The sequence below is a fragment of the Heterodontus francisci genome, chromosome 9 (assembly GCF_036365525.1).
Source record: "Heterodontus francisci isolate sHetFra1 chromosome 9, sHetFra1.hap1, whole genome shotgun sequence".
NCBI classification, from domain to species: domain Eukaryota; kingdom Metazoa; phylum Chordata; class Chondrichthyes; order Heterodontiformes; family Heterodontidae; genus Heterodontus; species Heterodontus francisci.
Window position 1 is genome coordinate 109,759,763 of NC_090379.1, and position 72,089 is coordinate 109,831,851.

Here is a 72,089-nt window from a genome sequence, read left to right on the forward strand (position 1 = left end):
AGCAACAAAAATAGGTTGTTTGAACTAAACAATGCCTAAAATATAAACATTCAAAGAAATGGCAAAACTTATTATGTAAAACAGTGCAATAATACAAAAGACTACATCAACAACAATCATAGTCTGTGTTTTTACATGGTCTTCTACATTCTCCCAAAATTGAATCTTATAATGCTATCACAAAGTTCAGAATAAACTATGCAAAGTGTCGGTGATCTGAAGTCGTAAAACGTCAACTGAGATGATTGTATCCTGACATGTCGAACATCAATGATCAATTAATGAAACCATGTGATGAGGTAGAGGAAGAAGGATCCATAGCTGCTGCTTCAGCTGGAACCGATAAAGTCTTGTTGAGATAAACTAAAATGTGCTTCAGCCAATTTTCAGTCATATTCCAGCCAACGTCCTCATACTAGGAATAAAATGAAAAGAGCTTAACATCAGGGACTTCCGAGGCTACTTGGATAGAAATGTTATTCAGAACCTGATTATCTTTATAACAGGTATACTTTGCATCAGAAGCTGACTTGGGGATGCAAAGAAGAGCCATTCTGTCAGTTTTCCTTAGTACCATCGCACTCTTCCAAAGTTATGATGAATAAGAATATCACTTGCATTCCCTCCCCTCCAAATGTCACTCAGGACAAATGCAGTAGACAGCTCAGTTTTTGCTTCTCTGCAAGAAATCGCATAGGATAAGGTGTTCAAGCAGTAAGACATCTCTGACATGTCACCTGCACTGCTTTCATCCGAAGAATCTAGCAGTACTTTAATCCTTGCTTACACAAGAGCAATTACCATCATTGAGAGTCTGCAGTACTTCATTCCTTTCTACAGTGTTTGCTTCCTCTGTCGTTGTGACTTGACTATTGCTCATTGTGCCGTGTGTGGTTCCCTGTGAAACTAACTTTTGAGGCACTGCGAGGTCCTGCATGGGTGAGGAGCATTTATTGACACAGTTGGTTTCAGCTCGAATAGCGCCATTTCTGATGTCATCCTCCAGGCTGGGTCTTGAAGACAGTGTACGACTGCACCTTGTACTGTTCCTCCATTCCTGTACCCTTCAAAACACCTCTTCAGGTTGTCTACAGAGACAATTTTAAAAGAGTGCTTGCCATTCGACTGGTTGGCAAATATTTTGACAGTTCCTTCATCAATAACACAATGTATTTGAACAGGTTTCTTCCACTTATGTCTCAAACCAGGTCTCTGTTCAAATTTTCTCTCCTCAACCCACTCCCCAGTTACAGGTTGCCAAGCTTTGTTATTTATCTGTTTTTATCTTTCCTTCACTCTGATCCTCTGATCAATTTCATGAATTTGATCTGTTATTTCTTGTTTCAAATCTAATTGTTGATGTCAGGTCAAGGAGTCAGTAAGCATAGAGGCAATAATAGAACTGCGAGTAAGTGTTGTATGCATTTCAACATTATACATTAAATAATATAGTATTCTAGGGAACACAGTCCCTGATGCACACATGGGCATATTATTTAATGATAACTGTACTTCCAGAATAATGGCGGCCCACTTATTCCCTCTGGTTTTCAACAGTTTGGTCAATAGCTTCTTTACTTCCTGGGTTTAACGTTCCACCAGTCCCGCTGACTACGGATGACGTGATGTGCTATGCTCCAACCCCATACCCCTTTGCAGACAATAGTCTTTGAAAACCTTGGAAACAAAGACTCCACCTTGATCAGAGTGTAGAAGTTTGGGTGTACCAGCTACCGTAATAATGTCAGCAGTAGCATTGACAAGTACGGTTTCCGAAACAGTTTTTGTGAGGACCAGCCTGCAAAAAGAAGTGTAGGCGCCAATACAAATGAGAACATGTTTATACCCCATTGATGGGGATATTGGTCCACTGAAGTCAACCAAAAATTCTGCATGGATTTAATAGGCTTCACAGGAGCCAACGGTGGCAGTTTAATAAGTGATGATTTGTTGATCAAATTACACGGCTCACAATTTGCCACATATGTTTTACAGACTTTAAGCATGCCTGGCCACCAATATAAAGGAGTCAATTTGCAGAATGTTGTTCAGGCACCACTATGTGCCTGACCTATACCCTTGTGAACGTCTTATACAAACTGTTCCCGTTTATGACTTGCGGGTACCTCCTGGACACCCTCGGGCAACTTAACCAGTACAATACCAGTCGGGGTGTCAGAATAGAAGTACTTTGATGGATATTCTTTTGGATTCTCTTTCATCAGGTCTAATAGCTGAATCAGTTCCTCATCCTGATTAGCTGACCACCCTGCCCTAGTGATTACATTAACTATGGCAGGCCCCTTTCGAGGGGGTATCATACAGAGTGAATGCTTTGCCTGTCCATCTGCAAGACTGTTGTCCTTTGAATGAACTGAACCAGTGGTATGTCCGGATACATGAATTATCTGACAATTACATTTCTCCTTTCATGAAATGAGAATATCTTCCCACAATGACTTGTGTTTTTTTCGGTTAACCTTTATGATTGGTAAATCCTTTTTACGTCCAGAACACAAGGTCTTGGTTGTAAGTCCGTTTCCAATAGTCACTATCTGTACAAATTAATGTGGGCTTAATAGGGTCTGCCTTTTCTAAAGCATACCGCAATGCTGCAGCTTCAGCATACTTAAAATATGTCAGGACCTAATCTCAACTAAGATTTACAGGGAACTTCAAAGGCAATTTCTAAACCTCAAAATTAGAATGAGTGAGTTCTGATTTAAGATCCACAAACAGTGATCAAGAGTTTGCCATCTCTATATTCTTAAATCAGGGTCTTAATACCACAGACAGAAAACATTCCTTCCGTACCTACAAATCTAAAATATACATTAAAGACTAGCACATAAGTACAGGATTCTATTAACAATAAGACCACATTTTTGGGTGCCAACTGAAGTGATTTATGACATTAACCCCTTATAGGGACTAAATCAAATCAGGACTACATCCCTATGAATCTCCTTTAATCAAGTTCAAAGCAGACAAACTCTTATAGACACTTGTTTGCGTCCAAGGAATTGAACTAACTTTCCCTCATAGAAAGAAAACCAACAGAGAATATTACCATCTTTTGGATAGCGTATTTTTAATAATTATGGCTAGGTCATAAATATCCCAGATATTATAAGGGTCTGGTAACTCTCTTCAATACGTATCTCTCCAATTAAAGAGACACAGAGAGGGGGGTTCTTTGTAGCTGTATACAGAATGCTACACAGGAGGATTTATTAACGTTTATGTATTTATTTAAGAATATAACATGCAATACACTTGGAAGTGGATAAGTATGTCACAATATCAATACTGTTAAAAGATGTAACACATAATCTTATTTTTAACATAGGATTGGAAAATTTAAGCATGCTAATGTTACAGCAAAATATCTTAGAATATCCAGAATATCCATCAACATTTAAAGTAAACTTTTTACCTTAAATTCCCTGTAGTTGAGAAGCATTGTTGAGGATTCAACACTTCTAATGTTTTGTTTCAGAACCTCTCTTGTTTAAACTGTTTCTGAAGTGTCATCTGACTTTTAGCATATCGATGTTATCCTCCTGTGTTTGTTTTTTTTTGCTTTTTAAAATCCATATCTTTAATTACCATCTACACTTAATGTTTTACTGAAATTCTCCTGCTTTTGAAGTTTTGAGCGGGTATCTGGTCAAAATGTTTATAATTGTGTTTACTTTACCTCTTGTTCCTGTAAGTCCATTCCATTTATTGTTTTATTGTCTATAATTGCCCTTTCCATGGCATTCCAAAGCAACCTCCGGAGCTGAACTGTCTGCATCAACAATCTCACAAATCAATTAAGAGTATTGCTGTCTCTTACAGGATATTTCAATGGGTATGTTTATCTTCCAAGCCCCTGACAACAGAAATACAAATGGATTTCCCAACTTGTTTCTGCTTCATTACAGGGAACTTGACATTTTTAACTCTCGCTTCTTGAAGGGGAATGTCAGTGAGTCCTGAAAACTGGCCATTTATTCAACCTTTAATTCTAAAAGGTATAATATTTTAATTATTTCTAAATTCCACCCAATTAAGCCTACTATACGTACATTCCATCACATGCTGCCAGTATAGAATCCAGATCTGCATAAAAGAGCTCTATGGTTTCGTCAGTAAGATAGAGAGTGGGAGCATAAACATTGATGATTGTGGCCCATTGGTTGTCACTAAGCTGAAGGTGTCGGCTCATGAGCCATTCATTAATGCCAACAATAAGTTCCATAAGTATATCTGTGATTCAATTTTTGATGTCAAACCCAACTCCGCGGATATGAATATCCTCCACTGGTTTCTCCTTCCAGAAGAAAGTGTATTCTCCTCCTTCCTGTCTAAGCTGGACTAGTGCAGGGTGTCGGATTTCACTGAGAGCAGCAACATTGATGTTATATCCCGCTAGCTGCTGAGAAACTATGGTGGTTCTCCTTTCAGGGCATTCACTGTTCTGATTGTCCATAACGTTGCATACATTCCAGATGCAGACATTCATGCATGTTTTTTTTTAATTTGCATGTGTTTTCAACCACAAGGATGATGGTTCCACCGGGTGAGGTTCTCCCGTCAGGACAGTTTGGGACAGCCTGTGTTTGAGACATCTTTTCCAGCCCCTTTCTCAAGTGAGGTGAGCACAGGAGATCCTAAAAAGGAATGCTCAGTCATGGACTCTGCTGCTGGGGAGCCAGTAATACCCCAAATACAAGAGCTCAGTAACCATCAGGCATCCACCACCTACATGCAGATTTGTGACTAGAGACCTCCAGTATCAGAGCCCTGTCTCCGATGCCACTTGTCCATCACTGGAGGGTTTTATGATATCCCTGGCAGAGGACTGTGTGTGTCATCTTTTAACGTGAGGTACTCCGTACACAGCTGACAACCACACAACCTTGATGTGTTGGCAGTTGTGCACCCTGGGATGACAGGGTTGTCCTATAATGAGAGGCTGAGTAAATGATGTATATGTTCTCTGGCGTTTAGAAGAATGAGAGGTGACCTCATTGAAACATAAACAATTTTGAAGCAGCATGACAGTGTAGACACTGAGAGGGTATCTCCCCTGGCTGGGGAATCTAGAACATGGGGGCACTGTCTCAGGATAAGGGGAAGATCATTTAGGACTGAGATGAGGAGACATTACATCACTGAAAGGGTTGTGATTCTTTGGAATTATCTACCCCAGAGCTTTGTGGATGCTCCATCATTGAATATACTTAAGGCTGAGACAGACAAATGTTTGGTCACTCGGGGAATCAATGGATATGGGGAGTGGGCAAGAAAGTGGAGTTGAGGCCAAAGTGCAGCCATGATCGTATTGAATGGTGGAACACGCTCGACAGGCTGTATGGTTTACTCCTGCTCCTATTTCTTGTATTCTTCTGTTCTTGTGAAAGGTCGAGAACCTGAAACGATAGCTCTGTTTCTATTTCCATGGATGCTGCCTGACCTATTTTCAGCATTGTTTGCTTTCATTTTGGAAGATTACAATTACATTTTGGGCATCAGCAATGTTTTCACTTGCTTCCTTTAAATCCCTGGGATGAAAACCATCTGGTCCTGGGAATTTCTCACTCTTTTGTGCCATTATTTTCTTCATTATTGTTAATTTTCTTACATTAATTTTGGTGAGTCCCCATCCCTGATTCAATATTAGTTTCCTTGGGATGTCCAGCATGCTATCTTCTTCCTCCACTGTAAACACTGATGAAAGTAATTATTTAACATGGCCACCATTTCCTTATTTTCATTTGTAATTTAATCATCATCAGTTTTTAAGGAGCCAACATTGCTCTAAAATGACTCTCTTCTTCCAAATATAAATATAAAAGCTTTTTGTGTTGATTTTGCTATCCTTTGCAAGATTCTTTTCCTATTCACTTTTGTAACTTTTACTGTCAACTTTTGGAATACTGAAAGGGAAGGGAAAGAGAGGATGTGTTTGGTAGTGGCATCACACTTCAGTTGGAAGAAATTACAAAGAACGTCCATTGAACATGGAAGCTGGTGGGTGGAAGGTGTTATCGTCAGAACTGAGGCGATGGATACAGAGAAACTGGGAGAATGTAATTGAGTCCTTACAGGAAGTGGGATGGAAGCATGGTAATCAAGGTAGCTATGGGAGTCAGTGGGTTTCAAGTAGATATTTGTTGACAGAAATGAAGATAGAGATGTTGAGAACGAGAAGGGGAGAGTTGGTGATGGACCTTATTGAACTGAGGGGAAGGATTGACTTTTGATGCAAAGCTGATGTAACTACAATATTTTAAATTGATGGAGAGGGTTGAATGAGCCATGGATATAGGCTGGAGGAGATTGGACAGGGAGAGGTTAAATATTGTCAATATGGAAAGAAATATGTTCTGTGTGACAAGAACAGTATCAAAGATGGGCCTACCAGGGCAGTCCTGTTTATGGGCCTTGGAAAGGAAAGCGGTTGAGAACCAAGAGCCTGGAGACAGCAAGGGGAAGATCTCCCGAGGTAACAAAATAGATACAGTGATCTGTTGCAGAATTGTGTCAAGAGTGAATTGATGAAGATGCACTGTATCCAGAGTCAGTGATAGAAAGGTAGCTCTGCTTTTAGGTGATCTGCTTTAATCATTTAACGAATTTAACGATTGCAGTGAATGGATATTTGACTGCATTCTTCAGCTGCTCTCTGAATTTAGTCTGGGTCACTGCATAAATACAGGTGTTGGTGCAGGTGCTCAAAAGCTGCAGCATGTAACCAGATTGTTCAGTGATATATGCAGGATCATGGGGATGTCTGTAATTTTTTATGTTTGAAAATCGCATATAAAAGAAAAATGCAACATTTGTCATCCATAACAGTATAAAACTGCCAGATATAGTGAACATTAAAATGATGGATTTCCTTCGGTTCTCCATCTCTGGGTCAGTGTGATTCTCACTCTTGCTGTGATCCAGTAGTTTCCTACGGACTCTACTGGCCACTAAAATGTGTCTGACAGTCAGAGCATTGAGCAGTAAAATCAGAACGAATGGAAGGAAAGGGGTTAAAATAATACTGAGGCTCTCAAATGCTACCCAGGTAGTTTCAGTGTAATAGCTCAGTGATTCAATTCCTCCCCAGGGTACATTGTCAATTACATATTCAGGTTCATAAACAAAGTACCATGGAATATTTTTCAAGCAGAACAACACACTCACTGTCACAATAACCACAACCACCGTTTTCTCTGTGCAATATTTTGTTTTCTGCTTTGGGCAACAAATTGCAATAAATCGATCAAAAGTGAAAGTGACAGTGAACCAGACAGAAATGTCTGTGGCTGCGTAAAGCAGGACATGTATGAGAGAACGTGCAGGAGTGGTATCCAGGTAAGTTCCTGGGAAATGAAAATGAATAACTGTAAACAGTATCACATCAGTGAAAACGACCAGTAGATCTGCCACTGCCATGGCCACCAGGTAGTGGGTGGTACATTTGGAGAGTCCGCACTTTCCTCGTGACAGGATCAGAATGGCCACTGAGTTAACTGAAAAAAATAGAACAAAGGACAAGGGAATTACAAACAGTCATCTCAGAGAACATGGGATGTCCATAGAAACATGGGCACTTTAGAAGAGGAATTGGCCTTTCAGCCCATCGAACTTTTTCTGCCATTCGATTAGATCATGTCTGATCTGTATCTTAACATCATTTAATCTGCCTTGGTTCCATAACTTTCAATACACTTGCCTAACAAAAGTCTATCAATCTCATTTTTGAAATTTTGAATGAACCGAGCTCGAACAGCTTGTTGGGAGAGAGTTTTCCCGATTTCCAGGACACTTGGAGTGAGAAAGTTCTTCCTGGCATCATCCTTGAATAGCCGAGCACTAATAATGATGTGTCTCCCTGTTCTGGACTCCCTCACCAGAGGGAATTGTTTCTCTCTTGTCCCAATCAAGTCATTTACTCATCTTAAGCATTTCAATTGGTGAGGCCACAATTTGAGTACTGTGTGCAGTTCTGGTCACCTTATTACAGAAAATATGGGATTGCACTGGAGAGGTTGCAGAGGAAATTTACAAGGATTTTGCTGGGACTGGAAAAAATGTAGTAATGAGGGAAGATTGGATAGGCCAGGGTGCTCTGATTGAAATGTACAAAATAGTGAAGGGCCTGGAGAGAGTGGATGTGAAGGGCCTGTATACCTTATCAGAGTGGTCAGTAAGTAGGGTGCGTAGATTTAAACTGACTGGTAGAAAGAGTAGAGGGGAGATGAACTTTGTTTTTTCACCGAGAGCGTGGTGGGGCTCTGGAACTGACTGGCTGAAAGGTTAGTAGAGGCAGAAACCCTTAATTCATTTAAAAGGTGTCTGGATATGCACCTCAAGTGCCATAACTTGCAGGGCTATGGAATAATGCTGGAAGGTGGGATTAGACTAGATGGATCGTTTTTTGGCTGGCACAGACATGATGGGCCAAGTGCTCTTTACTGTGCTGTAAACATTCTATAATTCTATGATTTTCTATGATTCTAGTTGACCCTTTAATCTTCCATATTTCAACAAATACAAGCCTTGTCTATGTAACCAGTGTTCATAGTTCAACACTTTCAGCAATGGTATCAGTCTTGTGATTCTGCACTGAACCTGCTCCAAGGCCAATACATCCTTCCTGAGGTGAGGAGCCCAGAACTGAATGAAGTTACTCCGAATGGGGTCTAACCAACCCTTCATACAGCATCACTTAATTTCCACAGCTTTGTATTCCAGCCAACTTTTAGATAAATGATAACATTCCATTAGACATTTTAATGATATTTTTGTGTGTCCACAAACTTTTACTGATTTTTTTTTATGTGGACCCCAAATCTCTCTGTTCCAATTTAATAATATTTTGATCTATCTTTCTTAGGTCTGAATTAGATGACCTCACACTTTCCCATTTTAAATTCCAGCTGGCATAATGTTGCTCTCTCAGTTAATCAATTAATGTCCCTTTGCAATTTCCTGCTCCCATATAACTTAGTGTCATCAGCAAACTTAGATATGTGGCTCTCTATTCCATCATCCAGGTTATTAATAGATACAGTGAAAAGCTGAGACTCCATTATGTACCACAGTAGTTATCTTCTCAAAAAGTTCAACAATTTCAGGCATGATTATCCATTTGCAAATCTTGTTCCAGATAAGGATCCCAGTGAGCAATGGAGTTACACATAGTGATCTAAGAGGCAGGAAATTACAGCCAGTGATAGCAGGGAGCAAGGCAGTTATAGCTAGGGATTTAGGAGACAATGGGAGTTAGATCGAAAATGGAATCCAAAAGACAGCATAGGTTTGAGAAGAATGCGATGGAATTTTAAAAAAAGACTTGCATTTATATAGCACCGTTCACAACTTCAGGGAGTTCCAAAGTGCTTTACAGCCACCAAAGTACTTTTTCTTTTGAAGTGTTGTCATTCTTATAATGTAGGAAATGTAGCAGCCAATTTGCACACAACAAGCTCCCACAAACAGCAATGTGATGATGATCATGAATGCTTCACGATATCAAGGCAATTGAATCACTTATAACTGTGTCAGCACTTTGTTCTGAAGATGTATTTCTAAAATCAATAATTATTTTGGAAATTAGTGAAGAAACAATAGCATGAGTTCGAACAAATAGCAGCGAGCAAGAGTTAGGGGAAAGAGCGGACGAAGGCACAGTGTTTACTAATGAAGGTGATTTTGAGAATTAATTCATATTTTGCTGTTGTAACAGAGGTGACAGTGTGTGAGGGGAGCAGGAAGATGAGACGATGGAAGAAAGGGCTGGTGGTTGAAGAATTCTGGTTTTAAAATTGGACAGGTCCTGATGCTGAGGAGATGCAGCATCTGGTGGTTCAGTTATTTTTTAGGATAGGGCCAGTCTACATACTCAAAATATGACCCAGTAAGGGTCAAGGGGAATATATCTAGTTAAAAGTCATGGTAATGGTGCCACTCACTGAACACAAACCGATCATTTCTGGACACACTTCATGCCAGCATTTATTATTGAATTTTCCAATATAAACATTTATAATGGCATTTCGCTATGTAAACCGTTACCTTTTATGGTTTGTTGATGAATCAACTGAATCACTCAAAATACTGTTTTGGAAAAAGTCTGGCATTTATCTCCATAACTAAAATCTGTAATCACCAACATAAGGTTTTAAACAGAATTTTAAAAGGCAAAAAAAAATCAAATAACATGGTTAAATTTACATTTCAAAAGTGATTTGCTTACATTAAATGGTTAATTGACTTACCAAGAATTCCAACAACTGCAAGAATAGCGTAGTAAATGTCTTCGATCTGATGGAATAATGTTAATTCACGCATTTTCTCTGAGATGTGATGGTTTTTATTAGTGCCAGAGGCAATATCTCTGTCTGATTACTTGAAATATTCAGAGAAAACTTGTATTTATACCGGAGCGAAGTCTCCAGTGAGATATTAGTTACATCATCATTCATATTAATTCAAGTTAATTGAACAAACAATTTGAGACAATCATGTGAAATCTCAGATACTCATCATGGAATAAAATATAATTAACTGGAGCTTAAACGGCCTTAAACCAAGATATTTCACATAAAATATAGTTGAATGTGATGATGTTCAAGGAGTATTATTGATCTATTGCAATGAACTGTTCTATGGACCATGTCCTTTCAATTTAACATTAAATGTCTGTAATGTTTAGACTTTTTAAAATGTATTTGCCTTGTGGATTTGGCACATGAAGAGTTAAAAAAAAGTATTGTCTGTGCTTTGCAAATCGAGGAGCTTAGATATTAAAAATATAAACTTCTTGCAAACCACATTTTCTATTGTAATCAGTCATCATAAATAACCTATACATTGCAGATGGTGATTCCAGTGGATACCTGTGTGTTGGATCAACAGCTTGCATTTCTACACCACCTATAACATAGACCAATGTCCCAAGATGCCTCACAGAGACATAAAGAAGATGGCACTGACCAAATGAATGAGGAGGAGTGACCAAAGCTTCACCAAAGTGATGGGTTTTTGAGAGGGTCCATACCTTGTCATTTCCAGATTCAATTGTTCTAATGCTCCCCAGCCAGGTTCCCATCCTCCATGTTCTATAAACTTTAGTCAATCTGAAAATCTACAGCCCATATCCTTACCCACACCTAGTACCTTACAACTATCACCCTTGTCCCTGTTAACTTACATTGGCCTCTGGTCCTTCCATAACCCAAATTTAAAATGATCATCCCCACTTTTAAATTGCTTTACAGCTTCACCTGTTCCAATCTCTGTGTAACTACCCCAGCCCAGAATTGTCCTTTTCTCTGAGTCTTGTCTTTTCTGCATCCCTCCCTCCCTTTAACCCACTCTTGGTGGCTAAACTTTCACACTCTGGAATTCCCTCCATTTCCCCCTCTACCTTTCCATTTACTTCTCCTTTTTGGACCCTCCATAAAGCTCAGTTCTTTGCCCAAGCTTTTGATCATCCTTCTGAATATCTCCTTTGATGCAGTGCCATTTTTTGCAAGATTATTCCTCTGAAAAACAACTTGCGAAGTTTTTCAATGTTCAAGGTGCTTTATAAATGCAAGTTGTTGTGGTTGTTGTTATATTAAATGTCTGCCTTGACTCAGGGGTAGCACTATCATCTCTCAGTTCGAATGCTGTAAGTTGAGGCCACACTTCAGGACTTAAGTTCAAAAATCCAGGCTGATACTTCTGTGTGGTACTGAGAGAATGCTGCACTGCCAGAGGTGCTGCCTTTCAATCGAGATGAGAAACTGAGGCCCAGTCAGTTCTCTCAGATGTGTATAAAAGATCCCATGGCACTTTTTCAAGAAGAACAGGGCAGGTAAAGGAAAGCACTTGCATCCATGCAACAGTTTTCCTAACCTCAGGATTTCCCAGTGTGATTTACATTGAATTAAGTACTTTCTCCTCGTTTAGTTCTTCTGGAGTCCTGGCCATTATTTATCACTCAACTAACAATACGAAAAATGGATTACCTCATTACTGTTTGTGCAACATTGCAACAGTGACTATGTTTCCGAAGTATTTAAAAGCACTTTGGGACATCCTGAGGTTGTGAAAGGTGATATATAAATGCAAATTTTCTGTTTTCCCTTTCACCTGTGAAATAATCTCCAATTTTTAACCATTTGTTCCTGTGGTGAGCGTGGCTGGCAAGAGCAACATTTGTTGCCCATCCCTAATTGCCCTTGCGAAGGTCCTATTGAGACACCTTCTTGAACTGCTTCATATGGTGTATGTGCACCCACAGCACTGTTAGGATAGTATTTCCTGTAATTTGAGCCAGCAGAATTGAAGGACCGGCGATATAGTTCCAAGTCAGGATGGTGTGTGGCTTGGAGGGGAACTTGCAGGTGTTGGTGTTCCTATGCACCTGCTGCCCTTGTCCTTCCAGGTGGTAGAAGTCGCAGGTTTGGGAGATGCTGTGAAAGGAGCCTTGGCTAACAGTGCGATGGGGGAGAGGATTTTTCCCAATAAAGAGGCTGCCTCTGGCGTCAATGCCAGATTAAGGATGGCGGCCGGCATCCCAGAATTTGCAGACCAATCAGAGAGCTGGTAGATCCGCAACCACGGCAGCAGCATGATCGATGTGGCCGCTACTGAGGCTGCAAGGAAAAGGAAAGGGCGCCTCCATATTGAGGTGACCTCGAAGGGCAGGCGAGACATTTTATTAAAGTGCTGGCACCAACTAAGCAGGTTCCAGCTATCTGAGGGTTGAACCCGACAGTGGGGACGTCGGAGCTGCAGGGGCTCCCATTGTCGCCGGGAAGCCCTTCCCTGAGCATCCAAAGAGGAATATTCCCCCCACCCCAAGCACCGGAAGCTGTTGGGTGTCCACTCTAATGGACTGGGCGGAATCCCCACATGGCGGGATTCCGTTCCGACTCCGCTGAAATGCCCTCGGGAGCATGACATGGCGGTTAACATGCTAGTTAATTGGATCAATTGGCTGCCTGCCTCCGATTGCCAGGCACTCGAGCCGCTGCCATTTCCACCTTTCGAAATATCCCGAGGCAGTGGGAAGATGTCAGGCTTCTCTCCCGATGCCTTTCACCACCATTTTACTGGACTACCCGCCTCCCAGCTGGTATCTAGAAAGCTGGTAAAATCCCAGCACAGAAATCAGCAGTTTCTGTTATACTCTTAACATGTGTACATGAGCATTGGCATATTATTGAAGGTAAATGAGTCAGTTGTATTCAGTTAAACTATCATGTCTTGAACTCAAAGAAACTAACACTTTGACTTTAGCAATCACTGCCGACATTTTCCTGATACATGTGATCTGTTTTGATGACGGGAACTCCAAGTTAAAATCTATCATTTATCATCAGAAATAATGGCCAGGATTTTATCAGATGTCGCGAAGTCCTGACGATGGGACCAGTAGGGGATGCCATTGCCGTGGGAGTGGTGGGGGGGCGGGGGGGTGGTGGGGAGGGGGTGGAGTTGCATTCTGAATCTTCTCGAGCCGGCCACATAATTTCTGGCAGGCGGGGGAGCAGTCCGCTGAGACGGCATGGACAGGGTAGTGCCTGCTTAGTCAATGCTGGCGCCATATTTAAATGGCATCCCGTAGTTGTTGCAAAAGCAGCAGCCCCGGAGAGAGCAGAGAGGGAGGCCTGGCAACTGAAACACATCCGGGGATGGCAGAAGGGTGATCAAGGATGGTCCCATGGTTGACAGATACCTCCTGCAGGTGCTCCTCCAGGCTGCTCGTGCTGTGGGGTAGGTCCTCTTCCCTGGGACAGGAGGAGAAGACTAGCCCAGCAAACAAAGAAAGTTTGGATGGAAATGACAGAGGAGGTGAACAGCCTTGAGGTCGTCCCTCACACGAGGCTGCAGTGTCTGAAAAGGATCAATGACCTGATGTGTGGCAGCAAGGTGAGTGCAGCACATAATGTTAAACTTACATCCTTATATGTGACTGAGGATGAATGTGAGGTTGGTAGAAAGGACCTGCCGACCCAGTCACTGACAATGCCCAGGCAACAGCATTGGCTGTCAGAAGCATGTCAGCCTCTCTGTGGTTTGTCCCAGTCAGTCAGAGTTGACTCCAGCACTGCTGCTACTGAGTGGCTGCGTGCAGGAGGAATCCCTGTGATGCCATGGTGGACAGTCAGGCTGCCACCAGCACTGGCGTTGTGTGTGTCTTTGATGGTAACTAAAGATTGCAATTTATGTGCTTGCAGGAGAAGCAAGAACAGAACGTGAGGGAGAGAGGCAAGACAGGTGTCAGCATCCCATATATCACCATCCCGATGCCCATGGAAGAAGAGGCGCTGGAGCTGGGAGGCCTGGAGCCAGGTTGGGCAACAGCTGATGGTGAGACAAGAGTAGAGGCCCAAGAGAGTGAGAGGCCTAATGGATGGGCTCATGAAACACTCTGGCGAGGATGAAGCATAGTGCTCATTTGTCCACCACTGGTCACATGAAACTCAGACTAGGAGTACTCAGAAGGACATGATGGAATGTGCATTACCCTATAACCACTTTTCTCTCTCTCAGGTCAAAGAAGAGCAACAGCTGCTGTGACCAGGGGACAGCCGTCCACCCCTGAGGAGGAGGAGGGTACCTCAGAGTGTGAACCGTCACATCAATCCCCCCCAATCTCCACCAACACAGATACTCTCACATCAGTGTGTATTTGTGTGTGATTTGAAACGGGATCACAATCTGCTGAGAACAGCACAGCCATGCATGCCCATGCAGCTGATGGAGGCTGTGACAGTCGAGTCCACTAACACTCGGAGGACTGTGGGAGGGCACAGCATTGCGGAGCTTCATGTTGAAGACATGCCTCCTGAATCATCAATAAGGCAGCAGATGCTGGACCAGCAGCATGAGGTGTATGAACATCTGGCTGAGCTTCTAGAGCCTAAATGCACCGATGAGTGAAGGATGCAGGAGTTCTAACAGTCTGAGAGCGTAGCTATGTCTCTGGCTTTGTCTGGTGAGGTAATCTCTGGCAGCACTGTGAGTCACTCATTTGGAGTGGACGTAAGCTTGCTGACACCATCCACATGGCAGCATTTAGCCTCATGTCTACAATTTGGCCCATTTTCAGGCACGGGAATTGGGATGCATGATTAATCTATCCCCGGTCGTGTTGAGGCAGGCAGCAGACGATCATCAACATGATTGCAGTGTGCAGTCCAGCATGAAACATCCTCTGACTGGCTGCATGTAAAGCAGGAGGCACAGTTGTGTGTGTGGCTAACACGAGGTACAGCGAGACTGCACTTCTTAAAGGCATCCTGCCCACCCTCTTAAAGGGAGGTGTAGTCAGGCTACAGCAGCAACTGGAACAGTCTCACAAAGACGCTGATGGATGGAAGGAGACTGCACATGGAGAAACAGGCCAGACAGAGAGGGCTCCCAGGTTAGCAGATGCAGCACTGGAGGCTTTAGTGATGCAGGTGGAATGTGGGAGAGAGGTGATGTTTCCACAGGGGGTTAGGATCATGGACCTCGTGCTTTCCTCTTTCCTCCTTTCCTCACATGAACTTCCCCTTCTGCCCTTTTGCTTTCAGGCATCCAAGATTTGCTGCCTGACCAGGCAGTGCAGCCTCATACTGAAGTACATGAGCAACAGCAGAACTCTCATCAAGAAGCACTAAGTCACCAATTTAGACACATTTTAGTGAGGAGGGTTTTGCAGGGTCTACTGGACTAACTGTGCCTTTACTCCTCCCAGAAGTAGCTGTAAATCAGGAAATGGAAGAGAAGGAAGAACTCCAGAAATTTATAATCACCAGGGAAGTGGTACTGAACAAATTGTTGGAGCTGCGGGCTGACAAGTCCCCTGGTCCTGATGTATTTCATCCTAGGGTCTTAAAAGATGTGGCTAGTGAGATAGTTGATGCGTTGGTTTTAATTTTCCATAATTCCCTAGAATCAGGAAGATTCCATTAGATTGGAAAATAGCCAATGTAACTCCTTTATTCAAAAAGGGAGGGAGACAGAAAGCAGGAAACTAGAGGCTAATTAGCCACACATCTGTTCTAGGAAAATTGTTATAGTCTATTATTAAAGATGCTGTAGTGGGGTACTTAGAAAAATTCAAGATAATCAGGCAGAGCCAACATGATTTTATGAAAGGGAAATCATGCTTAACCAATTTTTTGGAGTTATTTGAAGAAGTAACAGGTGCTGTGGGTAAAGGGGAACTGGTGGATGTACTGTACTTAGATTACCAGAGGCATTTGATAAGGTACCTGATCAAAGGTTATTGCAGAAAATAAAGGCTCATAGTTAGGGGGTAACATATTTGCAGAGATAGAGATTGGCTAGCTAACAGGAAACAGAGATTATGCATAAATTGGTCATTTTCAGGTTGGCAAGATGCAACGGGTGGTGTGCCACAGGGATCAGTGCTGGGGCCTCAACTTTATACAATTTATATAAATGACTTAGATGAAGGGACCGAAGGTATGGTTGCTAAATTTGCTGATGACACAAAGATGGGTAGGAAAGTAAGTTGTGTAGAGGACATAAGGTGGCTACAAAAGGATATAGATAGGTTGTGAATGGGCAAAGACCTGGCTAATCGAGTATAATGTGGGAAAGTATGAAATTGTCCACTTTGGCAGGAAGAATAAAAAAGAAACATATTATCTAAATGGTGAGAGATTGCAGAGCTCTGAGATGCAGAGGGATCTGGGTGTCCTAGTGCATGCATCGCAAAAGGTTAGTATGCAGGTACAGCACGTAATTAGGAAAGCTAATAGAATGTTACCGTTTATCATGAGGGGAATTGAATACAAAAGTAAGGACGTTATGCTTCAGCTGTACAGGGCATTGGTGAGACCACATCTGGAGTGTTGTGTACAGTATTGGTCTCCTTATTTAAGGAAGGATGTAAATGCATTGGAGGCAGTACAGAGAAGGTTTACTGGACTAATACCTGGAATGGGCGGGCTGTCCTACGAGGAAAGATTGGACAGGCTTGGCTTGTATCCGCTGGAATTTAGAGAGTAAGAGGCTACTTGATTGAAACATATAAGATCCTGAGGGGTCTTGACAGAGTGGATGTGGAAAGGATGTTTCCCCATGTGCGAGAATCTAGAACTAGGGGTCACTGTTTAAAAATAAGGGGTCGCCCATTTATGACAGAGATGAGGAGATTGTTTTTCTCTCAGCTGGTCGTGGGTCTTTGGAATTCTCTTCCTCAAAAGGCGGTGGAAGTAGAGTCTTTGAATATTTCTTAAGGCAGAGGTCGATAGATTCTTGCTAAGCAAGGGGGTGGAAGGTTATCAGGGGTAAGTGGAAATATGGAGTAATCAGTTCAACCATGAACTTATTGAATGGTGGTTGCAGGCTTGAAGGGCCGAGTGGCCTACTCCTGCTCCTAATTCGTATGTTCCTTTGTTCGTATTTATGTTATTTTTATGGACTTCCAGAAGGCATTTCGCAAGGTTCCATCTAAGAGCCTGTGAACATAAATGAGAGCACATGGAATTAGAGATAAACAATTGACTTGGATATGGAAACAGAAAATGCTGGAATTGCTTAGCAGGACAGGCTGCATCTGTGGAGAGAGAAACGGCTTTTCCTGCAGCTCCCACAATCATTACATCCCTCCATTCACTAGATGCCTCTCGAATACATGTCCCTCCAGAACCCACTCTGGGTAATTGACCATTGGATGGAATAGTTCTGTTATGTGTTTAATGATCACTCAACATTACCAATGTTCAGTCCTTGATCTACCACATTCTTTTCCTCAGGACCCTCATCTCACATGAGCATTTGTGGTCCAAGGTGCCTCATTTATTTATAGCAGCTGCTCAGAGTACGGGTTTTTGTAATTCTGATTAATTGTGAGAATGAACATTAACAGGTTGATTGCCATGTTTGTGAAGTACTGTCTTACCATCTAGACCTATCATCTTACCAGGGCCTTTCCATTACCTATGACCCTCTTTTTTATAGAATACAAAATCTCCTCATTTGAACTCTGTCTCAGGTGATCTAATACGATGCTTCAGTGCTTTATGAATGATCTATCAGACCTCTGCCTTGATACAAGCCTGCTTTCCTGCATGCAAAACATTCAAATATCCAGAAAAAAATTGAGCTAATTGTACGACCTTCTGGAGCAGGAGGATTATCACACAGCACAGAAGACAATTTGGGATTTCGCCTATTGACTAATTGATAAGGATATATTCTTCATCCATCTGGAGAGAATATTTGCCTGAGGCACCCATACCAGGGCAGTTCTTAATTTGCAGTCTGGTTGGTCTATTTAAATTTTGTGCAGCATTAACTCGATCAGCACATGATTGCTTTCACAAAGACCATTGCTAAAAAGTTTCTCAGTTGTGGTTCTCATGACCATGATATTCCTATCTTAACACATATCTCTGAACAGGACCCTCAACTGTGTCCAGCCCATTTCCCACACCTCAACCTGTACCCCTTCCCCTCCCTCCCAGAACCGCGACAGGGTTCCCCTTGTCCTCACTTTCCACCTCACCAGCCTGAAGATCCGAAGGATCATCCTCTGCCACTTTCACCACATCCAGCGTGATGCAACTACCAAACACTTCTCCCCCTCCCTTCCCCTGTCAGCATTCTGAAGGGATTGTTCCCCCTGCAACACCCTCGTCCACTCGTCCTGCATTGTCAGAGATGCTGTCTTTCAGTTAAGATGAGAGACGGATGCGTAGTTAGTCCTCCCAGATGTACATAACAGCTCCCAGGGAATTTTTGCAAGATATATTAAGAAGGGGAACCAAAAACAGTCTAACAGGTGGGTTTTATGCGAATGAGGATGACGTCTACCAGACTTCATGAATTGTGTGTCCTCAGGTGACTCAGCAGGCCAATCCTGGAGCCACCAGTCTTTGGGCAGAGAGGACAGGAGCCACCCTGAGGAAGTGAGGTGGGGGCTACTCAAGCCAGGGTTCTGCTCTCTGACCTTCCACTTTCATTACTTCTCTGAAGCAGAGTTTATAGAGTCAGTTTCCGACTGTGCTCCGACTTTTTTTTTAGAGATACAGCACTGAAACAGGCCCTTCGGCCCACCGAGTCTGTGCCAACCATCAACCACCCATTTATACTAATCCCATATTCCTACCACATCCCCACCTGTCCCTATATTTCCCTACCACCTACCTATACTAGGGGCAATTTATAATGGCCAATTTACTTACCAACCTGCAAGTCTTTTGGCTTGTGGGAGGAAACCGGAGCACCCGGAGAAAACCCACACAGACACAGGGAGAACTTGCACACAGGCAGTACCCAGAATTGAACCCGGGTCGCTGGAGCTGTGAGGCTGCGGTGCTAACCACTGCGCCACTGTGCCGCCCACTTGTCGAATGAGGCACTGCCACATGGTATGGTTTGTGGCAAGTTCCTCCTATGCACTGATGTCAATTGGTTCCCTTTTCAATGAGGTTTTCAGAGTTTCCTAAAATGTTTCCTCTGTCCTCCTTGTCATCGGGTGCCATCCTTAAGTGATGAGAAGAGGATTTGCTTCGGAAGCTGATTATTTGGCATACAGATGAAGTGTCCAGGCCAGCGGAGCTGATTTCTCACACTCATGGGGCTAAATTTTACCGACCCCCAACATCGGGGATCATGGCTGGGGGCCCGGAAAATGCCTCCAGGAGCGGTCCACCACGAGCCTCGACGCCGAGAAGGCCCGGCCCCATATTGCCAGTGGCAGCGAGGCCTCATGAGCAGGAAATATATGTGACTGAATGTATATTAATGAATTCATGACTTACCTGCTCCAGTCGGCTGAACCGCAGTGATATTGAGGTCGATTGCTGGGACTTCCCTGCCTTCAGAGCTCGTTTGCAGATCCGAGGTGGAACAGTGGTTGGGAGCCGGGAACAGTTAAGTTTTCAGCATTGGGGTGGGGAGTGCGGTTAAATGATTTTGATTACTCCAGGGGTTGATGGGAAGGGGTAAAGTTCATAGTTTAGGAACTTTGGGGTGAATGCTCTGGATCACAAGGTACATTTTTATGGGGGGAGAGGGCAAGTAATACATTTTAATGTGGGTGAGGTCTCAATAACTTTATTTACTTTTTTACCATCATGTATCTTTAAAAATTTAAATTACATTGAAGGACTGGAAGCCCTTTGAAAATGGCATTGATGCCTACACAATGGCACTGGATGCCTTTGCCAGGGGTGGACCGCACTTCCCTCCCACATCATCGGGGGTGGGGGGGGGGGCGGAGTGTGGTCTACTTGGCCAAATAAATGAGCCACCGCATTTAATATTATGGCAGCTCCATGCAGTAAGTCCCGTGCATGCACACTGCCACCTTTGAAACTCGCCACCGAGATCGGCACGAGTTTGTCAAATGCAGCCCATGCTTGCGATGCTGGAGGAATTGGCTTCAGTGAGGATGCTGGGGTATGTTCGCCGGTCTTCTCACTTTACTTTGAGTATCCCATGGAAACACCACTGGTGGAAATTCTCCAGTAGCCTGAGGTGCCTTTGGTAGGTGAAACTAGTCTCACTGCAATATTGAAGGATGGTGACAACAACAACGTAATTTTTCTGTTTCACTAACTTAACTTGGTTTCTCTATGACTACAGGAGAGACTGATACTTTTTACCCAGCCAAATCATTCCCGAGGAGTAGGTCAATTCCCTCTACTGACAAACTATGGACAACTCCTACAGTTCTCATCCCAGATATTAGGTCACACTCTCGGTGCACTCTATATAAAGGTACGGGGATATACTCCCCACCAATTCCATGAACTAAAACATTAGCATCCAGTGCGCTTTATGATGGAAATATTATGTCTTCCCCAGTAAAATAGTTTGTGCTGCTCCTGGATCCCTAAGTATAACAATAGGTTTTCCTGCCTCACTGAAGGGATATGGAGTTACTTTTCCCTTTGACAAGAAGTCATTATTACTTTCAGGTATCTTATTCTCAACCTCTGCACTCAATTTCATTTTTGTGTCTTGTTTTGCAGCTGCCATTAAAGCTACAGCCTGGTCTGCTGAACTTTCAGTCAGAGCCTCTTTCTCTGCACCAGCTTTGTGTGCCCCCAACAGGTCCCAAGGGTTTATCTCGCAACTTCCAGCATTCTGAACGAAGATGTCCTACCTTGTGGCAACGATAACACTTCAGCTTGTGGACCTCACATCTACCCTCAGCACCTTCTTTTCTGGCCTGAGACGGGGATATTGGGGCAATCCCAGCTGTTCTTTCTTGTCCCCAACTAATTGCCTTCCTTTTATTCTCCCACTTTATCTTCTCGGATTTGTGGGAGTGACGGACAAAAGATGTTGGCTTATTCACAAGCTCAAAATCATTAGCAATTGCGACTACTTGCTTAGCTTTTAACACTTTCAGGTTATCTACATGAAATCTCACTACTGGAGGGATTGAATTGTTAAACTCTTCTAAGAGAATCAGCTCTCTAAGGTTCTCATCCATGTTTTCCATCTTTAATGTCCGTATTCAATGATCAAAGTTACTTTTCTTCGCCCTCTCAAATTGTACATAAGTTTGCCCCGCCAATATCTGTAAGTTCCGAAAATTCTTACGGTGAGCTTCAGGACTAACTCAAATGCAGCAAGAATATCCTTTATTGTTAACTCATAATCTGCAGAAACCTCTTCAGGAAGCATGGCATAAACATCATGAGTTCTGCCCATCAACCTGCTTTGCATAAGCAGTGTCTAGCTTTCTTTTGGCCACTTCATTTCCTTGGCTATTGTTTCAAAAGAAATGAAAAATGCCTCCACGTCCCTTTCCTCAAACTTCAGGAGAGCGTGTATAAATTTAAACAGCTTTTTACTGGGTCCTGGGCTGGATTAAGATTCATCCTGACCAGAATTTTCCCTGTAGTTCCCTGTAGACCCCTTGTTCTCAGTTCAATTTTTAAAATTCAAATTCCCTTGCTTCGTTTTCACTTTCTCTCTGAAATTCAAGTTTGAGTCTTCCCAGTGCTATTGTTGTTTCTTTTTCTTGCTCAGGGTTTTTCGTTTCTAACTGAATCTTAGCCAATTCAACTGGATCACTCTCTGACTTACTATCTTCTTCTCCCAATTTCAAATGTTGGAGTATTACATCTATTATCACTGCTCTTTTAGTACCTGAAATTTAGATTTCACCTCTAACCCTAATTTTTCTGCCAATTCTATCAATTTAACCTTGGTTAAAGTTTTCAAATCACTGAGAGACACATTCGCCTTTCCCAGAAAAGCTGCTGCATCTGTTTATGCCATTCTGATGGTATAGCCTTGATGCTTATAGACGAAACCTGTTTTTATTTTCATGTTTACTCTTTCGAATTATTATTCCCCTTATAATTGACATAATTAACAGTGGATCTGAATCCTGGACAAGCCCCAGTTGATATGTTACAACCAAGTTGGGAGTAATGCACTGTTAATTCAGACCCACTACTCCATAGGTCACGACATATTAGTAACGTTTCCCACCTACAAGAAATTAGCCAAATTAATCACTTTAGTTATCCCCAGAATAAGTTTAGTTTAGTTTAGTTTAGAGATACAGCACTGAAACAGTCCCTTCGGCCCACCGAGTCTGTGCCGACCATCAACCACCCATTTATACTAATCCTACACGATTCCCATATTCCTACCACATCCCCACCTGTCCCTATATTTCCCTACCACCTACCTATACTAGGGGCAATTTATAATGGCCAATTAACCTATCAACCTGCAAGTCTTTGGAATGTGGAAGGAAACCGGAGCACCCGGAGGAAACCCACGCAGACACAGGGAGAACTTGCAAACTCCACACAGGCAGTACCCAGAATCGAACATGCCAAACCAGGTTGCTTTAAACAACAATTAAATTAAGTATTTATTAATAAACCAAGTTTTAAATGAGATTGAGATGAATCTATATATATAAAGATGTTATAACTCCTTAATCATCCCAAAATCTCATGGACACACATGCATTCAATTACCAATGGTTTACTGGGGAAGACGGATATATTGGGCTGAATTTTATTAGGGCACTTTGCTGCGTGGCAACGTTTTTTGAACTCAGTGGGGTGCCTGCATTTAGCAGCCGCTACAGAGCCCCCGCGATATTCCACACGGGGGCTCACTAGAATCATGGCGCCGAGCCGCCCTCCCCATATTACATGGGAATAGGCAGGACATTCGGCGCAGTGAGAGAAATTTTGACAGTTGTGCAGAAGGTGCTGAGCCCATACTTTAAGTGCCTCAGCACCTGCTTCCTGACAGCTGTCAACGAATACTTACCTGACTGCTGAAGAGTGGGGCTACTGTCAATCTGGCAGCAAAGCAGAAAGTGCTGCAGAAATCCACCAGGTCAGGCAGCATCTGTGGAGAGAAGCTTGGTTAACTAGTCCAAGTCCACAGGTGCTGCCTGACCAACTGAGTGACCCCAGCGCTTTCTGTTTTGCTGCCACATACTTACCCTGCTGTGTCCCAGTGTCCTGTGAAGTTGTAATCCTCTTTTCCTATCAAGTGTAACATTCTTTCTTGTAGGCATGTCGCACCTGGGTGATTAATCTTAAATTTGCACTGAATTACAGATGTTTACACACTGACACAAATGGGAATGCATGGGTCTCACAGCAATGTAAATCGATCTTTCACTAAATGTTCCTCACCAACATGTGTGTCCTTTTCTCTGTGCGACTGATGTGTGCCAGCATGTCGCGCCAATGTCACATCCCTTTGCACCGTTGGCCCTTTAGGACAGCCAACATATGCAATAACATCATTGCCATGCCACCATTACTCATGAGCGTCTCCACGGATGCAGTGACATGGACATTGGCTCAGTCAGCTGCTGTCTCTAATGGTTTACACAGGGATGCTGCAGATGTGGACTGGTGCATAGAAGCTGAGTAAGGGTGAAGTGTGGCTTGCAGAAAACATGTCGGTTCCTATGGAGCAGACAGCCTTTGCCTTTAAGCTAGTACATCACTAGCTCACGGCTAGCCCTTCATGCAGAGCCTGGGTGCCATCTGCCTTCCCATGTGTCTTTCATGTTGTAGAATCCTGTTGATGTCTTCCTCATCACGCCAGGCCTGGCACCTATTGGGCACGCAATTGTGCCGAGCAGCAAAGAACGTTGCTGGCCTTTTCAGCCCTTAGTACAGGGCATCACCCTATCCATCCAGGCATTGGAGATGCTTTTTCAGAATCCCAATCTTCTGCTCAGTGGGAGCTCATGTAGCTCAGTGGCTGGCGTTATATCTCTCCTCTACAGCAGTGGTGAGGTCTCTCACTGGTGTCGGGAGCCATGTCTGCAAAGGATAGCCCTTATCTACAAGAAGCCAACCCCTCCATCTTAGCCAGTTCGGTGTACAGCGGTGGCAGCCGGGACTGGCGCAAGACCCATGTGTCATGGCAGCTGCCTCAGAAGTGGTCACACATTCACAACAAGCATCTGCAGTCTTCACATACCAGCTTCATCTAGATTGAGAGGGCTCCTTTAATGGTGACGTCTGCAGGTGGTGGCCTGGCAGGAGGCCTGAACACCACCTGAGTGCAGTCTATGAACATTACAACCTGTAGTTCTCCAGCAATGGTGCCAGAAGCAATGACCCTCTGGACGTGGCTGTGAGAGTCCATCCTGAAGTGGACATACTCACTCGCCCTCTTGTGCAGGGTATTGGTGACCTCCCTGATGCAGCAGTGCACTGCTGACCGTGTGACCCCACAAAGGTCTCTGGTGGATCCCTGAAAAGCTGCAGTGGCGTCAAGCTTGCGAACCGCTGCCACTATGAGGAACAAAGGCATGGGATGTCCACTGGAGCCCATGGACTGCAGGTTATCCTTGAACAGGACACATAAACATGTCACCACCCTGTCGACATGCACAATCACCTCTGAGACTGTTGCTCTGACATCCTATTGCATGTCATGTGGGGCCTGTAGATGCATGGCAAACGTAATGGCGAGCTCCCATTGGAGGCTGCTGCTCATGACTGGGGCCTCTAAGTTGATCGCACCTGCCTGTTGATATTGCCTTTGGTGTGAACGGATCCTCACGAGCAGAGGATCACACAATGTAGGATGAGCCATACCTATTTCTGTATGATAAATAAAGTTGAACCCTTCGTGTATTAGAAGGTTTCTAACAGGGCAGGGATTGGTGTTGATGGGTACATCAGCTGCTTTCCTGGATCAAGTGTGTGGCGTGCCATGGCATTGTCCATCGTGGACAATGTTCAGAGTGGCACAGCATGACCATATCAAGATCCTACCAGCTGAATTGATTGCTGCCACTATTCATATCACCTTACTGCTTCAGCCCTTTCTGCCACCCTCCCCACACATGTGGGGGGCCTAGTGTGCTATTGATCCTTCACAAACATGAACAGACACAGAGCGTACACTGTTTATGGAGGGAAGGTACACAGATTGGAGGGTGGCAAATGTAACCCCACCAGTTAAAAAAGTAGTGAGAGAGAAAACAGAGAATTACAGACCAGTTAGCCTTACAACAGTAGTGGGGAAAATGCTAGAGTCTATTATAAAGGATGCGATAGCAGAACACCTGAAAAATGTAAACGGAATTGGACAAACTCAGCATGGGTTTATGAAAGGGAACATATGCTTAACAAGTCTGAGGATATAACAAGTTAACAAGTTTTCTGAGGATATAACTAGTAGAATGGATAAGGGAGAACCAGTGGATGTGGTGTATTTGGATTTTCAGAAGGTTTTTGATAAAGTCCCACATAAGAGGTTTGTGTACAAAATTAAAACACATGGGATTGGGGGTAATATACTGGCATAGACTGAGAATTGGTTGACAGACAGGAAACAGAGAGTAGGAGTAAACGGGTCTTTTTCCGGGTGGCAGGCAGTGACTAGTGGGGCACTGTAAGGATCAGTGCTTGGGCCCCAGCTATTCACAATACATATTAATGACTTGGGTGAGGGAACTAAATTTAACATTTCCGAATTTCCAGACAACACAAAGATGTTAGGAAGGCGAATGGTGTGTTGGCCTTCATTGTAAGAGAATTTGAGTGCAGAGCAAGCATGTCTTACTGCAGTTATACAGGGCCTTGGTGAGACCACTTCTGGAGTATTGTGTGTAGCTTTGGTCTCCTTATCTGAGGACGGATGTTCTTTCCATGGAGGGCGTGCAAAGAAGATTTACTGAACTGATTACTGGGATGGCAGGATTGACGTATGAGGAGAGGTTGGGTCGACTAGGCCTATATTCACTAGAGTTTAGAAGAATGAGAGGGGATCTTACAGAAACCTATAAAATTCTAACAGGACTAGACAGGCTAGATGCAGGGAGGATGTTCGCGATAGCTGGAGAGTCCAGAACCAGGGGTCATAGTCTCAGGATACGGGGTATACCATTTCGAACCAAAATGAGGAGAAATATCTTCAGTCAGAGGGTGGTGAACCTGTGGAATTCTCTACCGCAGAAGGCAGTGGAGGCCAAGTCATTAAATATATTCAAGAAGGAGAAAGATATATTTCTTAATGCCAAAGGTATCAAGGGATATGGGGAGAAGGCGGGAACAGGATACTGAATTAGACAATCAGCCATGATCCTTTTTGAGTGACGCAGCAGGCCCAAAGGGCCAAATGGCCTATTCTTGCTCCTATTTTCTATGTTTCTATATTTCTATGTACCTCCCTTCATGCCAGCAAAGCTTTCCTCCAGTAATCCCAGATCACCTCCCTTTAAGAATGCAGAGTGAGACCACTGCGTATCCCTCTTACCCTCCCTCCTCCCTTTATGAATGCAGGGTGAGACCCCTGAAATGCCCCCTCCCTACTCCCTTTAAGAATGCAGAGTGAGACCCTTGTGTGTCCCCCCTCCTCCCTTCCAGTATGCTGAGTGAGACCCCTGTAATGCCTCCCTCTCCCTCTTCCCTTTAGGAGTGCCGAGTGAGACACCTGAAAAGAAACTTACCTTCAGCCGCAAAACCTTCTGCCTCTGTGGACCCACCGGCTTTTCCAATCGTCAATGGAATGGCATGTGATGGATGCCAGTTCATCAAAAAAATCAGGAAATGTCAGTGGAGAGGCGGTGGGCTGCATCATCAGCAAAGGTAAGTACCGTTCACCATATGCTAATTGTGGTGTCGCTGCTGTGTGGCGGGTGGGGGAGAGGTGGGGGTGCACCGAGCTCCGCCCGCCACCATTAATATGGGGCAGGCCCTTCTCGACATCGCTGGTCAAGGCAGACCTCTCTCCTCAGAATCTTACTGGCCGCCGAGCCGCAACCTGCGGCTTCCAGGGGCAGGTCAAATTCAACCCATTGACTTTACAACAGTTTCTTAGAAAAATCAAATAGCTGGGTTGTACCTTCTGGTAGTACTTACAGATTGGTAAGGTAAATGCCACTTGAGGTTTCCAGGTGAAATTAATGAACAGTCTGTGGTAGGTAGGCGTTAAAAGTAGTTTGTCTGCAGCAGGCGTCACAGATCTTTCAGCTTCAGGTGCAGCAACAGGTCGACTTAGATTTTTAAACTAGCACTCTAACAGTAGAAACTGTCTTGAGAGTTCAGGAACTTCTAAAAACACAAAAGTCAACAGGACGTACTCTGAAGGTAGAGATTTTCTGGGACTGGAGACAATAGGAATTTTGCGACCTTTAACAATGCAGGCTTCCTCTCAGCAAAGCAGTGTTCCTCCACAGAATGTTGCAACTCCTCTTTTCTTTGGGTCTTTCTCTCTTCATGAGTCTTTTTTCTCTCCAGGCAGAGCACAGCACTGACTCAAATGTAAAATTCCTTTTCTTTCACAAGACAGACAAACATTCCTTTCGGGGAGAGTTCTTTTCCTGGTGTGCAAACCCAGATCTCCAACAGAAACTGGCTTTTAGCTGCTCCTCTGGTCTCTTTCACCGCAGAACTGAAACTAACTGCTTTTTTAACAGAAGTCACAAGTCTGTCGTAAAATTTTCCTGTTGCTTGGATACAAGTTTACAGCCTACACTTCAAGCACCCCAAATGACAATATTCAAAGATTTTTTTTCAGTCTTAGAGGCATACTGACCTCTTAGTGTGGAAAAAAAACTCTCATGACAACATTGACGATGACTTCTGAGAAAAGCAGCTGCCCAGATATGAGAAGTGTTCAACCACATCGGAAGTCTCCCCATCAATGTCAATAGCTGGAGGTGTAAATGCGTGTCTAGGAAAGAGCTGGTGGAGGATTTTGGTCTTGCTGATGTTTAGTGAGAGACCAAATCTTTTGCCTGCAGAGTTGAAGAGGTTAAGATTGGTTTGAATGTCACTTGCAGTGTGGGCGACAACTGTGCAGTCATCGACATATTGTAAATTATGGATATGCTGGAGGGTCAACTTAATCTCGGCTCTCAGCCTGTTGAGGTAGAAAAGTTTCTCATCAAGTCAATACTCTGTCAAGACCCCTTGTGGAAGTTGGTCATAAATGAGTTCCATGAACAGGCTGAAGTATATAGTGAAGAGAGTAGACACAATCACACAACCTTGTTTGACGCCCGTCCAGGTACGAAAGGGCTCGGTCTCCCATCCATTGCAAAGTTTACTGTCATATCATCATACAGAAGTCACAGAATATCAACAAGTTTTGCTGGACATGCACATCTCTGGAGAACTTTCCAATGTGCTCCGTGATGGCAGGAGTCAAATACCTTTGACAAATCAATAAAGGCCAAGTAGCGCTCTTTGCAATGCTCCAGACATTTTTCTTGAATTTGTTGAGCGACGAAGATAATGTCTGTGGTTTCCCTGGATGGCCGAAAACCGCATTGGGTCTTTGGAAGAATGTCATCACTGACAGGTAAGAGGTGGTTCAGTAGGACTCGTTTGAGAGTCTTCCTGACAATGGATAGGAGAGACATGCCTCTATAATGCCCACACATAGATTTATCATCCCTCTTCAAAAATGAGACAATGTTGGCATTGTGGAAGTTAGGGCAGTACCTTTTCTTCCAAAATTTCTGTCAAAAGTTCTGAGAGTTTCAGCCAGAGTTCATGACCACCAGCTTTATAGATTTCTGCAGGAATGTTGTCCGGACCACACGCTTTGTTATTCTTCACCTGTTAGATAGCTTTTATTATCTCAGCAAGTGTTGGCAGCATATAAAAATTTGATCCTCACGCTGTTGGAGGATTACTTTGCTAGTTTTGTCCAATTCTGTAGCCTCCCAATTCAGAAGGTTCTGGTCGTACTCTTTCCAATGGTTTTGGATGGTTGCATCGCCTTTGACAAGAGTATTGCCATCTTCAACTCAGGGGGAATGGACCATTTGTTTTTGGTAGGTAGATGGTCGACTGGAAGAAACTGTACATTGTCGTGTCTGTCTGCATAACATTGGATTTCATTTGCCTTCTCGACCCACCAAGATCTTGATAAAACATATCATCTTCTGAGCTTCAGATTTGAGAAGTAAATATTCTTCTCCTTTCGACTGTGATCTAGGCTGATTTTGACATATAAACAAGGCTAGGAATTTCTGATCGAGAAGTTTGTATGTTTCTATATCATTCTTTTTGAACCAGTTTAGTTTCCTACCAGATTGAAATCCAATGATCTGGGTACATGTCCCTAGGATGGCAGATTGTATCTTGTCTCAAAGCCCTTCCACACTTGCATCACTGGAGCCTGTGAGAGCAAGGCAGGAAGAGAGTTGGAATTTATCTCTGGTTTGTACATCCTAGAGTGTATGGATGTTATATCTCCTCCTGGATTTCTTTGAGGATCTTCGGTGTCTGGGTGCAAGGCGTATGCTCCTGATGCAGTGTACAAGTCTGTAGTCTGTCCAGCAGTCATTTGCACTCTGCACAGATCGGGTGAGAATCACATCCTTCCGATCCTGGCTCGGACGATGACTGAGTCCAAGAGGTGCCAATGTTTGGATCAGGGATATTTCCACATTGTCTTGTATTTATCTTTCTGCTGAATGAGTGTGAATGTGATGGTGAGCCCATGTTCAACGCTCTTGGAGAGGAGGAAACCGTTGTAATTTAATTTCCTCATTCCTACTTTCTCGATGGTGCCCTTCCAGATGGTCCAGTTGTGTCCAAATATGGCACTAAAATCAACCAGTATAATAAATTTGTCTTGTTTTAAGAGTACTGCTAGTACAGAATCCAGATCTGCATGAAAGAGCTCTTTGGTTTCATCAGTAGAATCGAAAGTGGGAGCATTAGCATTGATAATTGTGGCCCATCGGTTACAACTAAGCTGACGGCGTAGGCTCATGACCCATTCATTAATGCCAACTGGAAGTTCCAGAAGTATATCTGTGATTCTTATTTTGATGTCAAACCCAACTCCGTGGAAAGGAATATCTTCCTCTGGTTTCACTTTGCAGAAGAAAGTCTATCCTCCTCCTTACTCTTTAAATTGGCCTACTTCAGGGGGTCGGGTTTCACTGAGAGCAGAAACATCAATGTTATATCTCGCAAGCTCCTGAGAAACTATGGCAATTCTCCTTTCAGGGCATTCACTGTTTTGATTGTACATAAGGGAGTGCACATTCCAGATACAGACTTTCTTGCATTTTTTGTTTGCTTGTGTGTGTTTTCTACCACAAGGATGGTGGTCCCACAGGTTGAGGCTCCCCAGTCAGGACAGTGTGGAACAGCCTATTTTTGAGGTATCCTTTCTAGCCCCTTTCATAAGTGAGCTGAGCAGAGGGGACCCTGGAAAGGACTGCTCTGTCATGGATGCTGCTGTTGGGGAGTTAATTCTATCCCAAATCCAAGAGCTCAGTGACCATTAGGCAATCACCGTCTACATGCAGATTTGTGACTTGAGACCTCTCTCCGACACCACTTGTCCATTGCTGGATGGCTTTTTGCTCTCCCTGGCAGTGGGCAGTGTGTGTCATCTTTTGTAACATGAGTGTTACAACCAGGTGAGAAAGTGGTCTAGGGTGCACTTTTAGCCTTCGCCTGGTCTAACTGTCACAGGGTTTTATTTTTAAACACACTGTGTTTTTAGCTCCCCCTTGGTGTTCCTTGTTCACCACTTTCCAATTATAAGGCAAAGAAATGAGCACAAGCAGGCTTTCTCAGGTTCAAAGAGGAAAGATTAAATTTTATTAAACTTAAACTTTAATTTGGCTCACGCCTATGTGTACTCGATGCGCCCACACAAGCATGCATACACGCTGCACATATGCAAATAGAGACAGAAAAAAGCAGAAGAAAAATTAAATGGAAAGGTTTGAGGCAATATCTGAAGAGTTGTTGTTACGGTTCTTCGCTCTTACTGTAGAGTCCTTGCTTGTAGGTAGATCCTGCTTATCTTTGCTGTACAGAATTCTTCTTAAACCTTGTTCACTGTCGGAGACTTTTCTCTGTTGGGGTTCATGTCCTTCAGTCGATTTTGGAGTTCCGTGAGAAAGTAATGGGAGCAGACAGGACAGGAGAGGAGGTCTGCTTCAGACCAGGAGCAAATAGCTTTCTGCTCAAACTCTCAGTTCAAACACTGTACAATTCAGAAAAAAAACCCAGTCTGCCAAGTAGGTTAGTCATGTGACTAACTGGTTTGACCAGATCTGTTAGTGGATTGTATTGGAGCAGGGGATAGCTCCTTTGTTCCAACGCAGTCTGTTAATATGCAAAAATGTCTTCCCAGCCAGGGGTCTGGCTCCCCCTTGAAACAAGCCTTCTCTTCTTCCCAACAACAATTTGAAATTAATGTGCCTCATTCTTAGCAGGTGGGGGCCTGAATGACAGTGAGCTACTCTGTGCACATTCGACAACTGCATAACCTTGATGGATAGGCATTCTTATCCATTTGCATTCAAGCCATGATGACTGGAGAGTATGAATCCCACTGCAGCTTTCATCCACCTCCAAAGCCGTTGATGTGCACATGTGCCTCATTCATCTGCATATTGCACCATTGAGGACTTGAAACATGGGTTGTTATTGAGGGTCACCTATCTAAATCCTCCCAGATCAGTGTAGCGGGGTCACCTCGTGCAGGTTTCAGCTGTTACAGTCTTGGTGTAAAGACAAGCTGTGAGTCCACTTCCCTGGAAGGTGAGAACCAGTACCAGTGGAAAGGTACTACTCAGCAGAACCCTTGAGCCCAAGAAATAGAAAGTTAACATGCAGGTACAGCAAGCAATTAGGAAGGCAAATGGCATGTTGCTTTTATTGCAAGGGGTCTGGAGTACATGACTAAAGACTTCAAAAGGAAATTTGTTGGCCACTTGAAGGAAACAGACTTGCAGAGCTACTGTGATTAAGCTCAGGCGTGAAAATGACTGAATAGCTTCGTAGTGAGCTGGCATGGACTCAATGGGCCAAATGGCTCTTCCTGTGTTGTAAAAGACTCAGTGACTCTAAGTATTGTGACAATTTTACAAGTCTTTGGTGAGACCACACCTGGAATTCTGTGTGCAATTTTGGTCTCCATATTTACGGAAGGATATACTTGCTTTGGAGGCAGTACAGCCAATGTTCATTGGATTGGTCCCTGGGATGAGAAGGTTGGCCTATAATGAGAGGCTGAGTAAATTGGGTCTATATTCTCTGGCGTTTAGAAGAATGAGTGGGTAATCTCTTTGAAACATACATATTCTGAAGGGGCTTGACAGGTGGACACAGAGTTTGTTTGGCTGGGGAATCTAGAACATGGGGGCACAGTCTCAATGTAAATCATTTAGGACTGAGATGAGGAGAAATTTCTTCAATCAAAGGATTGTGAATCTTTGGAATTCTCTACCCTAGAGGGTTGTGGATGCTTCATCATTGAATATATTTAAGACTGAGATAGACAGATTTTTTGTCTCTCAGGGAATCAGGGGTTATGGGAGTCAGGGGAAAGTGGAGTTGAAGCCTAAGCTGTTACTACCAGGTGGTAAGGGGTGTGGGTAATTCTCACTGTTTCACCTCACGACTGGCCACAGCAAATGTTTTGTTACTAGGGTTTAACCTCTTTGTCTTTTATTTGTTAAATAAACAGACGCTAACATGTTTTCTTGTAGGTTTAAAACTAAAGAAGAAATATTTATCGAACAATACCCATTCCCAAAATTGTCACAACCGCCCTCACAAATGCATTCTCTCCCTCACACACACACACGCACACACACACACACGAAAAGAAACGAAAGCGAGAGACAGGGATAAGTGGTTTGAATTGAGGTAGGTGTTCGGGGTTCACGGTAAACCTGTTGAATCTTCTTGGAGGTCACTTTCTCTTTTAAGGTTGCAGGCCTGGGTCTTTTGTAAATTTTCCTGGTTGTTGAGATTTCAGTCAGGAGATTGTGATCACTTTCAGTTCTCTGCTGCAGCAAGCGGAAAGGTAGAATTCCGAGCAGGGCTCCTTCTTTGGCTTTTGATGGGTGTCCCAGCTCTCGGCTTGTGATGTTGTTCTGATTCTCTTCCTCTCTCCCCAGAGAGCTACTTTCTAAGGTAAAATTCTCTCACATGTTGCCTCTGTTGAGAGAGGCCGATCCCCCTCCAGGTGATGAACAACAATGGCCCAGAATGTGGCGACTGCACACCTTCTTTGTTTCAGAAGAACCCATTCAAGTCAAAAATGTATCTTGATGGGTTGAATATGGGTGTAAATGACACAGCTTAGCTTGGAACGTATCCTTAAAAGACAAAATACAGTTTGAAAATACAGGGCCAGGTCATTTGACCTTCAGTGGCCATTTTGCCGCACATTGTCCACTTTTTACATGAAAAAGTCAATTTTTATAACTCTTCAGTTTGGATTCTGTATTTTCATCACTGCACTTCTCGTGAACATGACAAAGCTGAGCCATGATCGTATTAAAAAATGGAGCAGACTTGATGGGCAATATGGACTATTCCTGCTCCTATTTCTTTTGTTCTTCTGTTAAGCCTGTTTTTCTTTCCACAGATGCTGCCTGACTTATTTCCAGCATTTTCTGATTTTATTTTGGAAGATTATAGTTAAGGCATCAGCAATGTTTTCGTCTCCTTCCTTTAAATCCTTGGGAAGAAAAGCACCTAGACCGAGGGATTTGTCACTCTGTAGTGCCATTATTTTCATCATTACTGTTAATTTGCTTACATTAGTTTTGGTGAGCCCCTTCCCTTATTCAATATTAGGTTCCTTGGGATGCACAGCATGCTATCCTCTTCTTCTGCTGTAAATACTGATGCAAATAATTATTTAACATGCCTGCCATTTCCTTTTTTCATTTATAATTTCATCATTCTAAGAAGCCACTTTGCTCTTAACGACTCCTTGTTCCAAATGTAAATATAAACCCCCTGCTCTGTACAGCAGGGAAATTAGTACCTATTACTGGAAGCGCTTTGGCACGTGTGACAGAAATTCAGCCCAGTGTGTGTAAACACACTGCAACCATTAAATTTCAGAAGCATAAATAATAGACGTTTAGATTTTGTGAAGTAAAAACATATTTTTCTGACGCCAATTAAGAGCAGCAAGATTTTAGTCGAGTAGACAACGCATGTCAAATTAGCCGAAGCTTGTTTGGTCAAAAGCTTGAAAAGAAAACGGTAATAGACCCAAAAGCACATAACATTGAGAAGAGACCCGACATGACAAAGCAGGTAGTTACGTAAATACTGTGTCAAATTCTCTCAACTGTATTGGGCACCACACATTATGAACGATGTGAAGGCACTGGAGAGAGTGCAGAAAAGATTCACCAGAATGGTTCCAGGGATGAGGAACTTCAGTTAGGTGAATAGATTGGAGAAGCTGGGGCTTCGGGAAGATTAAGAGCAGGTTTGATCAATGTTTTCAAAATCAGGAGGGGTCTGGACAGAGTAGATAGGGAGAAACTGTTCCCATTGGCAGGAGGGTTGAGAACCAGAGGTCACTGATTTAAGGTAAATGGGGAAAGCACCAAAAATGACAAGGGGAAAAACTGTATTGCACAGCAGGATCTGGAATGCACTGGGAGTGTGGTGGAGGCAGATACAACCAGAGCCTTCAAAAGAGAATTGGATAATTATCTGAAGAGAAAAAATGCAGGGCTACGGGAAAAGGCAGGGGATTGGGACCAGGTGAGTTTCTCTTTCAGAGAGCTGCCACACACACGACGGGTCGAATGGTGTCCTTCTGTGCTGTTATCATTCTATGATTCCAAACCTTTTTGTGTTGATTTTGATATCCTTTGCAAGTTTCTTTTCCTACTCTTGACAGAAATCTTTGTATCCTCATTGGCTACAGGTGAGGTCCCAGAGGACTGGAGAATAGCCAATGTTGTTCCTTTGTTTAAGAAGAGTAGCAAGGATAATCCAGGAAATTATAGGCCGGTGAGCTTTACGTCAGTGGTAGGGAAATTATGAGAGAGGATTCTTCGGGACAAGATTTGCTCCCATTTGGAAACAAACGAACTTATTAGCGAGAGGCAGCATGGTTTTGTGAAGGGGAGGTCATGTCTCACTAACTTGATCGAGTTTTTTGAGTAAGTGACGAAGATGATTGATGAAGGAAGTGCAGTGGATGTTGTCTATACGGACTTCAGTAAAGCCTTTGGCAAGGTCCCTCATGGCAGACTGGTATAAAAGATGAAGTCACACAGGATCAGAGGTGAGCTGGCAAGATGGGTGCAGAACTGGCTCTGTCATAGAAGACAGAGGGTAGCAGTGGAAGGGTGCTTTTCTGAATGGAGGGATGTGACTAGTGGTGTTCCGCAGGGATCAGTGCTGGGACCTTTGCTGTTTGTAGTATATATAAATGATTTGGAGGAAAATGTAGCTGGTCTGATTAGTAAATTTGCGGACGACACAAAGGTTGGTGGATTTGCGGATCGTGATGAGGATTGTCAGAGGAGACAGCAGGATATCGATCGGTTGGAGACTTGGGCGGTCCTCATTACTCCTGCATTGGTTTTCAAACATGTGCAAGACAAACCATACAGCCAGAAGTTAGAGCAGTTACATGGTGTAGTCACCTTTGCATTTAAAGGACTACACCAAAAGCCAAGGATGGTGGATGATCTAGGGTGGCCCCGTAGTGCAGCGAAGCCTCCTTGGTCACTCTCCTCCAGGCTGCACGGGCAAAGCGAGAGGTACTTTTCACCAGTGACAGGAAGAAGAGGCCCTCCCGCCTGCACAAGGCAGTCTGGCTGGAGATGATACAGGAGGTGAGTAGCCATGGTGCCATCTGGCGTCAAAGGATCCAATGCCGAGAGGGGATGAGCGAGCACTCCCCCAGCCAGCCGGGGCCCTTTAGGCCTCATGTGCACAGAGTACAAATGCCAACGTCATCCACAGCCAAAGGGCAATCAGATCAGCAGCCTTCCTCCAGTCAGGCTGCTAGCACAGAGGTTGCATCAAGAAGGGGCACTCGCAAGCGTTTACTGAGAACACAGACACAAATGGGAATGCACAGGTGTCACAGCAATGTAAATATGTCTAAATATTCCTCACCTCATGTGTGTCCTTTTCTCTGTGTGAATAATGTGTGCCAGTATGTGGTGCCAATGTCATATCCCTTTGCACGGTTGGCCCTTCAGGAGACCAACATATGCAATAACATCATTGCCATGCCACCATTACTCATGAGCTTCTCCACAGATGCAGTGACATGGACATTGGCTCAGTCAGCTGCTGCCTCTAATGGTTTACATAGGGATGCTGCAGATGTGGACTGGTGAACAGCAGGTGAGCGAGGGTGATGTGTGGCTTGCAGAGCTCATGTCAGTTCCTGTGGAGCAGAGAGCCTTTCCCTCATAAGCCACTTCTGTACATCCCGAGTTCACTGCTAGCCCTGCATGAAGATCCTGGATGCTATCTGCCCTCCCATGTGCCTTTGCTGTTGTCGGTCCTCAGCATCCTCATTCTCTGAGGAGGAATCCTGTTGAATCTCTCCTCATCATGCCAGGCCTGGTCCATGTTGGGTGCGTAGTTCTGCAAAGCACAGCGAGCAGCAAAAGAAAGGAGCTGGCCTTTTCGACCCCTAGTACAGGCCATCACCCTTTCTATCCATGCATTGGAAGTGCTTTTTCAGCATGTCAGTCGCCTGCTCAATGGTGTCTCTTGTAGCTCAGTGGCTGGCGTTGTACATCTCTGCAGCAGTGGTGGGGTTTCTCACTGGTGTCGGGAGCCATGTCTGCAAGGGATAGCCCTTGCTTCCAAGAAGCCACACCTCATCTGAACCAGTTCAGTGAACAGCTACAGCAGTGGCAGATGCGACTGGTACCGGGTCCAGGTGTCATGGCAGCTGCCTGAGAAGCAGGCACAGATTTGCAAGAAGCATCTCCGGTTATAACCTACCAGCTTCACCGTTGCTCCTTCACACAGACAAGCAAACGCAAAGCGTCCACTGTTTATGGAGGGAGGGTGCACAGTACCTCCCTTCATGCCTGCAGAGCTTTCCCTCCAGTAATCCTAGATCCCCTCCCTCCTCCCTTTAGGAATGCAGAGCTGAGACTTCTCTAGTCACCCCCTTTCCTTGCAGTATGCAGAGCGAGACCCCGAATATGTCCCTCCCTCCTCCCTTTAAGAATGTAGAGTGTGACCCCTGAATATCCTCTCTCCCTCCTACCTTCCAGTATGCAGAGTGTGACCCCTGAATACCAGAACTTACCTTCCATAGCAAAACCGTCTGATGCTGACGACCCACCGTCTTTTCTGTTCATGAAGGGAATGGCACGTAACAGCCTCCTGTTAAATGTGAAATACGGAAGTGTGCTTGGAGAGGCGGTGTGCTGCAAAATCTGCTGAGGTAAGTACCGTTTTGAATATGCTAATTGGGATGCCACAGCCAAACGGTGAAGGGGCAGGACCGAAGTCCCCCCGCTGTCTTTAATAAGCGGCAGGCCCTTCTCGACGCCAGGCGTCGAGGCGGGCCTCTCCCCACAGAATATTACAGGCCCCTGTGCCACGACCTGCGGCATTGATGGGCCAGTAAAATTCAGCCCAGTGCTTGTATTAATCTTTCATGGGAGGTAGGCGTCACTGGCAAGACCAGCATTTGTTTCCCATCCCTAATTGTTCTTGACAACTGAGTGACTTGTTAGGCCATTTCAGAGGACAGTTAAGAATCAACCACATTGTTGTGGATCTGGAGTCACATGTAGGCCAGACCAGGTAAGGACAGCAGATTTTCTTCCCTCAAGGACATTGGTGAACCAGATGGGGTTTTACAACATTCAATGATAGGTTCATGGCACCATTACTGAGACTAGTTTTCAATTCCAGATTCTTTATTAATTAATGACATTTGTGAATTAATTGAATTTAAATTCCACCAGCTGCCAAGGTGGAAATTGAATCCATGAGCCCAGGACATTCCCCTGGGCCTCCGCATTACTCATCCAGTGACATTACCACTATGCCACTGTCTCCCCGCATGATATTGGCTGATGGCCTATTCCCCGAAATGAAGACAGTGAAGTTGAGAAAGGGAAGGAAAGATTTGGGGGTGGACCTGGTTAAAGTGAGGGGAAGGGTTGAATTTTAATGCAAAGCTGATGAAACTGGAATGTGTTAAAGTGATGAAGAGGGTCAGATGTGGCACGGATATAGGTTATTGGAGATTGGACATGGAGTGACAAACTATTCTCAAGATAGGAAGAATCAAATTCCAGGCGAAAAGAACAGGCTCAGCCGATGGGTCTACCAGAGCAGCCCTGTTTGTGGAGCTTGGGAAGGAAAGCAGGATGTACAGGGTTGGGAGCCATGAGGCTGGAGACCAGGGGGAAAGATCTCCAGAGGAGATGAGGTGATTGATGGTCAGGGAAACAAAGTAAATGCAGTGATCTGTTACAGAATTGTGTGGAGAATAAATAGGTGAAGAAGCCCTGTAACCAGAGTCAGAGATAGAAAAGTAGCTCTGTTTTTAGGCGATCTGCTTTAATCATTGAACTAATTTAACAATTGCAGTGAATGGATATTTGACTGCATTCTTCAGCTGCTCTCTGAATTTAGTCTGAGTCACTACATAAATACAGGTGTTGGTGCAGGTGCTCAAAAGCTGCAGCATGTAGCCAGATTGTTCAGTGATATATGCAGGATCATGGGGATCTGTGTAATAATAAATGTCAGCAATTCGCCAATAAAGGAAAAATACAACATTTGTCATCCATAACAATATAAAACTGCTAGATATGGTGAACATTAAAATGATGGATTTTCTTCGGTTCTCCATCTCTGGGTCAGTGTGATTCTCACTCTTGCTGTGATCCAGTAGTTTCCTGCGGACTCTGCTGGTCACTAAAATGTGTCTGACAGTCAGAGCATTGAGCAGTAAAATCAGACCGAATGGAAGGAAAGGGGTTAAAATAATAGAGACATTGAAATGTTACCCAGGCAACTTCAGTACAAAAGCTCAGTGTTTCAATTGTCCCCCAGGGTATATTGTCAATGATATATTCAGGTTCATATATAAAGTACCAAGGAATATTTTTCAAGCAGAACAGCACACTCACTGTCGTTACAATCACAGTCACAGTTTTCTCTGTGCAATATTTCGTTCTCATTTTCAGGCAACAAATTGTAACAAATCGATCAAAGGTGAAAGTGACAGTGAACCAGACAAAAATGGCTGTGGCTGCATACAGCAGGACAAGTACGAGAGAACGTGCAGGAGTGGTGTCCAGGTAAGTACCTGGGAAATGAATATGAATAAGTGTAAACAATATCACATCAGTGAAAACGACCAGTAGATCTGCCACTGCCATGGCCACCAGGTAGTGAGTGATACATTTGGAGAGCCCGCACTTTCCACGTGACAGGATCAGAATGGCCAATGAGTTAACTGAAATAAATAGAGAAATGTAAGGGAACTATAGATAGCCATTTCAGAGAACATGGGAATTCCATGGGAACATGTGGGCTTTAGAGGAGGAGTTGGCCATTCAGCCCAGCAAACTTGCTCTGCCATTCAATTAGATCACGGCTGATCTGTAACTCAACTTTATTTATCTGCCTCGGTTCTGTAACCTTCAATACCCTTGTCTAACGACAGTCTATCAGTCTCATTTATGAAATGCGGTATGGCCAGAGAGTTAACAGCATTTTTTTGGGGGGGGAGGGGGGAGAGATTTCTTGATTTCCACTACCCTTTGTGTTCGGAAGTGCTTCCTCACATCACCCCTGAACAGTCTAGCACTAATTTTAATGTTGTGTCCCCTTGTTCTGGACTCCTCCACCAGAAGAATTAGTTCCTCTCTATTTACCCTATCAAATCCTTTAAATCAACTTGAACATTGCAAATATTTGACTCTTCAACTATTTTCAAGGGAATACAGGTCTTTGCAACCTGTGCCCATAATTTAACCCTTTCAGCACATCTAACAGTCTTATGATTCTGCGCTGCACAACCTCCAAGGTCAATATATCCTTCCTGAGGTAAGGATCCCAGAGCTGAATGCAGTTACTCCAAATGGGGTCTAACCAGAGCTCTGTACAGCTGTAACTTAACTTCGATCCGTTCGTATTCCATCAACCTTGAAATAAAGGATAACATTCCATTGAACAATTTAATTATTATTTTTTCTATATGTCTCTCTTCTGATGCACAGTTCCAGCTTGTCCCCGTGTGAAATATTTTGATATATCTTTCTTAGGTTTGAACTGAATGGCCTCACACTTTCCCACGCTAAACTCCATCTGACATAGTTTTGCTCTCTCACTCAATTAATCTCCTTTTGAAACTTTCTGTTCGCATCTAACTTAATATCGTCGGCAAATTTGGATATGCAACTCTCTATTCCATCATCAAACTTATTAATAGATACAGTGAAAAGCTGAGACTCTCTTATGTACCACGTTAGTTACCTCCACAAAAACTTCAACTAGTTTAGACATGACTATCCATTTACAAATCTAGTTCCAGATAGGGATGTCAGAGAGCAAGTGAGTCACACACAGTGATGTCGGAGACAGGAAACTACAGCTACTGATAACAGGGAGCAAGGCAATTATAGCTAAGGATTGAAGAGAGCCTGAGATTTATGGATCATGATCTCAAAGACAGCGCGAGATTGAGAAGAAATGTGTGGTAAGTAAAAAAGAGACTTGTATTTATATAGCCCCATTCACAAACTCAGGGCACCCCAAATTGCTTTGCAGCCAATGAAGTACTTTTTCTTTTGAGGTGTAGTCACTGTTATAATGTAGGAAATGCAGAAGCCAGTTTTCACACAGCAAGCTCCCACCATCAGCAATGTGATAATGACCATGCATGCTTCACAACATTAAGTCCATTGAATCATTTATAGCTGTGTCAGCATTTTGTTCTGCAGCTATGTTTCAAACATCAATAACTATTTTGGAACTTAGGATTCATGCTATCATTTCTTTACTAACAAATATCAGAGTGCAAGAGCAGACATGGATAACTGAAGAAGGTGAACTTCAGAATTTATTCAGGTTTTGCTGTAACAACAGAGTTAAAAGTGTGTGAGGGGAGCAGGAAGATGAGATAATGGAAGAGGGGCTGATGGTTGACGAACTCTAGTTTTAAAATTGGACATGTCCTGACAGCTGAAGAGACACAGCCCTGGTTGTTCAGTTATTGATAAGATAGAGCCAGGCTATCTGCTCAAAGTATGATCCCAGTAAGGGTCAAGGAGAATATATCTAGTCAAAAGTAAGTCTTGGATATGGTGCCAGTTATTTCACAAAAACCCATCATTTCTGAACACACTTCACACCAACATTTAGTATTGAATCTTCCGATGTAAACATTTATAACGGCATTTTCCTGGATAAACAGTTACGTTTTATGGCTTGTTCATGAATCAGTCGAATCACTCAAAATATTTATTGAAAACATCTGGCATTTATCCTAATAACTGAAATCTGTAATTACCAAAATACGGTTTTAAAGAGAATTTTTAAATTTTTTTAAAAAAGTCAAAATAATATGGATAAATTTACCTTTCAAAAGATGTTTTCTTACATTAACTGGTTAATTGGCTTACCAAGAATTCCAACAACTGCAAGAACTGCATAGTAAACGTCTTCTATCTGATGCAATATTGTTGGTTCACGCATCTTCTGTGAGATGTGATGGTTTCTGTTGGTGCTGGAAACAATAACTCTATCTGATTGCATGAAACATTAAGAGGAGCCATGTTTTTATACAAGAGGGAAATCACTAATGAGATGCCAGGTACATCATCATTAATATTAATTACAGTTCATTGCCCCCAATTGTTTGTTCAATCATGTGAAATTGCACATGCCCGTCATGGCATAAAAATAATTAACTAGAGCTGACACTGTGTTAAATGAAGTTATTCCAAATAAAATATAATTGAATATCACCCTGAGAGAGGGATATTTTTGATCAATGGCATTGAAATTTTCTATGGACCATGTCCTTTCAATTCAATATAAAAGTTCTGTAATTGTTAGACAATTTGTAGTGTATTTTTCTTGTGCTTTGAACACAGAAAAAGTTAAAAAAAAATCATTTCTCTGCTTTGCAACTCAGGAAAATTCAGGATATTAAAAAAAAATTTTGAAAACCTCATTTTCTATTATAATAAGTAATCATAAAGGGCTTATACATTGTAGATGATGATACCTGTAGACACCAGTTTGTTGGAACAACAACTTGTATTTCTGCACCAGCTATAACATAGAACAATATCCCAAGGTGCCTCACAGAGACATAAAGAAGATGGCGCTGAGCAAAAGAATGAGAGGTGAGGAGGGATGACCAAAGCTCCACTAAAGAGATGGGTTTTTAGAGAGGGTTCAAGCCTTTCTCACTTTCAGATTCAGTTATTCTACTGCTCCCCCAGCCAGGTTACCATCCTCCATGTTCTACAAACTTCAGCTTATCTGAAAATCTACAGCCCATATCCTAACCCACACCTAATCGTTCACACCTGGTATCCTTGTCCCTGTTGACCTACATTGGTCTCTGTTCCTTCCATGACTGAAATTTGAAATGATCACCCCATGTTTAAATTCTTTTGCAGCTTCAATGTCCCTATCTCTGTCACTCCACACCTTCTATCCCACCACAGAATTGTGCTTTTCTCTGACTTTGGTCTTTTGTGCACCTCCCTCTCCATTTGACCAACTCTGGTGGCCAAGCCTTCATACTCTGGATTTCCCTCCCTTAACCCCTCTGCTTCTGTATCTCCCTCTTCTGTATCTCCCACCCTGCCTAAAACCCACCTCCTTCACCGGGTTTTTGGTCACCCTTCTTAATATCACTTTTAACTCAATGCCATTGTTTGTATGATTATTCCTCTGAAAAACAACTTGCGATGCTTTTCTATGTTAAAGGTGCGATGTAAATGCAAGTTGTTGGTTGTTTTTCTATTAGTGTCTGCCTTGGCTCACTGTTAGCACCAACGTGTCTCAGTTTCAAAGGTATTATGTTGAAGCCCCACTTCAGGGCTTAAGTAAAAAATTAAGGCTGATACTTCTGTGTAGTACTGAGGGAGTGCTACATTGCTGGAGTGCTGCCTTTTAGTTAAGATGAGAGACTGAGGCCCAGTCAGTCCTCCCAGATGTACATAAAATATCCCATGGCGTTTATTCAAGAAAAGGATCTTTAAAGGAAAGCACTTGCATTTATACAATGGTTTTCATGACATGAGAACATACCAAAGTGAATTTCAGTAAATTAAGTACTTGCTGTTCTTGTGTTGTGTTTTCCTGGTGTCCTGGCCATTATTTATCACTCGACCAACAACACGAAAAACTGATTATCTGATGATCTGTCATCCTTAATTGGATGGTGAGCCTGTCTCCTGGCCAATTAAGGGGGTGTCGCCATGAAAATCACATTGACTGCCCTTCACCCCACTCCCTCAGCCCCGGACTGGTTTGGCACCTGGAAATACGCCCGACATCTCTTTCCCACTTCAGGAGGAAAAATGCTTCCCCTTGTGTCCTCCTTATGGTTTTCTTTCCACTTAGCTTTGTGCCATCAGCAAATTTGGAGACATTACAGCTGGTCCCCTCATCTAAGTCATTAATTATAGACTGTAAATGGTTGAGGCCTTAGCACTGATCCTTATGGCACCCAATTCCTAAAAGCCTGCCTGTTTTCAGTCCTTTAAGCAATCCTCCATTCAGGTTAATATATTACCCCCAGGAGACCTCATCTTGTATATCAATCTATTGTGTGGCACCTTATAGCATGCCTTTTGAAAATCCAAATATTATACATCCACCAGTTCTCCTTTATGTATCCTGTTACTTATGTCCTCAGAATTTCGAATAGATTTGTCAAATACCATTTCCCTTTCAGAATAACATGCTGATTCTATATCTAATCATATGATGTATTTTTAAGTGCCTCGTTACCAGTTCCTTAATAATAGATTCCAGTATTTTCCCGACTTCAGGCTAACTGACCTGTAGTCTCTTGTTTTCACTCTCCCTCCTTTCTTGAATAGCCGTGGTACATTTGTAACCTTACAATCCACGTGGACTGTTCCTAAATCTAGAATTTTTTGGAAGATCACAACAAACACGTCCATTATCTCTGCACCCATCTCTTTCAAAACCCTAAGATATAGTTTCGGGAATTGTCAGCTTTAAGTCTCATTATTTTTTCCAGTACTTTTTCTTTACTAATATTAATGATTTCGCATTCCTCACTGTCATTAGATTCTGGTTCCCCACCACTTCTGTTATATCATTGTGTCTTCTACTGTGAAGAGAGATACAAAATATTTGTTTATTGTCTCTGAAATTTCCTTACGCCCATTATAATTTCTCCTGTCTCAGCGTTTAAGGGATTTACGTTTAGTTTTACTAATCGCTTCCTTTATACATCGTTACATAAGTTCTTACAACCTGTTTGAATTTTTCTTGCTAGTTTACTCTCATTCTATTTTGTTCCTCCTCATCAGCTTTTGCTTATCCTTTCCTGGTTTCATAGCCTTACTGCTCTTCTCAGCAACATTATCAGCCTCTTCTTTTAATATAATACTCTCCTTAGTTTGTTTAGTTACCCATGGATGGATCACTTCTACCAATGATTTTTTTATTTCTCAACAAAATGAATGCCCATCGAAACGATGACACATTTCTTTAAATCTTTGCCATTGCTAATTTACCACGATACCTTTCAATCTAATTTCCCAATCTATCTTAGCCAACCGGCCCCTGTATATTTGATTTTATTTAAGTTCAGTAATCTAATTTCAGACTTACGTATGCCACTGTCAAACACAATATGAACGTCAATCAAAATATAAGCACTCTTCTCCAAAATATCTCTCACAATGATACTCCTAATTGTTGAGGCAATGTTGAGGACACACACTCCTAAATTCAAATGCGCTGGTCCATCTGGTTGGTGACAGCAGAGTCCAGGCTGTTGGGTGAAAGGTATGATTTACTGAATAGGTCATCAATTTTAACACATTTTAGTGAGGAGGACTTTGCAGGGTTGACTGGTCTGGGTGTGTCTTCATCTGAGACCAATGCCGAGTTTTTTATAGTTTTATTTAGAGATACAGCACTGAAACAGGCCCTTCGGCCCACCGAGTCTGTGCCGACCAACAACCACCCATTTATACTAATCCTACATTAACCCCATATTCTCTACCACATCCCCACCATTCTCCTACCACTTACCGACACTAGGGGCAATTTACAATGGCCAATTTACCTATCAACCTGCAAGTCTTTTGGAGGTGGGAGGAAACCGGAGCACCCGGCGGAAACCCACGCTGACACAGGGAGAACTTGCAAACTCCGCACAGGCAGTACCCAGAATTGAACCCGGGTCGCTGGAGCTGTGAGGCTGTGGTGCTAACCACTGCGCCACTGTGCCGCCCTTAATGATGCTGGTTGTTCCATCCGGTTTTATTCTTAATATACATTGTCGTCGCACTTATATATAACTGAATGTTTTTTTGATGCCAGTTCAGAGGGCCTGGAGTCACGTCTCGGTAAATCAAGTCAGGATAGCAGGCCTCCTTCCCTAAAGGATATTAATGAACTAGTTGAGTTCATTTTGACAATCTGGTAGTTTCATGGTCACTATTACTGATACAAGCTTTTTAATCCCAGAATTGCTTAATTTACTGGATTTAACTTTCCAATTGCTGTGGTGGGATTTGATCTCATTGAGCTGGAATTTAAAGCCCCTCCACCGTCAGAAATGGTGGGAGGGCGGGTAATGAAGATTGGTATGGTGGAGGGTCGCCAACACCACTGCCAACTGCAGCAAAACCCGTCCCAATCTCGGGGGTGGTGGCAAGGCCTCGTGGCGGCCACCTCACTGCTCGACGCCTGGACTCCCAGTTCAATATGTAAACTAATTTACATAACTGCTTTAATGAGGGTCCTGTTGCCTCCTTAATTGATGCATCAATCTTCATTCAGGCGGCCAACAATGCCGTGCCTTCAAATGCCCACTCGAGGAAACGTGATGCAACACCAGTGGAGAGGAGGCTTCTTTCTCTGTGCCTGTGGGAGCGGGTGGGGGTGGGGTGATATCGCTGTAGATTGGTTGGGGGGGTGGGGGCTGATGGGAAGGGGTAAAGGGTAAAGGTGCTGAACTTTGTATTAGTGGAAAGGTCAAATTCTCAATATACAAATTCCGGGGAGGAAAAGAGCGGGAAGGTTTTGACATGCCGTTGAGAGGGTTGGGAAAATGTTCGGAAAGGTAATGTAATTGATTTCTGCTAAACGTTCATTTACCCAGTCCTTTAAATTTTAAATGTCCACCGAGGACTGGAAGCCATTTAAAATTGGCTCTGGCGCATAGACGCTGCACGCCATTAGCTGCAGCGGCTCGCCTGCCCCCTCCACGCCATCCTGGGTGGCGGGCGGCAGCCATGGAAGTGAGTTGCCACGTTTGAAATCACCGCGGTTCCGTGATGTGGTGCCTGTGCGGGTGAGCTGCATTTTTTTATGTCCACTGCCTACTTTGGTGGTGGATTCTTAAAATGCAGCCCATAATTTCCAGAACATTAGTCCAGGCCTCTAGGTTACTTGTCCACTAACATAACTGCAATGCTACCTTACCCAATACGAGTGCAGAGGTCTCGATACTTGTAGTGCAGGAACACTGCAGTGCGTCATTTTTAGGGCTATACTTGTTTTTTGATGCATAGTTGTTGAACACTGCTCAGTTACACATTGCCACAGAAAACATTCACACAAGATATTTGTTGAACACGTGAGAGCCATCTTCTGTGCCCTCTACATTTTGGACCCTTGTCACCCAGTAAAAGCTTGAGGAAGATGCGAAGGAAAGATATGTGAAGAGCTGAGGTTGAGGATTGTTCCGAGCATTTCAAATTCTTTGTTCTCAGAGATAATTTTTTTTTTTAGAGATACAGCATTGAAACAGGCCCTTCGGCCCACTGAGTCTGTGCCGACCATCAACCACCCATTTATACTAATCCTACACTAATTCCATATTCCTACCACATACCCACCTGTTCCTATATTTCCCGACCACCTATACCAGGGGCAATTTATAATGGCCAATTTACCTATCAACCTGCAAGTCTTTGGCATGTGGGAGGAAACCGGAGCACCCGGAGGAAACCCACGCAGACACAGGGAGAACTTGCAAACTCCACTCAGGCAGTACCCAGAATTGAACCCGGGTCGCTGGAGCTGTGAGGCTGTGGTGCTAACCACTGCGCCACTGTGCCGCCCTTAATGTTGACTTTTATTGGAAAACATAAACCGAGAAATCCCCAGGGAGTGTTGGAAAGCACAGACCTTCTAAACTCCAGGGTGTTCAGGGCCAATGTACTCAGCCTCTCATCCTAGGGCAACCCTCCCATCGCAGAAATCAATCTCGTGAACCTTTTCTCTATGGCCTCCACTGAAACTGTATCCTTCCTTAGATATGGAGACCAAAACTGCGCTCAGTACTCAAAGTGTTATCTTACCAAATTGTTAAATTGTACCAAATTATAAAATTGTAGCAAAATTTCCATATTCTTGAACTGAAATTCCATTACAATAAAGGCCAACATGCAATTTGCCTTCCTATTTGCTTGCTGTACCTGCATGCTAACTTTGTATGTTTCTTGTCTGAGTACACCCATGTCCCTCTGAACATCAACATTTAGAATTCTCAAGCCTTTTAAAACATTCCCTAGATTCTTAAACAGTCCTGGTGGATTGGAAATTAGCAAAGGTAACACCGCTAATCAAGAATGGAGGGAGAGAGAAAACAGGGAACGACAGGCCTGTTAGCCTGACATCAGTCATCAGGAATGTGCTAAAATCTATTTTGAAGGAAGTTTTAATAATGCCTTTGGACAATCATACTCCGATCAGACAGAGTCAGCATGGTTTTACCAAATGAAAATCGTGTTTGATAAATTTATTAGAGCTTTTTTGAGGATGTAGGTAAAGAGAAGCCGGTAGATGTAGTATATCTGGATTTCTAAAAAGGCTTTTGATAAGGTGCCACAAAGATAAGGGCTCTTGGAATTAGGGGCAATATATTAGCATGTTTGGAGGATTGGTTAATAGACAGAGAACAAAATGTTTGGATAAATGGGGCATTTACAAGTTGGTAGGGTGTGACCAGTGGATTGCCGCAAGGATCAGTGCTGGGGCCACAGTTATTTACAATTTATATTCATGAGTTAGATGAAGAGACAGAGAGTAATGTATCTAAGTTTGCTGACAATAAAAAGCTAGGGGGAAAGTAAGCTATGAACAAAGAGGCTGCAAAAATATATGGACAAGTTATGTGAGTGTATAACAAGGTGGTAGATGGAGTATAATGTGGGGAAGTGTGAGCTTATTCACTTTGGTCATAACAATGGAAAAGCAGAATATTTTTAAAAGGTGAGAAACTTGTAAATATTGATGTTCAGAGGGACTTGGGTGTTGTTGTTGTTGTCAGTCCCTCGAAATGAGGATCACGTCTGACAGGCTTCATGAATTGTGTGTCCTCAGGTGACTCAGCAGGCCAATCCTGGATCCATTGGTCTTTGGGCAGAGAGGACAGGAATTGTCCCAAGGAAGCTGAGTGGGAGGGGTGGGGGGTTCTCAAGCCAGGGTTATTCTCTCTGTCCTTCCACTTCATTGCTTCTCTGAAGCAGAGTTTATACAGTCAGTTCCTGACTGTGTTCCAGCTTGTTGAATGAGGCACTGCCACATGGTTTTGGTTTATGGCAAGTTCCTCCCATGCACTGATAGCAATTTGTCCTCTTTTCAATGAGGTCTTCAGAGTGTCCTTCAAATATTTACTCTGTCCTCCTTGTGATCGGGTGCCTTCTTTGACTGGTGAGAAGAGGATCTTGTTTGGAAGCTGATTATTTGGCATGCAGATATAGTGTCCAGCCCAGCAGAGTGGTGACAACAACATAATTTTTCGGTTTCTCTAACTTAACTTGGTTTCTCTGTGACTACAGGAGAAACTGATACTTTTTACCCAGCCAAATCATTCCCTTGGAGTAGGTCAATTCCATCTACTGGCAAACTATGGACAACTCCTACAGTTACCATCCCAGATATGAGGTCACACTCTCGGTGCACTCTATATAAAGGTAAGGATGTTTCCCCCCCCACCAATTCCATGAACTAAAACTTTAGCATTCATTGCACTTTCTGGTGGAAATATTATGCCTTTTACCAGCAAAAGTGTTTAGGTTACTCCTGTATCCTTAAGTATAATGATAGGTTTGCCTGCCTCTCTTAAGAGATATGGGGTTGCTTTTCCCTTTGACAAGAATTCATTATTACTTTCAGGTATATTATTCTTAACCTCTACCCTCACTTTAATTTTTGTGTCTGGTTTTACAGCTGCTGTTAAAGCTATAGCCTGGTCTGCTGTACTTTCCATCAGAGTCTCTTTCTCTGCATTACCTTTGTGTGCCCCAACAAGTCCCATGGGTTTACCTCACAACTTCCAGCATTCTGAATGAAGATATCCTACCTTGTGGCAATGATAACACTTCAGCTTGCAGACCTCTCTTCTACACCCCAGCACCTTCTTTTCTGGCCTGAGGAGGGGATCCTGGGGCATACCAGCTGCTCCTTCTTGTCCCTGGCTACTTGCCTTCCTTTCATTCTCCCACTTTCTATCCTTCTCAGGTTTGTAGGGGTGATGGACAAAGGGCTTTGGCTTATTCACAAGCTCAAAATCATCAGCAATTTCCATTGCTTGCCTGGCTTTTAACATTTTCAGGTTCTCTTCATGAGTTCTCGCTGTTGAAGGGATTGAATTTTTAAACTCTTCCAAGAGAATCAGTTCTCTAAGGTTCTCATACGTGGGTTCCATCTTTAATGCCCGTATCCAATTATCAAAATTAATGTGCTTCACCCTCTCAAATTGTACATAAGTCTGCCCAACCAATCTCGGTAAGTTCTGAAAATTCTGACGGTAAGCTTCAGTGACTAACTCATACACAGCAAGAATAGCCTTTTTTGCTGTCTCATAATCTGCAGAAGCTTCTTCAGGAAGCGTGGCGTAAACTTCATGAGCTCTGCCCATCAACATGCTTTACATTAGCAGTATCCAGCTTTCTGTTGGCCATTTCATTTGCTTGGCTATATTTTCAAAAGAAATGAAAAATACCTCTATATCCCTTTCCTCAAACTTCCGGAGAGCTTGTAGAATTTTAAATAGCTTTTCACTGGGTCCTGGGTTGGATTAAGATCATTCCTGACCATTTTTCCCTGGAGTCAGGACCACTCCTTTGTCTTAGTTCTATCTTGTTTTATTAGTTGAATTCCCTTGCTTATGTTCCACTTTCTCTCTGATGTTTAAGCCTGAGTCTTTCCAATGTCATTGTTGTTTCTTTTTCTTAGAATCATAGAAAGATACAGTACTGAAACAGGACCTTCGGCCCACCGAGTCTGTGCCGACCAACAACCACCCATTTATACTAATCCTACATTAATCCCATGTTCCCTACCACATTCCCACCATTCTCCTGCCACCTACCTACACTAGGGGCAATTTACAATGGCCAATTTACTTATCAACCTGCAAGTCTTTGGCTGTGGGAGGAAACCGGAGCACCCGGCAGAAACCCATATGGTCACAGGGAGAACTTGCAAACTCCGCACAGGCAGTACCCAGAACTGAACCCAGGTCGCTGGAGCTGTGAGGCTAACCACTGCACCACTCCTTGCTCAAGTTTATTTGTTTCGAAGTGAATCTTAACCAATTAAGCTGCATCACTCTCTGACTTACTATCTTCTTCCAATTTCAAATATTGGAATATTAAGTCAATCATCTCTGCTTTTTTAGTACCTGATTTCAGTTCAACCCCAGTTTTGCTGCTAATTCTATCACTTTAATCTTGGTTAAAGTTTCAAGTCACTGTGGAACACATTCTCCTTTCCAAGAAAAGCTGCTGCATCTGCTAATGCAATTCTGATGGTTTAGCCTTTACCTTATACAAGAAAGCTGGTTCTTATTCTTTTTTTATCTTTCAAATTATCACTCGCCTTATAATTCACGTAATTATCATTGGATTTGAATCCAGGACGAACCCCCAATTGATGTGTTCCTACCAAGGCAGGAGTTATGTACTGTTAATTCAGTCCCACTACTCCACAGGTCACAGCATATTAGTAAAGTTTCCCACCTACCAGAAATTAGCCAAATTAATCACTTTATTTAACCCCAGAATAAAGCACCCCAAACCAGGTATAAATTGGATTTCATTGACCTTCTCGACCCCCACTTATTCTTGATGACACATATCATTCTCTGAGCTTCAGTTTGATTCGTAAATATTCTTCTCATTTCTGCTGTGATCTCGGCTGATTTTGACATATAAAGAAGGCTTGGAATTTCTGATCACGAAGTCTGTATTTTTCTTTATCATTCTTTTCGAACCACTCTTGTTTCCTGCGAGATGAAATCCGATAATCTGGGTACATGTCCCTTGGCTCACAGATTGGATCTTGCCCCAAAGTGCCTCTGTATTGAAATCTTTGGAGCCTGTGAGAGCAATGCAGGAAGAAAGTTGCACCTGGAATTTATCTCTTTTTTATATCCTAGAGATTATGGATGTAAAATCTTCTCCTGGATTTCTTTGAGGATCTTCGGTGTCTGTGTGCCAGATATATGTGGTCTGTTCAACGTTTGATTGCACCCTGCACTGCTCAGGTGATAATAACATCCACACAATTCTGCAACAGATCACTGTCCAGGAAATGCCAATGCTTGTATGAGGGATGTTTCCACATTTCTTGTCTTCAACTTTCTGCTGAAAGAGTGCATTTGTGATGGTGAGCCCATGTTCAGTGTACTTTCAGAGGAGAGCAGGCCGTTGGCATTTTATTTCCCCATTTGTACTTTCCTGAAGGTGCCCTACCAAATGGTATAGTTGCATCCGACTCTGGCATTAAAATCCCCCAGTAGAATCAATGTGTCTTGTTTTTGAGACAGCTTGAATTGATTTATGACTTTAACCCCTTATAGGGACTAACCAAAATCAGGAGTTCATCCCTATGAATTTTCTTTAATCAAGTTCAAAGCAAACAAATTCTCACTTATTTGGTTCAAAGAATTGTACGAGCTTTCCCTCACAGAAAGAAAGTCAACTGAGAATATCACCATCTTTTGGATAGCCTATTTTTAATAATTAAAGCTAAATCATAAATATCCCAGATATTGTAAGGGTCTGGGAAATATCTTCAATGCGTATCTCTCCATGTAAAGAGACACAGAGAGGGGGATTCTTTTTAGTTGTATACAGAATGTTACATGAAATGATTTATTAACTTTTATATATTTATTGAAGAATTTAACATGCAATCCACTTCTAATTGGATAAATATATCACAATATCAAATATTACTAAAAGATGTAATACATAATCTTATTTCTAACATAGAATCCAAAAGTTTAATGTTACTAATGTTACAGCAAAATATCTTAGAATATCCAGAATATCCATCAAAATTTAAAGTAAACTTTCTACCTTAAATTCCCCCTAGTTAAGAAGCATTGTTGAAGATTCAACACTTCTAATTTTTTGCTTCAGAACCTCTCATGTCTATACTGTTTCTGAAGTGTCATCTGACTTTTAGCATATAGATGTTACCTTCCTGTGTTTGTTTTTCTTGTTTTTTAAAATCCATATCTTTAACTACCATCTCCACTTAATGTTTTACTGAAATTCTCTTGCTCTTGAAGTTGTGAGCATTTATTTGGTCAAATGTTTATAATTGTGTTTACTTGACCTCTTGTTCCTATAAGTCCATTCTATTTATTGTTTTACTATCTATAATTGCCCTTTCCATTGCACCACAAAGCAACCCCCAGAGCCGACCTGTCTGCATCAATAACCCTACACACAAATTAAGTTTATTGCTACCTCTGACGCAGGATATTTCAATGTGTGTCTTTATCTTCCAAGCCTCTGACAACAGAGGCACAAATCGATTTCCCAACTTGTTTCTGGTTCACAGCAGGGACCTTGAAATTTTTTAACTCGACCTTCTTAAAGGGGAATGTCAATGAGTCCTGAAAATTGACCATTTTTTCAATCTTTAATTCTAAAATGTATAATATTTTAACTATTTCTAAATGCTACCTAATTAAGCCTATTGTACCTATATTCCATCACACCCCCTGCTTGACCCGTATAAAAGCAAGCAACAAAAATAGGTTGTTTGAACTAAACAATGCCTAAAATATAAACATTCAAAGAAATGGCAAAACTTATTATGTAAAACAGTGCAATAATACAAAAGACTACATCAACAACAATCATAGTCTGTGTTTTTACATGTTCTTCTACATTCTCCAAAAATTGAATCTTATAGTGCTATCACAAAGTTCAGAATAAACTATGCAAAGTGTCGGTGATCTGAAGTCGTAAAACGTCAACTGAGATGATTGTATCCTGACATGTCGAACATCAATGATCAATTAATGAAACCATGTGATGAGGTAGAGGAAGAAGGATCCATAGCTGCTGCTTCAGCTGGAACCGATAAAGTCTTGTTGAGATAAACTAAAATGTGCTTTAGCCAATTTTCAGTCACATTCCAGCCAAGGTCCTCATACTAGGAATAAAATGAAAAGAGCTTAACATCAGGGACTTCCGAGGCTACTTGGATAGAAATGTTATTCAGAACCTGATTATCTTTATAACAGGTATACTTTGCATCAGAAGCTGACTTGGGGATGCAAAGAAGAGCCATTCTGTCAGTTTTCCTTAGTACCATCGCACTCTTCCAAAGTTATGATGAATAAGAATATCACTTGCATTCCCTCCCCTCCAAATGTCACTCAGGACAAATGCAGTAGACAGCTCAGTTTTTGCTTCTCTGCAAGAAATCGCATAGGATAAGGTGTTCAAGCAGTAAGACATCTCTGACATGTCACCTGCACTGCTTTCATCCGAAGAATCTAGCAGTACTTTAATCCTTGCTTACGCAAGAGCAATTACCATCATTGAGAGTCTGCAGTACTTCATTCCTTTCGACAGTGTTTGCTTCCTCTGTTGTTGTGACTTGACTATTGCTCATTGTGCCGTGTGTGGTTCCCTGTGAAACTAACTTTTGAGGCACTGCGAGGTCCTGCATGGGTGAGGAGCATTTATTGACACAGTTGGTTTCAGCTCGAATAGCGCCATTTCTGATGTCATCCTCCAGGCTGGGTCCTGAAGACAGTGTACGATTGCACCTTGTACTGTTCCTCCATTCCTGTACCCTTCAAAACACCTCTTCAGGTTGTCTACAGAGACAATTTTAAAAGAGTGCTTGCCATTCGACTGGTTAGCAAATATTTTGACAGTTCCTTCATCAATAACAGAATGTATTTGAACAGGTTTCTTCCACTTATGTCTCAAACCAGGTCTCTGTTCAAATTTTCTCTCCTCAACCCACTCCCCGGTTACAGGTTGCCAAGCTTTGTTATTTATCTGTTTTTATCTTTCCTTCACTCTGATCCTCTGATCAATTTCATGAATTTGATCTGTTATTTCTTGTTTCAAATCTAATTGTTGATGTCAGGTCAAGGAGTCAGTAAGCATAGAGGCAATAATAGAACTGTGAGTAAGTGTTGTATGCATTTCAACACCATACATTAAATAATATCGTATTCTAGGGAACACAGTCCCTGATGCACACATGGGCATATTATTTAATGATAACTGTACTTCCAGAATAATGGCGGCCCACTTATTCCCTCTGGTTTTCAACAGTTTGGTCAATAGCTTCTTTACTTCCTGGGTTTAACGTTCCACCAGTCCCGCTGACTACGGATGACATGATGTGCTATGCTCCAACCCAATACCCCTTTGCACACAATAGTCTTTGAAAACCTTGGAAACAAAGACTCCACCTTGATCAGAGTGTAGAAGTTTGGGTGTACCAGCTACCGTAATAATGTCAGCAGTAGCATTGACAAGTACAGGTTCCGAAACAGTTTTTGTGAGGACCAGCCAGCAAAACGAAGTGTAGGCGCCAACACAAATGAGAACATGTTTATACCCCATTGATGGGGATATTGGTCCACTGAAGTCAACCAAAAATTCTGCATGGATTTAATAGGCTTCACAGGAGCCAACGGTGGCAGTTTAATAAGTGATGATTTGTTGATCAAATTACACGGCTCACAATTTGCCACATATGTTTTACAGACTTTAAGCATGCCTGGCCACCAATATAAAGGAGTCAATTTGCAGAATGTTGTTCAGGCACCACTATGTGCCTGACCTATACCCTTGTGAACTTCTTATACAAACTGTTCCCGTTTATGACTTGCGGGTACCTCCTGGACACCCTCGGGCAACTTAACCAGTACAATACCAGTCGGGGTGTCAGAATAGAAGTACTTTGATGGATATTCTTTTGGATTCTCTTTCATCAGGTCTAATAGCTGAATCAGTTCCTCATCCTGATTAGCTGCCCGCCCTGCCCTCGTGATTACATTAAATATGGCAGGCCCCTTTCGAGGGGGTATCATACAGAGTGAATGCTTTGCCTGTCCATCTGCAAGACTGTTGTCCTTTGAATGAACTGAACCAGTGGTATGTCCGGATACATGAATTATCTGACAATTACATTTCTCCTTTCATGAAATGAGAATATCTTCCCACAATGACTTGTGTTTTTTTCGGTTTACCTTTATGATTGGTGAATCCTTTTTACGCCCAGAACACAAGGTCTTGGTTGTAAGTCCGTTTCCAATAGTCACCATCTGTACAAATTAATGTGGGCTTAATAGGGTCTGCCTTTTCTAAAGCATACCGCAATGCTGCAGCTTCAGCATACTTAAAATATGTCAGGACCTAATCTCAACTAAGATTTACAGGGAACTTCAAAGGCAATTTCTAAACCTCAAAATTAGAATGAGTGAGTTCTGATTTAAGATCCACAAACAGTGATCAGGAGTTTGCCATCTCCATATTCTTAAATCAGGGTCTTAATACCACAGACAGAAAACATTCCTTCCGTACCTACAAATCTAAAATATACATTAAAGACTAGCACATAAGTACAGGATTCTATTAACAATAAGACCACATTTTTGGGTGCCAACTGAAGTGATTTATGACATTAACCCCTTATAGGGACTAAATCAAATCAGGACTACATCCCTATGAATCTCCTTTAATCAAGTTCAAAGCAGACAAACTCTTATAGACACTTGTTTGCGTCCAAGGAATTGAACTAACTTTCCCTCATAGAAAGAAAACCAACAGAGAATATTACCATCTTTTGGATAGCGTATTTTTAATAATTATGGCTAGGTCATAAATATCCCAGATATTATAAGGGTCTGGTAAGTCTCTTCAATACGTATCTCTCCAATTAAAGAGACACAGAGAGGGGGGTTCTTTGTAGTTGTATACAGAATGCTACACAGGAGGATTTATGAACGTTTATGTATTTATTTAAGAATATAACATGCAATACACTTGGAAGTGGATAAGTATGTCACAATATCAATACTGTTAAAAGATGTAACACATAATCTTATTTTTAACATAGGATTGGAAAATTTAAGCATGCTAATGTTACAGCAAAATATCTTAGAATATCCAGAATATCCATCAACATTTAAAGTAAACTTTTTACCTTAAATTCCCTGTAGTTGAGAAGCATTGTTGAGGATTCAACACTTCTAATGTTTTGTTTCAGAACCTCTCTTGTTTAAACTGTTTCTGAAGTGTCATCTGACTTTTAGCATATCGATGTTATCCTCCTGTGTTTGTTTTTTTTTGCTTTTTAAAATCCATATCTTTAATTACCATCTACACTTAATGTTTTACTGAAATTCTCCTGCTTTTGAAGTTTTGAGCGGGTATCTGGTCAAAATGTTTATAATTGTGTTTACTTTACCTCTTGTTCCTGTAAGTCCATTCCATTTATTGTTTTATTGTCTATAATTGCCCTTTCCATGGCATTCCAAAGCAACCTCCGGAGCTGAACTGTCTGCATCAACAATCTCACAAATTAATTAAGAGTATTGCTGTCTCTTACAGGATATTTCAATGGGTATGTTTATCTTCCAAGCCCCTGACAACAGAAATACAAATGGATTTCCCAACTTGTTTCTGCTTCATTACAGGGAACTTGACATTTTTAACTCTCGCTTCTTGAAGGGGAATGTCAGTGAGTCATGAAAACTGGCCATTTATTCAATCTTTAATTCTAAAAGGTATAATATTTTAATTATTTCTAAATTCCACCCAATTAAGCCTACTATACGTACATTCCATCACATGCTGCCAGTATAGAATCCAGATCTGCATAAAAGAGCTCTATGGTTTCGTCAGTAAGATAGAGAGTGGGAGCATAAACATTGATGATTGTGGCCCATTGGTTGTCACTAAGCTGAAGGTGTCGGCTCATGAGCCATTCATTAATGCCAACAATAAGTTCCATAAGTATATCTGTGATTCAATTTTTGATGTCAAACCCAACTCCGCGGATATGAATATCCTCCACTGGTTTCTCCTTCCAGAAGAAAGTGTATTCTCCTCCTTCCTGTCTAAGCTGGACTACTGCAGGGTGTCGGATTTCACTGAGAGCAGCAACATTGATGTTATATCCCGCTAGCTGCTGAGAAACTATGGTGGTTCTCCTTTCAGGGCATTCGCTGTTCTGATTGTCCATAACGTTGCATACATTCCAGATGCAGACATTCATGCATGTTTTTTTTAAATTTGCATGTGTTTTCAACCACAAGGATGATGGTTCCACCGGGTGAGGTTCTCCCGTCAGGACAGTTTGGGACAGCCTGTGTTTGAGACATCTTTTCCAGCCCCTTTCTCAAGTGAGGTGAGCACAGGAGATCCTAAAAAGGAATGCTCAGTCATGGACTCTGCTGCTGGGGAGCCAGTAATACCCCAAATACAAGAGCTCAGCAACCATCAGGCATCCACCACCTACATGCAGATTTGTGACTAGAGACCTCCAGTATCAGAGCCCTGTCTCCGATGCCACTTGTCCATCACTGGAGGGTTTTATGATGTCCCTGGCAGAGGACTGTGTGTGTCATCTTTTAACGTGAGGTACTCCGTACACAGCTGACAACCACACAACCTTGATGTGTTGGCAGTTGTGCACCCTGGGATGACAGGGTTGTCCGATAATGAGAGGCTGAGTAAATGATGTATATGTTCTCTGGCGTTTAGAAGAATGAGAGGTGACCTCATTGAAACATAAACAATTTTGAAGCAGCATGACAGTGTAGACACTGAGAGGGTATCTCCCCTAGCTGGGGAATCTAGAACATGGGGGCACTGTCTCAGGATAAGGGGAAGATCATTTAGGACTGAGATGAGGCGACATTACATCTCTGAAAGGGTTGTGATTCTTTGGAATTATCTACCCCAGAGCTTTGTGGATGCTCCATCATTGAATATACTTAAGGCTGAGACAGACAAATGTTTGGTCATTCGGGGAATCAATGGATATGGGGAGTGGGCAAGAAAGTGGAGTTGAGGCCAAAGTGCAGCCATGATCGTATTGAATGGTGGAACACGCTCGACAGGCTGTATGGTTTACTCCTGCTCCTATTTCTTGTATTCTTCTGTTCTTGTGAAAGGTCGAGAACCTGAAACGATAGCTCTGTTTCTATTTCCACGGATGCTGCCTGACCTATTTTCAGCATTAAAATAAAAGCAAAATACTGCGGATGCTGGAAATCTGAAACAAAAACAAGAAATGCTGGAATCACTCAGCAGGTCTGGCAGCATCTGTGGAAAGAGAAGCAGAGTTAACGTTTCGGGTCAGCGACCCTTCTTCGGAACTGACAAATATTAGAAAAGTCACAGATTATAAACAAGTGAGGTGGGGGTTGGGCAAGAGATAACAAAGGAGAAGGTGCAGATTGGACCAGGCCACATAGCTGACCAAAAGGTCACGGAGCAAAGGCAAACAATATGTTAATGGTGTGTTGAAAGACAAAGCATTAGTACAGATTAGGTGTGAATATACTGAATATTGAACAGCAGCAAGTACAAACCTGAAGAAAAACAACCTGAAAAAAACAGTGGGTAAGCAAACTGAACAAACTAAGATGAAATGAAATAAATGCAAAAAAAGATTGTAAAAAATGTAAAAAGGAATGTAAAAAAAAAGGAAGAAAAAATAACTAAAAATGACTAAAAATGAAAGTAAAGTGGGGGGCTGTCATGCTCTGAAATTATTGAACTCAATGTTCAGTCCGGCAGGCTGTAGTGTGCCTAATCGGTAGATGAGATGCTGTTCCTCGAGCTTGCGTTGATGTTCACTGGAACACTGCAGCAATCCCAGGACAGAGATGTGAGCATGAGAGCAGGGGGGAGTGTTGAAATGGCAAGCAACCGGAAGCTCAGGGTCCTGCTTGCGGACTGAGCGGAGATGTTCCGCAAAGCGGTCACCCAGTCTGCGCTTGGTCTCCCCAATGTAGAGGAAACCACACTGTGAGCAGCGAATACAGTATACTACATTGAAAGAAGTACAAGTAAATCGCTGCTTCACCTGAAAGGAGTGTTTGGGGCCTGGGATAGTGAGGAGAGAGGAGGTAAATGGGCAGGTATGACACCTCCTGCGATTGCAAGGGCAGGTGCCCTGGGACGGGGGCGAGGTGGTGGGGGTAATGGAGGAGTGGACCAGGGTGTCGCGGGGGGAACGATCCCTTCGGAATGCTGACAGGGGAAGGGAGGGGAAGATGCGACTGGTAGTGGCATCACACTGGAGTTTGCGAAAATGGCGGAGGATGATCCTTTGGATATGGAGGCTGGTGGGATGAAAAGTGAGGACAAGGGGAACCCTGTCACGGTTCTGGGAGGGAGAGGAAGGGGTGAGGGTAGAGGTGCGGGGAATGGGTCGGACACGGTTGAGGGCCCTGTCAACCACAGTGGGGGGAAATCCACAGTTGAGGAAAAAGGAGGTCATATCAGAAACACCGTCATGGAAGGTAGCATCATCAGAGCAGATGCGTCGGAGACGGAGAAACTGGGAGAATGGAATGGAGTCCTTACAGGAGGTAGGGTGTGAAGAAGTGTAGTCGAGGTAGCTGTGGGAGTCAGTGGGCTTATAATGGATATTGGTAGACAACCTATCCCCAGAGATGGAGACAGAGAAGTCGAGGAAGGGAAGGGAAGTGTCAGAGATGGACCATGTAAAGGTGAGAGAAGGGTGGAAATTGGAAGCAAAGTTGATAAAGTTTTCTAGTTCGGGGCGGGAGCAGGAAACGGCACCGATACAGTCATCAATGTACCGGAAAAAGAGTTGGGGCAGGGGGCCTGAGTAGGACTGGAACAAAGAATGCTCGACATATCCCACAAAAAGACAGGCATAACTAGGACCCATGCGGGTACCCATAGCGACACCTTTTACTTGAAGGAAATGCATGGAGTTGAAGGAGAAGTTGTTCAATGTGAGAACAAGTTCAGCCAGGCGGAGGAGGGTGTTGGTGGATGGGGACTGGTTGGGCCTCTGTTCCAGGAAGAAGCGGAGAGCCCTCAAACCATCCTGGTGGGGGATGGAGGTGTAGAGCGATTGGACGTCCATAGTGAAGAGGAGGCGGTTGGGACCAGGAAACTGGAAATTGTCAAAATGACGTAGGGCGTCAGAAGAGTCACGGATGTAGGTGGGAAGAGACTGGACCAGCGGAGAAAAGATAGAGTCTAGATAGGAAGAAATAAGTTCAGTGGGGCAGGAGCAGGCTGACACAATGGGTCTGCCGGGACAGTCCCGTTTGTGGATTTTGGGAAGGAGGTAGAAGCGGGCTGTCCGGGGTTGCGGGACTATGAGGTTGGAAGCTGTAGAGGGAAGATCTCCAGAGGAGATGAGGTCAGTGACAGTCCTTTGGACGGTGGCTTGATGTTCGGTGGTGGGGTCATGGTCCAGAGGGAGGTAGGAAGAAGTGTCTGTGAGTTGGCGTTTATTTCATTTCATCTTAGTTTGTTCAGTTTGCTTACCCATTGTTTTTTTCAGGTTGTTTTTCTTCAGGTTTGCACTTGCTGCTGTTCAATATTCAGTATATTCACACCTAATCTGTACCAATGCTTTGTCTTTCAACACACCATTAACATATTGTTTGCCTTTGCTCCGTGACCTTTTGGTCAGCTATGTGGCCTGGTCCAATCTGCACCTTCTCCTTTGTTATCTCTTGCCAAACCCCCACCTCACTTGTTTATAATCTGTGACTTTTCTAATATTTGTCAGTTCCAAAGAAGGGTCGCTGACCCGAAACGTTAACTCTGCTTCTCTTTCCACAGATGCTGCCAGACCTGCTGAGTGATTCCAGCATTTCTTGTTTTTGTTTCTATTTTCAGCATTGTTTGCTTTCATTTTGGAAGATTACAATTACATTTTGGGCATCAGCAATGTTTTCACTTGCTTCCTTTAAATCCCTGGGATGAAAACCATCTGGTCCTGGGAATTTCTCACTCTTTTGTGCCATTATTTTCTTCATTATTGTTAATTTTCTTACATTAATTTTGGTGAGTCCCCATCCCTGATTCAATATTAGTTTCCTTGGGATGTCCAGCATGCTATCTTCTTCCTCCACTGTAAACACTGATGAAAGTAATTATTTAACATGGCCACCATTTCCTTATTTTCATTTATAATTTAATCATCATCAGTTTTTAAGGAGCCAACATTGCTCTAAAATGACTCTCTTCTTCCAAATATAAATATAAAAGCTTTTTGTGTTGATTTTGCTATCCTTTGCAAGATTCTTTTCCTATTCACTTTTGTAACTTTTACTGTCAACTTTTGGAATACTGAAAGGGAAGGGAAAGAGAGGATGTGTTTGGTAGTGGCATCACACTTCAGGTGGAAGAAATTGCAAAGAACGTCCATTGAACATGGAAGCTGGTGGGTGGAAGGTGTTATCGTCAGAACTGAGGCGATGGATACAGAGAAACTGGGAGAATGTAATTGAGTCCTTACAGGAAGCGGGATGGAAGCATGGTAATCAAGGTAGCTATGGGAGTCAGTGGGTTTCAAGTAGATATTTGTTGACAGAAATGAAGATAGAGATGTTGAGAACGAGAAGGGGAGAGTTGGTGATGGACCTTATTGAACTGAGGGGAAGGATTGACTTTTGATGCAAAGCTGATGTAACTAGAATATTTTAAATTGATGGAGAGGGTTGAATGAGCCATGGATATAGGCTGGAGGAGATTGGACAGGGAGAGTTTAAATATTGTCAATATGGAAAGAAATATGTTCTGTGTGACAAGAACAGTATCAAAGATGGGCCTACCAGGGCAGTCCTGTTTATGGGCCTTGGAAAGGAAAGCGGTTGAGAACCAAGAGCCTGGAGACAGTAAGGGGAAGATCTCCCGAGGTAACAAAATAGATACAGCGATCTGTTGCAGAATTGTGTCAAGAGTGAATTGATGAAGAAGCACTGTAACCAGAGTCAGTGATAGAAAGGTAGCTCTGCTTTTAGGCGATCTGCTTTAATCATTTAACGAATTTAACGATTGCAGTGAATGGATATTTGACTGCATTCTTCAGCTGCTCTCTGAATTTAGTCTGGGTCACTACATAAATACAGGTGTTGGTGCAGGTGCTCAAAAGCTGCAGCATGTAACCAGATTGTTCAGTGATATATGCAGGATCATGGGGACCTGCATAATCATCAATGTTATTAATTCGCCAATAAAGGAAATACAGAACATTTGTCATCCATAGCAGTATAAAACTGCCAGATATAGTGAACATTAAAATGATGGATTTCCTTCGGTTCTCCATCTCTGGGTCAGTGTGATTCTCACTCTTGCTGTGATCCAGTAGTTTCCTACGGACTCTACTGGCCACTAAAATGTGTCTGACAGTCAGAGCATTGAGCAGTAAAATCAGAACGAATGGAAGGAAAGGGGTTAAAATAATACTGAGGCTCTCAAATGCTACCCATGCAGTTTCAGTGTAATAGCTCAGTGATTCAATTCCTCCCCAGGGTACATTGTCAATTACATATTCAGGTTCATAAACAAAGTACCATGGAATATTTTTGAAGCAGAACAACACACTCACTGTCACAATAACCACAACCACCGTTTTCTCTGTGCAATATTTTGTTTTCTGCTTTGGGCAACAAATTGCAATAAATCGATCAAAAGTGAAAGTGACAGTGAACCAGACAGAAATGTCTGTGGCTGCGTAAAGCAGGACATGTATAAGAGAACGTGCAGGAGTGGTATCCAGGTAAGTCCCTGGGAAATGAAAATGAATAACTGTAAACAGTATCACATCAGTGAAAACGACCAGTAGATCTGCCACTGCCATGGCCACCAGGTAGTGGGTGATACATTTGGAGAGTCCGCACTTTCCTCGTGACAGGATCAGAATGGCCACAGAGTTAACTGAAAATAATAGAACAAAGGACAAGGGAATTACAAACAGTCATCTCAGAGAACATGGGATGTCCATAGAAACATGGGCACTTTAGAAGAGGAATTGGCCTTTCAGCCCATCGAACTTTTTCTGCCATTCGATTAGATCATGTCTGATCTGTATCTTAACATCATTTAATCTGCCTTGGTTCCATAACTTTCAATACACTTGCCTAACAAAAGTCTATCAATCTCATTTTTGAAATTTTGAATGAACCGAGCTCGAACAGCTTGTTGGGAAAGAGTTTTCCCGATTTCCAGGACACTTGGAGTGAGAAAGTTCTTCCTGGCATCATCCTTGAATAGCCTAGCACTAATAATGATGTGTCTCCCTGTTCTGGACTCCCTCACCAAAGGGAATTGTTTCTCTCTTGTCCCAATCAAGTCATTTACTCATCTTAAGCATTTCAATTGGTGAGGCCACAATTTGAATACTGTGTGCAGTTCTGGTCACCTTATTACAGAAAATATGGGATTGCACTAGAGAGGTTGCAGAGGAATTTCCAAGGATTTTGGTGGGACTGGAAAAAATGTAGTAATGAGGGAAGATTGGATAGGCCAGGGTGCTCTGATTGAAATGTACAAAATATTGAAGGGCCTGGAGAGAGTGGATGTGAAGGGCCTGTATACCTTATCAGAGTGGTCAGTAAGTAGGGTGCGTAGATTTAAACTGACTGGTAGAAAGAGTAGAGGGGAGATGAACTTTGTTTTTTCACCGAGAGCGTGGTGGGGCTCTGGAACTGACTGGCTGAAAGGTTAGTAGAGGCAGAAACCCTTAATTCATTTAAAAGGTGTCTGGATATGCACCTCAAGTGCCATTACTTGCAGGGCTATGGAATAATGCTGGAAGGTGGGATTAGACTAGATGGATCGTTTTTTGTCTGGCACAGACATGATGGGCCAAGTGTTCTTTACTGTGTTGTAAACATTCTATAATTCTATGATTTTCTATGATTCTAGTTGACCCTTTAATCTTCCATATTTAAACAAATACAAGCCTTGTCTGTGTAACCAGTGTTCATAGTTCAACACTTTCAGCAATGGTATCAGTCTTGTGATTCTGCACTGAACCTGCTCCAAGGCCAATACATCCTTCCTGAGGTGAGGAGCCCAGAACTGAATGAAGTTACTCCGAATGGGGTCTAACCAGACCTTCATACAGCATCACTTAATTTCCAGAGCTTTGTATTCCAGCCAACTTTTAGATAAATGATAACATTCCATTAGACATTTTAATGATATTTTTGTGTGTCCACAAACTTTTACTGATTTTTTTTTATGTGGACCCCAAATCTCTCTGTTCCAATTTAATAATATTTTGATCTATCTTTCTTAGGTCTGAATTAGATGACCTCACACTTTCCCATGTTAAATTCCAGCTGGCATAATGTTGCTCTCTCAGTTAATCAATTAATGTCCCTTTGCAATTTCCTGCTCCCATATAACTTAGTGTCATCAGCAAACTTAGATATGTGGCTCTCTATTCCATCATCCAGGTTATTAATAGATACAGTGAAAAGCTGAGACTCCATTATGTACCACAGTAGTTATCTTCTCAAAAAGTTCAACAATTTCAGGCATGATTATCCATTTGCAAATCTTGTTCCAGATAAGGATCCCAGTGAGCAATGGAGTTACACATAGTGATCTAAGAGGCAGGAAATTACAGCCAGTGATAGCAGGGAGCAAGGCAGTTATAGCTAGGGATTTAGGAGACAATGGGAGTTAGATCGAAAATGGAATCCAAAAGACAGCATAGGTTTGAGAAGAATGCGATGGAATTTTAAAAAAAGACTTGCATTTATATAGCACCGTTCACAACTTCAGGGAGTTCCAAAGTGCTTTACAGCCACCAAAGTACTTTTTCTTTTGAAGTGTTGTCATTATTATAATGTAGGAAATGTAGCAGCCAATTTGCACACAACAAGCTCCCACAAACAGCAATGTGATGATGATCATGAATGCTTCACGATATCAAGGCAATTGAATCACTTATAACTGTGTCAGCACTTTGTTCTGAAGATGTATTTCTAAAATCAATAATTATTTTGGAAATTAGTGAAGAAACAATAGCATGAGTTCGAACAAATAGCAGCGAGCAAGAGTTAGGGGAAAGAGCGGACGAAGGCACAGTGTTTACTAATGAAGGTGATTTTGAGAATTAATTCATATTTTGCTGTTGTAACAGAGGTGACAGTGTGTGAGGGGAGCAGGAAGATGAGACGATGGAAGAAAGGGCTGGTGGTTGAAGAATTCTGGTTTTAAAATTGGACAGGTCCTGATGCTGAGGAGATGCAGCATCTGGTGGTTCAGTTATTTTTTAGGATAGGGCCAGTCTACATACTCAAAATATGACCCAGTAAGGGTCAAGGGGAATATATCTAGTTAAAAGTCATGGTAATGGTGCCACTCACTGAACACAAACCGATCATTTCTGGACACACTTCATGCCAGCATTTATTATTGAATTTTCCAATATAAACATTTATAATGGCATTTCGCTATGTAAACCGTTACCTTTTATGGTTTGTTGATGAATCAACTGAATCACTCAAAATACTGTTTTGGAAAAAGTCTGGCATTTATCTCCATAACTAAAATCTGTAATCACCAACATAAGGTTTTAAACAGAATTTTAAAAGGCAAAAAAAAATCAAATAACATGGTTAAATTTACATTTCAAAAGTGATTTGCTTACATTAAATGGTTAATTGACTTACCAAGAATTCCAACAACTGCAAGAATAGCGTAGTAAATGTCTTCGATCTGATGGAATAATGTTAGTTCACGCATTTTCTCTGAGATGTGATGGTTTCTTTTAGTGCCAGAGGCAATATCTCTGTCTGATTACTTGAAATATTCAGAGAAAACTTGTATTTATACCGGAGCGAAGTCTCCAGTGAGATATTAGTTACATCATCATTCATATTAATTCAAGTTAATTGAACAAACAATTTGAGACAATCATGTGAAATCTCAGATACTCATCATGGAATAAAATATAATTAACTGGAGCTTAAACGGCCTTAAACCAAGATATTTCACATAAAATATAGTTGAATGTGATGATGTTCAAGCAGTATTATTGATCTATTGCAATGAACTGTTCTATGGACCATGTCCTTTCAATTTAACATTAAATGTCTGTAATGTTTAGACTTTTTAAAATGTATTTGCCTTGTGGATTTGGCACATGAAGAGTTAAAAAAAAGTATTGTCTGTGCTTTGCAAATCGAGGAGCTTAGGTATTAAACATATAAACTTCTTGCAAACCACATTTTCTATTGTAATCAGTCATCATAAATAACCTATACATTGCAGATGGTGATTCCAGTGGATACCTGTGTGTTGGATCAACAGCTTGCATTTCTACACCACCTATAACATAGACCAATGTCCCAAGATGCCTCACAGAGACATAAAGAAGATGGCACTGACCAAAGGAATGAGGAGGAGTGACCAAAGCTTCACCAAAGTGATGGGTTTTTGAGAGGGTCCATACCTTGTCACTTCCAGATTCAATTGTTCTAATGCTCCCCAGCCAGGTTCCCATCCTCCATGTTCTATAAACTTTAGTCAATCTGAAAATCTACAGCCCATATCCTTACCCACACCTAGTACCTTACAACTATCACCCTTGTCCCTGTTAACTTACATTGGCCTCTGGTCCTTCCATAACCCAAATTTAAAATGATCATCCCCACTTTTAAATTGCTTTACAGCTTCACCTGTTCCAATCTCTGTGTAACTACCCCAGCCCAGAATTGTCCTTTTCTCTGAGTCTTGTCTTTTCTGCATCCCTCCCTCCCTTTAACCCACTCTTGGTGGCTAAACTTTCACACTCTGGAATTCCCTCCATTTCCCCCTCTACCTTTCCATTTACTTCTCCTTTTTGGACCCTCCATAAAGCTCAGTTCTTTGCCCAAGCTTTTGATCACCCTTCTGAATATCTCCTTTGATGCAGTGCCATTTTTTGCAAGATTATTCCTCTGAAAAACAACTTGCGAAGTTTTTCAATGTTCAAGGTGCTATATAAATGCAAGTTGTTGTGGTTGTTGTTATATTAAATGTCTGCCTTGACTCAGGGGTAGCACTATCATCTCTCAGTTCGAATGTTGTAAGTTGAGGCCACACTTCAGGACTTAAGTTCAAAAATCCAGGCTGATACTTCTGTGTGGTACTGAGAGAATGCTGCACTGCCAGAGGTGCTGCCTTTCAATCGAGATGAGAAACTGAGGCCCAGTCAGTTCTCTCAGATGTGTATAAAAGATCCCATGGCACTTTTTCAAGAAGAACAGGGCAGGTAAAGGAAAGCACTTGCATCCATGCAACAGTTTTCCTAACCTCAGGATTTCCCAGTGTGATTTACATTGAATTAAGTACTTTCTCCTCGTTTAGTTCTTCTGGAGTCCTGGCCATTATTTATCACTCAACTAACAATACGAAAAATGGATTACCTCATTACTGTTTGTGCAACATTACAACATTGACTATGTTTCCGAAGTATTTAAAAGCACTTTGGGACATCCTGAGGTTGTGAAAGGTGATATATAAATGCAAATTTTCTGTTTTCCCTTTCACCTGTGAAATAATCTCCAATTTTTAACCATTTGTTCCTGTGGTGAGCGTGGCTGGCAAGAGCAACATTTGTTGCCCATCCCTAATTGCCCTTGCGAAGGTCCTATTGAGACACCTTCTTGAACTGCTTCATATGGTGTATGTGCACCCACAGCACTGTTAGGATAGTATTTCCTGTAATTTGAGCCAGCAGAAGTGAAGGACTGGCGATATAGTTCCAAGTCAGGATGGCGTGTGGCTTGGAGGGGAACTTGCAGGTGTTGGTGTTCCTATGCACCTGCTGCCCTTGTCCTTCCAGGTGGTAGAAGTCGCAGGTTTGGGAGATGCTGTGAAAGGAGCCTTGGCTAACAGTGCGATGGGGGAGAGGATTTTTCCCAATAAAGAGGCTGCCTCTGGCGTCAATGCCAGATTAAGGATGGCGGCCGGCATCCCAGAATTTGCAGACCAATCAGAGAGCTGGTAGATCCGCAACCACGGCAGCAGCATGATCGATGTGGCCGCTACTGAGGCTGCAAGGAAAAGGAAAGGGCGCCACCATATTGAGGTGACCTCGAAGGGCAGGCGAGACATTTTATTAAAGTGCTGGCACCAACTAAGCAGGTTCCAGCTATCTGAAGGTTGAACCCGACAGTGGGGACGTCGGAGCTGCAGGGGCTCCCATTGTCGCTGGGAAGCCCTTCCCTGAGCATCCAAAGAGGAATATTCCCCCCACCCCAAGCACCGGAAGCTGTTGGGTGTCCACTCTAATGGACTGGGCGGAATCCCCACATGGCGGGATTTCGTTCCGACTCCGCTGAAATGCCCTCGGGAGCATGACATGGCGGTTAACATGCTAGTTAATTGGATCAATTGGCTGCCTGCCTCCGATTGCCAGGCACTCGAGCCGCTGCCATTTCCACCTTTCGAAATATCCCGAGGCAGTGGGAAGATGTCAGGCTTCCCTCCCGATGCCTTTCACCACCATTTTACTGGACTACCCACTTCCCAGCTGGTATCTAGAAAGCTGGTAAAATCCCAGCACAGAAATCAGCAGTTTCTGTTATACTCTTAACATGTGTACATGAGCATTGGCATATTATTGAAGGTAAATGAGTCAGTTGTATTCAGTTAAACTATCATGTCTTGAACTCAAAGAAACTAACACTTTGACTTTAGCAATCACTGCCGATATTTTCCTGATACATGTGATCTGTTTTGATGACGGGAACTCCAAGTTAAAATCTATCATTTATCATCAGAAATAATGGCCAGGATTTTATCAGATGTCGCGAAGTCCTGACGATGGGACCGGTAGGGGATGCCATTGCCGTGGGAGTGGCGGGGGGGTGGGGGGGTGGTGGGGAGGGGGTGGAGTTGCATTCTGAATCTTCTCGAGCCGGCCACATAATTTCTGGCAGGCGGGGGAGCAGTCCGCTGAGACGGCATGGACAGGGTAGTGCCTGCTTAGTCAATGCTGGCGCCATATTTAAATGGAATCCCGTAGTTGTTGCAAAAGCAGCAGCCCCGGAGAGAGCAGAGAGGGAGGCCTGGCAACTGAAACACATCCGGGGATGGCAGAAGGGTGATCAAGGATGGTCCCGTGGTTGACAGATACCTCCTGCAGGTGCTCCTCCAGGCTGCTCGTGCTGTGGGTTAGGTCCTCTTCCCTGGGACAGGAGGAGAAGACTAGCCCAGCAAACAAAGAAAGTTTGGATGGAAATGACAGAGGAGGTGAACAGCCTTGAGGTCGTCCCTCACACGAGGCTGCAGTGTCTGAAAAGGATCAATGACCTGATGTATGGCAGCAAGGTGAGTGCAGCACACAATGTTAAACTTGCATCCTTATATATGACTGAGGATGAATGTGAGGTTGGTAGAAAGGACATGCCCACCCAGTCACTGACAATGCCCAGGCAACAGCATTGGCTGTCAGAAGCATGTCAGACTCTCTGTGGTTTGTCCCAGTCAGTCAGAGTTGACTCCAGCAATGCTACTACTGAGTGGCTGCGTGCAGGAGGAATCCCTGTGATGCCATGGTGGACAGTCAGGCTGCCACCAGCACCGGCGTTGTGTGTGTCTTTGATGGTAACTAAAGATTGCAATTTATGTGCTTGCAGGAGAAGCAAGAACAGAACGTGAGGGAGAGAGGCAAGACAGGTGTCAGCATCCCATATATCACCATCCCGATGCCCATGGAAGAAGAGGCGCTGGAGCTGGGAGGCCTGGAGCCAGGTTGGGCAACAGCTGATGGTGAGACAGGAGTGTAGGCCCAAGAGAGTGAGAGGCCTAATGGATGGGCTCATGAAACACTCTGGCGAGGATGAAGCATAGTGCTCATTTGTCCACCACTGGTCACATGAAACTCAGACTAGGAGTACTCAGAAGGACATGATGGAATGTGCATTACCCTATAACCACTTTTCTCTCTCTCAGGTCAAAGAAGAGCAACAGCTGCTGTGACCAGGGGACAGCCGTCCACCCCTGAGGAGGAGGAGGGTACCTCAGAGTGTGAACCGTCACATCAATCCCCCCCAATCTCCACCAACACAGATACTCTCACATCAGTGTGTATTTGTGTGTGATTTGAAACGGGATCACAATCTGCTGAGAACAGCACAGCCATGCATGCCCATGCAGCTGATGGAGGCTGTGACAGTCGAGTCCACTAACACTCGGAGGACTGTGGGAGGGCACAGCATTGCGGAGCTTCATGTTGAAGACATGCCTCCTGAATCATCAATAAGGCAGCAGATGCTGGACCAGCAGCATGAGGTGTATGAACATCTGGCTGAGCTTCTAGAGCCTAAATACACCGATGAGTGAAGGATGCAGGAGTTCTAACAGTCTGAGAGCGTAGCTATGTCTCTGGCTTTGTCTGGTGAGGTAATCTCTGGCAGCACTGTGAGTCACTCATTTGGAGTGGACGTAAGCTTGCTGACACCATCCACATGGCAGCATTTAGCCTCATGTCTACAATTTGGCCCATTTTCAGGCACGGGAATTGGGATGCATGATTAATCTATCCCCGGTCGTGTTGAGGCAGGCAGCAGACGATCATCAACATGATTGCAGTGTGCAGTCCAGCATGAAACATCCTCTGACTGGCTGCATGTAAAGCAGGAGGCACAGTTGTGTGTGTGGCTAACACGAGGTCCAGCGAGACTGCACTTCTTAAAGGCATCCTGCCCACCCTCTTAAAGGGAGGTGTAGTCAGGCTACAGCAGCAACTGGAACAGTCTCACAAAGACGCTGATGGATGGAAGGAGACTGCACATGGAGAAACAGGCCAGACAGAGAGGGCTCCCAGGTTAGCAGATGCAGCACTGGAGGCTTTAGTGATGCAGGTGGAATGTGGGAGAGAGGTGATGTTTCCACAGGGGGTTAGGATCATGGACCTCGTGCTTTCCTCTTTCCTCCTTTCCTCACATGAACTTCCCCTTCTGCCCTTTTGCTTTCAGGCATCCAAGATTTGCTGCCTGACCAGGCAGTGCAGCCTCATACTGAAGTACATGAGCAACAGCAGAACTCTCATCAAGAAGCACTAAGTCACCAATTTAGACACATTTTAGTGAGGAGGGTTTTGCAGGGTCTACTGGACTAACTGTGCCTTTACTCCTCCCAGAAGTAGCTGTAAATCAGGAAATGGAAGAGAAGGAAGAACTCCGGAAATTTATAATCACCAGGGAAGTGGTACTGAACAAATTGTTGGAGCTGCGGGCTGACAAGTCCCCTGGTCCTGATGTATTTCATCCGAGGGTCTTAAAAGATGTGGCTAGTGAGATAGTTGATGCGTTGGTTTTAATTTTCCAAAATTCCCTAGAATCAGGAAGATTCCATTAGATTGGAAAATAGCCAATGTAACTCCTTTATTCAAAAAGGGAGGGAGACA

General features: G+C 42.9%; 1 protein-coding gene and 2 pseudogenes across 1 annotated transcript; all 3 read right to left on the bottom strand.

Annotated features, from left to right (window-relative positions):
• Positions 1–6,615: 6,615 nt before the first annotated feature.
• Positions 6,616–10,341, bottom strand: LOC137373375 (probable G-protein coupled receptor 139). Its single transcript, XM_068038194.1, has 2 exons — positions 10,269–10,341; positions 6,616–7,517 (listed from the first exon to the last, which is right to left on the bottom strand). Exons 1-2 carry the CDS (start codon positions 10,339–10,341, stop codon positions 6,616–6,618), a joined length of 975 nt encoding a protein of 324 aa, XP_067894295.1.
• Positions 10,342–38,775: 28,434 nt separating this feature from the next.
• Positions 38,776–41,918, bottom strand: LOC137373514 (probable G-protein coupled receptor 139; annotated as a pseudogene).
• Positions 41,919–62,693: 20,775 nt separating this feature from the next.
• On the bottom strand, positions 62,694–66,436 carry LOC137373376 (probable G-protein coupled receptor 139; annotated as a pseudogene).
• Between the last annotated feature and the right edge of the window lie 5,653 nt (positions 66,437–72,089).

Coding starts and splice junctions, on each gene's coding strand:
- LOC137373375 (XM_068038194.1), bottom strand. CDS start 10,341: ATGCGTGAATTAACATTATTCCATCAGATCGAAGACATTTACTACGCT. Junction 7,518..10,268: donor TGCAGTTGTTGGAATTCTTG/GTAAGTCAATTA, acceptor TATTTTTTTCAG/TTAACTCAGTGGCCATTCTG.